The 60,948-nt window shown below is 36.9% G+C and overlaps 1 protein-coding gene and 2 long non-coding RNA genes across 6 annotated transcripts in view; 2 read left to right on the top strand and 1 right to left on the bottom strand.

The window, feature by feature from the left end:
- Window positions 1-396: 396 nt before the first annotated feature.
- Window positions 397-30,363, top strand: LOC141379137 (uncharacterized). The gene is made up of 3 exons (XR_015517018.1): window positions 397-427; window positions 11,905-12,108; window positions 30,240-30,363. It is a non-coding gene; the product is annotated as an uncharacterized LOC141379137 (long non-coding RNA).
- A 15,259-nt stretch (window positions 30,364-45,622) lies between these two features.
- On the bottom strand, window positions 45,623-53,839 carry LOC141379136 (uncharacterized). Its single transcript, XR_015517011.1, has 3 exons — window positions 53,156-53,839; window positions 47,089-47,668; window positions 45,623-46,298 (listed from the first exon to the last, which is right to left on the bottom strand). It is a non-coding gene; the product is annotated as an uncharacterized LOC141379136 (long non-coding RNA).
- Window positions 53,296-60,948, top strand: part of hpca (hippocalcin) — an 802,490-nt gene continuing 794,837 nt past the window's right edge. For 3 of the 4 annotated variants that reach the window (XR_015515788.1, XR_015515787.1, XM_087294114.1), the window contains exon 1: window positions 53,296-53,485. The gene's annotated coding sequence lies outside the window, so the exon portion shown is untranslated. 4 annotated transcript variants of the gene reach the window in all.

Raw genomic sequence — 60,948 nt, 5'->3', positions numbered from 1 at the left:
TATTGAACTCATTCACTTACAGGACATTCTGTTGAACGAATTTGTCCAGGTCTGTTTGTATTTTGGAGCCTAATATGAAAATCTACCTCCAACAAAAGGTAAAACTTCGAGGAATGCAGAATTTTATGAGGACACAGAACTTTCTCGCATGTGCAACGCGGCACAAAAAGTCTTATTAGTTTCACCGTCAGCATATTTCACTTGCAAACGCTGTATAAACAAAACACAAATTACATAACAGTCCTTCAGCTGCTCCTAGTTCAGTTTAAAGAAGGAACTATAAAATAATAATTCAGACCGCAGCTTACATAGAAATCCTGACATGCGCGTCTTCAGCCTGCCATTAGATGGCAGCAATGCGTTATTCTTTAAAAACCGAAGAAGCTCTAAAATTTAGAGGAGTCTAAAACCTTCAACAACATTGCAGGTACAATCCTAAGAAAATACAAGAATGCTAATCAATGTATACAGATTTAACGATATTTTGTATTATAATATCAAATCAGATTTCATTGAGATTTGAATGCAGGCTTAGATGCTAAAAAAGGCCTAACATTTTTTAGCTTCCAAGCATTTTTTAAAGCTCGGCGAGGTTTTGAAACTAAAAAAAAGGAGAAATGAATGCTCTCTCTGTTGATTGTTGCTGCTGGTGCCAATTACCCAGAAGGCTCGCCAAACTGCAGCGCAGATAAACTAGAGGGGCTATCAAGCAACTGTGCCTCTGAGGCGCCATCGTGGTAATGAGGCCATCGTTGTCCACCCCATGTGTAGTGATTGATCAGAGATGGTTTCCATTTTATTACTTTGCAGAAGTGCTGGGGAGGGACTACTGCCATCTGCCTCGCTTTATTAACACACTGGTCTCAAACTCTTTTTAAATAAGCAAATGAAAGTCTTCAGCTAAGTAGGCTTTCAATGAAAATAGCCATTTGATTACTGATTAGGAAAACCAGACAGGGTGCATTTTAAACAACACCTTCATTTTAACTGCAAAATGAACCTGAATGTTTTAATGAAAGGCTAATGGCTGTTGTATTATTCTCCATTCTTCAGACAAATTTAGGGCTTATAATTAATTCTTTGACGTCAACCCTGCTGAAAAAACCCCATCTAAGCATACGATGGTTAGCTGGGTTTAGCTTGTCGATTAGCCTGGTTTTAGAACGTTTTTGGTCAGTTCCAGGCTGGTTTTAGCTGGTCAGGCTGGGAGATGACCAGCTAAAACCTAATTTAAGCTGGACATAGCTGGTTTTAGCTGGCCATCTCCCAGTCTGACCAGCTAGGGTGGAAATGGCTAACATCAGCCTGAAAATGGAAAAAACAGGCTGGTCAATCAGCTAAAACCAGCCAACCCTAAGCTGTTGTTTCATGAAGGAAATAACACTTTATTTTTTACTTAAAATACTGCAGCTCACCTCTTTCCTGTGTCTGAAATTGTTTGTTCAAGGATCCAATCTTTCTTTACCGTGCCTTTCAGAGCATCTACTCTGCTTTGATTGGAATGACCTAGTCTGCTGTGTTTCACTATCTACTGCATTGTTGGTAACAAAAGCCTAAGTACAATTTCAATCCTTCCTTAGCACTTGCAAACATTTAGTGATTTTAATAGCATATGCTGTTGGTTTATTTATATCAAATGAAATTCAAATAATCTTCTTGAAAAGCAATGATTATATGATCAAACCCTTCCCACTTAGCAAAATTTCTGAGAGGGGTCTGGGTGCAGACCTGGTGCAGCGCAATCAGAGTTGCATTGAATGCTGTTTACAGTTTTTCCTCAGTCGCTTTGGTGCATTTCTCACAACACAATTTACATTTGCACAACAGTTAATGCATTTCTCAAAACAACTAGTACAAATTACAAAACCTAGTTAATAATCTGCAAAGGCATGTCACTTGCTCAAAATGGATATCTCATTCCACAAAAGCAAGTATTTATGTCAATGAAAGTCCTGAAACCATTGTTTATGAACAAGATAGTCAAATGGCTTTGTCATATTTTCATCATGACAGTTTACTCTGCATATTTTTCAATGCAAAAAAGTCAGATTTTGGTGACACTTCCTGAAAATGCTCAAGACAGCACTGTATACTATTTAGACAGCCATTTGAAAACTACAGTAAAGTTAGAAATCACTGCATTTAGTGAGGTATCTGAGTACAGGACACTGAATATGTTTCACAATTTTACTGCATATGCTCTTTACAATTCTAATTTATTCACAGCATTGTGCAAAAGAATAAATACACACTTATTTACAAGAAACATAAACTCCCTTTGGGTAGAGCTGTGCACAACTGTAAACTATTGCAGTGCATCTTGGAACTGAACCTACAACATACACAGCTCTGTAAATCATTCATGAAATTGTTCAATTTAGAAGACATTTTCAGGAAAATAAAGATTTAAATTTAAAAAAAATAAAATTAGCTTGATAGATTTTGACTACTAGTTCAACATTTTTGTATGTAATGACTCAAGTAATGAAATGAGGACTATTGGTTTTATATGGAATGACTATTCAGCATTCACAAGTTTAGTTAATTTTCACTGACATGACTTAAGCAAATGATAATAGTATAAACAGCAGAGAGTTGTATGAAAGCAATTGATGCATGTTCAAAAGCATCTGCAATTTGTTGGAAGGAATAAGAAACTGCTACTATGATGTGCCCAAATGGCTGTTTTGAGAAATGCATTAACTGTTGTGCAAATGTAAATAGTGTTGTGAGAAATGCACCAAAGCGACTGAGAAAAATTGTAATGCGCTCACCTAACCCCACCCCTCACAACGATGTCACTAGCTCCATTAAGTGCATTGTGTCTGACACTGCATCACTGAGATATGCAGTCGCAGCCTGCATCATCAAGGCTGCATCCAGATACTTTTGAAATTTCTCTGGCCCACACAATCTGTTTTTGCTTGGCCCACATGCTACAGTGAATTATGGTACATGACTGGACCAAGTATGGCTTCCAGACATGGGCCAAACATAGACCATATCTGGGTCAAGTCTCAGCCAATTTAATAACCCACTTGGGCTTGAACTGGGCCAGATGGGTTGGTGTGTCACGACTGTAATGAAAATCATTATCCCATTTAAAATGTTTTTAGGCACACTATGGGCGTGCTTTTTCTCAAAGCAACTTGATTGGTAGATTTTTTTTCTTTACTTAAAATCTATTTTTATGTATTTTAAATGTGGGTTAAAATAGGCCAAACCTACGTGGCCCACATTTAAAGACTGTTCCACCTCTGCCTAACCCTTTCCATCTTTGGCCCACATGCTATATGCCAGTGCCGGATGAACGCCTGCTGTGCCAGCTTTATGCCAAGTCTGGGCCAGTAGTCTTTGCTTCCTGGGTTATATAATACCCCATAATATAGATGCATGGTTTCCGCTACTTTCATTCTTCCATAGCGGGGCGCCATGCCAAAATTCATACTGTCACGGCTACATTACAACTTTTCATTCAAAACATTGTCGTGTTTTTTTTTTAAATAGCGGGTGATAATCGCACCAAAGCGTATTAAAATTTAGATGAATTATAACAGAGTAAACTTTTCTGTAACCGTAGTGGTGCTGTGCGCTTTTGTTTTACCCTTTAGGGTAACGTGCTGACAGACTGACTGATTGGCCGACTGACAGGTGCGTGATGCGTGAGCCAGCAAACGCAACATGTAGCCATTTCACTTTACTTCAGGATGCGTTAATAACGCTTTATAGGTCTATTGGAGACCTATAAATTAATAATTTATAACATAAAAAATTAATAAATAATAATTTGCTAGGAATAAAATTAATTCAGAAATATTCCTAGCAAATCTAATAAATGTTGGAGTCATACTTATACATAAGTACACTAAATCGCACTGCAGTAAAGTTTATTTGAGAGCGCACAAGAAGATCGGCGCGCAAGCAGAGAGATTCGTATGCTCGTAGGCTATTACATAAATGCGATCTTGAATTGTAATACTGGGCCCACGACATGTCATTGAAATAACGCCTCAGGTAGTTGGTAGATCTATGTAAAAAAGGCCTGCCGCCACAGCTGGAAAAAATCCTGGAGGAAACACTGAGATTAGAAAAAAGTCTCATTTTAAATGAAAGGGATAAAAGCTCACAAGAGTACATATATGATGATATGTTAGATAACTAAAAATATTTTTTTTAGAGATAAAATATAAATATTAAAATATAAATGGGTAAGTGTTTGCGATTCATTTTCATGAAAAACTTCATGAGTAACATGAATGTCCACTGGACACATTTAAGGCAGCGTAAACAACTGCTTATTTGTTAATACATTTCACCTCTTCATATGTTTCCATCAAGGAACAGTTTCTGGAGGAAAGTAATGGGAGTTAATATCAGTGGGAGTTATAGGATTGGCGGACAAGAGTGGCACTTTTGAACTCTTCCCCTGATTGGCTCACATCAAGTTTTGCCCACATTTGCATTATTTATTGTGGGATTGTTTCCGTGGTCTGGATATGAATGCTATCTACACCAGGGTAAGCATACAGTAGCAGCACATCCTGGATCAGCAAACGTGCAAAGCCAGCATGAGCTGACTAATTCAAACCACACTTACTCTGTTATCCTGGCTTTCTTAATTCTACTTTTGTGCAATACCCCTCAACCCTCTGCTACAATTAGACTGTCTGAGGGACAAAATAGAAACTGATGAACAGTAACTGATGAAGACCATAGACTGATGTTATACAATTAATTTCAGACAGTTCAATATCACAGTTTAATGTACATTTTGATGTTTGACACTTTGCAGACTTGGTAGATTCATAATTAGGGCTGGATGATATGGATGACAAAAAAAATAAAATAAAAATTCACATCTCTGTATTTTTTTTTGCCCGAATTGCTATATACAGTATACATCGAGGAGGAAAACTCTGTATATGTTGTCTTTTATATTGTTTACATGTTGCCCATTATTTACCACTCAAACAATGTTTATATAGAGTGTTATTTTTAGGGCGGTGCAGTATCGCTTCGCTGTTCCCTTACAGCAAGATGGTCGCTGGTTCAAGCCTCAGCTGGGTCAGTCGGCATTTCTGTGTGAAGTTTGCATGTTCTCCCTGTGTAAGCTAAATTGTATTTAGTGTATGTGTGTGAATGAGAGTGTATGGGTGTTTCCCAGGAATGGGTTGCAGCTGGACAGGCATCCGCTGTGTAAAACATGAATCTGAATGAGGTGGTCTTGGCTTGATTGAAATGAACTCTGGGGCCGATCGATTGTAGTGAAAAATGGTACGATCTGAGCCCGACTATATCACACTGTATTATAGATATTTAATAGGCAATTTATAGGGCTAAATGAAGAGAGAATAATGAGTAGGGCGGGATGTCATTCCTACTGATAAATGTGCGTTTCATGTAAATTTCGAAAGTGAAAACATGCTAACTATTAACAAGAGCTGTTTATCTGAAAATTGACCGAACTGCATTAGTTTATCTGTTAGTTCTCTCTATAATGTAAAGCCTATAATGCATAAGCCATCTGCTATGTATATTCTTACCTCTGATCTATAGTGATGATGTCTGTGGGTGTCAACATTCAAAATTAAAATGCAGCTTTTAGCTTATAATGTCTTATTGCTCATCGTCATGAATTAAAATAAGGACGCATAACAGCTGAGCAGGACTCTGCAAAATAAACCCTGAAACTCTGACCAATGTGAGAAGAGTTTACTCGCGCATGACTTGTTTTAGCTATTTTGGTCTGTTTAGAAACTTTGCCGTGTGAAAGCGAATCACACCAGGAACAACATTGAAACGATTAAAATCCCTGTTTCAGAACAATTGATTCGATTCACAGCTGTGAAAGCACCCTGAGACAAAAAGAAAATGAATGAATGAATGGTATTCTTAATAACATGGCATTCTAACATTGTAACAGCACAGTTGCCTATAAAAGCAAAACAAGCAATACAATATAAAACTACTTTATTGTGCAATGAGGAAGTAGGTTATTTTGCTAATTTTCTTTGATTCATTTGCTGCAAATGACTAGAATAGACATAATAAATCGGAGTAAATGGTAAAACTGCTTGTGATAAAAATCTGTGTTTATGACAATTAGAATAGAAGTGAATGAGACTGGAGGTCGCTATGTGAAAAATAGGTGGGAATTACATTCCCATTGTTGGCGCGCATGCGCATGGCAGTGGGTCACTTAAGTTACTAAATTTAAGTGGAACTGGCATGACAAAGTGTCATCAGCAAAACAAAAAATATTTCCATGACCTCCTCACACATACAGATGGAGTTTGTATCTGTGAAATGTAAGTTACACACTGAGGAAAACACCGCATCTGAAACACAGTCTGTCAGCAGCACATGTGTCTCTTCTGCTGCTTCAAATTATGTGTGTAAAGTTATCTTAATAGTTGTTTTAAAGCCCTTTAATAAAGCATGGCTTTTGGATAAATTGGATTGCAGCAGCTTACTTTTATGGAGCCAGATCAGTCTCGAAAATAATACATTTACAAAATAAAAACTCTATCCACAACACAATTCACATTTACAAAATCCAATTCATAAGTTCAAACATGATTCAAAAACATGCAAATTAATTTTTCAAAAAACGATTTACAAATATGCAAATCCAATTCGTAATTTCAAAACACAATTTAAAAATATGCAAATCCAATTCGCAAATAATAAAAAACTATTAAAAAAAGCAAATCTAATTTGTAAGTTAAACAAATTATTAAAAAAATACACAAATTCAATTAATAAATTAAAAACTGATTCAAAAATATGCAAATCCAATTCCTAAATTAAAAAAAAAACTATTAAAAAATATCCAAATCAAATTCTTAAGTAAAAAAACTCATTCAAAAATATGCAAACCCTATTTGTATATTCAAAAAACTATTAAAAATGTGCAAATCCAATTCATTAATAAAAAATACACACATACAATTAAAAAATAAAATGAAGAACTGATTTAAAATATGCAAATCCAATAAAAAAAAACTATTTAAAAATATGCAAATTCAAGTCGTAAATTCAAAAACTGATTAAAAATATGCACATCCAATTTCTAAATTCAAAAAACAATAAAAAATATGCAAATACAATTTGTAAATAAAAAAACTAATAAAAATATGCTAATCCAATTTGTTAATTAAAAAATGTGTTAAAAATACACAAATCCAATTAATTTGTCGAAAATATTTATGATTTTCACTTATGAATTCATGAATTGTGTTCACAGATGTACAAATTAGATTTTGTAAATGTGAATTGTTCAGTGAATGTATACATTTAATTTTTTTAAATGTATTATTTTTGAGACTGATCTGGCTCCATACACTGTTATTTTTCAGATGAATTCATTGCAAACTATTGTATGCCAATACAAAACAGCATTGCCTCGTACCATATCATTTATTTAAAACAGATAACGCCCATCCTTTATTCACAAACACAGATGAAAGACAATGTCAGATAAAGCATAATAATGGGACTTTTAAATGAACAAGGGTACATTATAAACACTTTGCCCTCAAATTATGTTTGATAATGCTCACAGAAACTACATTCAGGCTGTAAATTGATTGTGGTGCTAAAACTAGTTTGGCTGCTTGTGGAAAACTGTCTTGTTATACACTAAGGAAGAGAAATTCATAACACTTTCACTTCCTTCCTGAAGTTGTTTCATTGTGCACTGACTTGATAAGGTCTCACATGATGAGTCGAGGGCAAGTTTGTGGTTTTTGATACACTAGTTTTGTCAGAGCCACATAAAAGTTGCATTTTGTGTTCAAATAATGAGTGTTTTTTTAGAACAATCTTTAGTCAACATGCACACAAATCCAAACAAACCAGATACTTTAGACAGCTGCTCTGTTATGACATTTGCCAGGCTAAGCTAATTAGAGCTGCTGTAAAAAGAAAGCGCACAATGCAAGGATAATAGCCTTTTTTAGTCACAACAAGATGCGAGTGTGTTTTGGCAGTCTGTGTGTGCTGTGCTTGCACCATTACATCCTGTAGGGTTACGTTGAACCTGCTGTGATATGATGGGTGGTAGATTATGACCGATTTTTTACGAGCTGGTGAGCTGAAGCCATATCTAAACCTGGTGCTGACAGATGGAGAGAAGTGCTGCGAACTCGTATGATCTGCTGCCACAATGCAAGGTCGTCCCCTCCCTCGCTTCAGCTAATCTTGTGGTCTCCACTGCTGATGTGTCTATATGTATTCAGTCTAGTTCTTTAGCAAATATATTCCTCAGGAGGAAAAACATCTTCTCATCAGCACCTAATGTTTAATATCCGGCCTGAAATCGATAGCCTTATGGCCCTTTGATGCTAGCCAATGAATTGGCCTTTGTGGCAATGAGGTAATAGTGAGGTAATTGCCAGACTTTGAACTAATAACAATAATTAGTCCCTATCAGCTGCTGTGGGAATTCATTAGGGAAAATGTGTGAGATTGGACGGGGTCTGGACCTGGGGAGTTAATCATCATTATAATCCACTGACCACACAATTGAGCTTTAAAGGGAATTTGCTGTTGTTTTGCCCTATTCCTAATGGTTTTCTCCATGTGAACATATGCCAGATAAAACAGGTTATATACAGGCAATGTTGTTCAGTGTTCCCAACGTTAGCCAATATTAAAATGTGAATTTAATGCACAGACAATGTTGGGCCAATAAACATAATTATTTAAATATAAGAAATTATAGGGATAATTCACTTCAAAAGAAATAAATTTATTAACATTTACTAACCTTTGACTTCCAAAAAAATTTTGAGCATTTTTTGTTCTGTTAAACAAAAAAAGAAGATATTTTAAAGAATGTTGTGACTGTTGACTTCCATATTATTTGTTTTCCTTACTATGGATGGTTGGTTTCCAACATTTTTTAAAAATATCTTCTTTTATGTTCAACAGAAGAAAAAAGTCAGTTTAAAACAAGTAAAGTATTTAACCCTTATGTACTGTTGGGGATGTTTTCATCCACTCAGGAGGGACTTTAAGTCTAAATTTGGCCATACCCTTTTCTATGTTTCAGCTAGCTAAATGATTTTTGATGACAAATCTTAATTTGAAACATATTTTAAGAAAATTCTTTGAATTTTTTGAAAAACTAAACAATACACTCTGGGCAAATGTACTACCCTTTTGTTATGTTTGGGATGAAAACATCCATTGAAAAAACTGATGTAAAAAGACATCAGATTAATATTTCTTTCTAATTTCTTTGCATAAATCTGTTAATCAGCCTCAGTCCTGATCAAAACTACTAAACGTTTAGATAATTACAGTATTTTAACTATTTAATTGCCAAATTCAAAAATGATGTCACTGATTTTGGTGAAAAAAAACCCACAAAATGACATTATTAATCTGAAAAGTAGCTGTGGATTGGATTTTTAAAATCTTTTATCAAAGTCTTTGACTTTTGAAACAGCATTGCCTTTAATGCATTGTTTTTGATTAACATGTTCTCCCAACTTTACTGTTGGTGGCTGGTTTTGCCCTATTGACTTCCATTATAATCACATTTTTTGATTGCAAAACCATGACACCGTGTAGTCATGCATTTTTGATTGTTGGTGATTTCCCCTGTTGGGAAGAGGTCAGATTTGTCAGTTGTACTGTTGATCATCATTGACACCATAAACTCTTTATATAGGCCTGTGCAAAAAAGCTTAGTTTCTGCATAGTATATGGAGTGTAACAACAAATTAAAGTGTGTGTCTGTGAGAGTGACCTTTATGCGATTTGTGTCTGAGAAAATCAAAATGTGCATCTCAGCTCTCAGAACTACATGGAGTAAATAAAAACAGAGACTGCATTTATGCACCATCGAATGTGGATATAATGGAAGTCAGTGGGGCAAAAACAGCCACCAATAGTAAATTAGGGAGAAAAAATTTAAATCTAACAATGCATCAAAGCCAATGTTGTTGCTAAATCGTTCACATGTCTAAGACTGTGATAAAATGTAAAAAAAAAAAAAAAAAAACAGTCCATAATTACTATTTATATTGAAAATACGTAATTTTGTGTGTTTTTTTTCACCAAATCAGTGATATCATTTGTGAGTTTGGCAATTGAGGAGCTAAAATCCTGAAATTTTCTAAACAATTTAGTAGTTTTAATCAGGACTGAGGTTGATAAACAGATTTATGCGGAACAAATTGAAAAAAATATTTATCTGTTGTATTTTTACAGCAGTTTAATTTAGTGGATGTTTTGATCCCTAACATTACAAAAAGGTAGTACATTTGAACAGTGCACAAGAGTTAAACAATGGCAGGATTGTCATTTTTGAGTGAACAATAACTTTAATTTGAGTCAACACAAAAAAACACTGCTTTTCTTCAAGGCAACTGCTCTTTTTGTCTGTGAAAGTACATGTTTACTTGTGTACGGACAGCAAAATCACAACAAAACCTACAGTAGATGTACAGTACAGGCTACAATACATTTAAAGATATTGTATTCATTATGAAAATACTGAAGTCACAGTGTCCCCCTTTTGAATCTGTATAAATTGTACTGTATTGTTCCCCATAACCATCGTTGTTGTTTTCAAGACAAAGAAATTCATCTTTAAGTGGTCCATGGCAGATGCAAATTAAGGGATTCAATGCCAACATGGATGCACGCAATCCCGGGGCACTCAATCAAGCCGCCGCTGCGCGTAACATCTGGAGATGTTGCTGATAGGCTCAGTTAACTCCTTCTGCCTCATCAGACACGAACAGACTAGGAGAGCTCTTCACAATTAGAGAATTTCATCGCGTGTCACATTTTTATTTCATTTTTACTGCAGAGAAACTAACATTTGAGGACAATCAGTATGTTTACATGGACATCAGAAATTTAATTATTTACAATGTTATGACTAAAGGTGCTCTTTGAATGCTTTTGTAAGGGGTGTGTCTAGTAATAATCGCAGAGGTTTTAAAAAGGATTGAGGTCTTGTTGGGTAATTGGGGCGTGTTTGCTTTAGTGCTTTCAAATATCAACATCATTAGGGAAAATTTGCTTAGTGCACATTTAAAGGAACACTCCTTTTTCGAAAATAAGCTCATTTTACAACTCCCCCACCGATGCTAATGAGTTTGGATAATTTTCCTATTTAAAGCTTGACTTGCTTGTAATCAAGAGACAACATTGCATACTAAGACTGACATAAAATGTGAACTTCCTACTCTGTAAAAAAAAAAAATCATTGACTGCAGCAATATGCCTTACAATTTTAAGTTAAGTTGAGTTTTTATTAATTTTTTGCAGTGTACTGTACCATGTCTGTAGCTGCATTGATATATATGCAGCACCTGAAAATTGTTAAACTATTGTGTATTCTGATTCAAATAGATGTGGTCCAGGATCTGAATGAAAGTAAATATGTTCAGAATCATTTCCAACAAGTAACCTATAAACAAGTGGTCATTGGTTATATTAACAGAATTTAGATGATTTTCAGCCGGTAATATCTCTGCATCTGCTGCATTCATGGTACGGCAGCAAAGTTCCTTGATTGTTACGCCAGAATGAGAAAATAGTTCTTAGCCATCCTACAACTTAGCTACTTTTAATTATTAGTAAATCTGCAGTCACACTAGAGTTTGAGTTGTTTGATTCAAAAAAAAAAAAAAAAATATGGGGAAAATAGTGCAGTATGACCTCAGCTTTAGTCTAATGTTGTACAGAAGAGTCAAGCTTTAAATTGGAAAATGATCAAAACTTTGGGAAGTTTCACAACCTAATTTTGAGAGGAGCACGTGATATGATTGATCACGGCTCGTCTCTCATCTATGATCATTAGCAAGCCAATCAGATCATTCCAAACTTAACATAAATATCCTGTCTAACTTTCCTGTCTCCTTCATCTTTGTTTTTATGAAGAACCCCCATCCACCAAATCTCTCTCCTCCTCTTTTCTGGATTAATCCAGGATTGGACGACACGGCAGCTCAGCTCAGCAAGAACGTCACTGATTTGAGTCCCAGCTGAGTTTACATGTTCTCCCCTGCTTGCAAAGGTTTCCCCGGGGTACTTTGTTTTCCTCACAAAGTCCAAAGACATGCAACATAAGAATGAATTAAATAAGTAAGTGTATTAAAACATAAGTGTAAGTAAAGTATGTGCACAAAACATAAGTGAATTAAATAAAACAATAAGAACAGAACATGGGTGACGCGGTGGCACAGTAGTTAGTGCTGTCGCCTCACAGCAAGAAAGTCGCTGGTTCGTGTCTCGGCTGGGTCAGTTGGCGTTTCTGTGTGTAGTTTGCTTGTTCTCCCTGTGTTCGCGTAGGTTTGCTTCGGGTGCTCCGTTTTCCCCCACAAGTCTAAAGACATGCGGTGCAGGTGAATTGGGTAGACTAAATTGTCCATAGTGTATCAGTGTGTGTGTGAATGTGTGTGTGGATGTTTCCCAGTGATGGGTTGCAACTTGAAGGGCATCCGCTGCGTAAAACATGTGCTGGATAAGTTGGCGGTTCATTCTGTGGTGATCTCAGATTAATAACAATAATAACTACATAAGCCGGAAATAAGGTAATTAAAAATATTTATGTAGTAGATGGTTAATCAGATATAGTCTTAATCGTGCTTATATTAAAATATTGTTGTCCATGTAAATAAACTGAGGGTTAAGCAAGATTTTGACAATATTCAAACAGAAGGTCTGCACAGCATGTTTATCAAGATTGAGTGGGAATCTCTGCAGTACTGATGGTCACAGGGGAGCAGAAAACACTGATCCAGCCACCCACCGCTGCTACAGTACATCCACCCACAGCCTGACCACAAGGTTACGTCAAGGTGTCAGTGATGTATCCCAGTCAAGCTTACTTAGACAGTTCAGTTGTATTTCACAATAAGGTTGCAAATGTTAAATATCAGTGCAAGAAGAGTCATGAGTAATCATTTCTGCTATAGCATAAGTAATAATTTCTCCAGTTATTGATAGTAAATTTATAAATACACTTAATCACTATCATTTGAATTGTAGTGCTTTAATGTTATTATGAACATATGCAATTTCAAATGTACACATACACAAGTAAAAATAGCCAAGAATTTAAATAAATACATAAGTTTTATGGGTCTAATGGTACAGTCTTGCTTTAAAGGGGTAGTCCAGAGTGAATTTTTAAGGCTTGGTTGTGTTTATAACATGTAAGATTTTTCATTTATCTTACTTTGAATACATACAGCTATTCAGCTGTACAGTCATATTTCCTACTTCCTCAGAAAGGCCCTGCCCTCGAGAGGCTCTGATTGGTCAGCTAAAGAGGGGGGGGGGGTTGTCGTGGCGGCACTTCAGATCATTTTGGAAGGGCACTATCTATCCAAGACTAATAAGGGTAGCGCTGCTGAAGATTATTGGTGTTTACAGGGGTTTGTCTGATAAATATGAATTTGTAGCTAAATTGTTAGCGGTGCCAAACAGCATTTCCTGTTGTTTACATTCTTGTTTACGTTCTTATATCATTAACGCTAGAAATTTTGCCTGTCATAGATCAATTTTAACAAATAAAATTTCTTACAGGTTGTGGCTCACAATCCACAGCTTCTTTTATTATTATGGTTGGAACTGCTCCTTCTCTGACGAGTTTTTTTTAGCCGAATCCAGCTCTGAACTGGAAGAGATTCTCGATTCTGTCAGATGCTAGCTACATCTTTTTTTAGAATTCTCTGGAACATAATTAAAATCAAATTGTAAGCACTTCTCAGTGTCGTGTCCTTTGGAAACCCAAATACAGATACAGAAAAAGCTTAGTGAAAAAAGCAGCGTTTGGACGCCATTTTAGCTTTCTCTGCTATAGACTATTTCAATCCGGCGATATCACTGGTTCATAAACATCGCCTGCTTGTCTTAAAACTTTTTCTGAACTGTAACAAGAAGCATTTTGTTCAGTCATAACTAATGTTATAATGATGCTGTCATTATAAAAATTATCAACATGTGGAACTTTCTGGATTCCTGTTTACATCCCTCAGTCTATCCGCTTGTTAAGTGTGTCCAATAGCTATATCAAACTGTATGGGGAGACTCATCAAATCATAATAATAAACAGCGATGTAATACTTTCGAAAATCACAATCACAATATATATAACCATGCCTAATATAACAATTTTAAATAAATTGTTAAAATTTTGGTATTTGTGATGAAGTCCAGAGAGTGATGTGTACACTATGATTTTATATAAAATTCACTTAAATGTTTGAAATGGATAAAAAGTGATCATAAACTAATATTTTCTTAATTCAAATGAGTGGCAGCTTTATCCAGAAACAGTATTCCATACATCACCAACATGTCACCACTTTACAAGCGGATAACATTACAGTGCCTCTGGCCATGCCCCTTCGCTGTGCGTGCTGAATGTGTGTAACCTGAAGCGTTTTCATTAACCTAGATGTATTTATTTTAGTCCCCAAACTTTGTTTGCTGTAGGCTTTGCGTCTCCCTTTGGATTGAACTTTGAGCATATTACATTCAGAAATGTTGTTTATGTTCACACAGCTACATTACACACCAACTAAAGTTTAAAATATGATGCCGTAGTGGACCATTCCCTTAAAAAATAAAAACATATAAAATCTAATAATCTAAAATGTAAATTCTTGTATATATTTAAACTGTAGATGTTGGCTGCATGATTAAATATATAAGTAAAAAAAAAAAATGCATTTCCTTCCACTTAAAAAATGTGAGTTCACTCATGAAGGTGCTGATTATTAAAAAGAGCCCTGTTTAACTGTGGTGGAGCTCCACACAAGTCATGCATGATTTCTCTAATGGTGCGAGTTGGGCTCTGGTTCCTATGGAGACAGTCGTAAGCTGTTTCTAATTTAATAAATACTGTAAAGATGGACCATAGATTGCCCACACCAAGGGACAACTCCATCCTGTTGCCATGGATTCCTCCTGTGGACCACCGAAGCCACGTTCAACACCAGGAAAATAAATTGCTAATAAATTGCATGCTATAAAACATTCTCTGTACTAACATCAGATGTTTAAGCATGCGGCCAAGATGTCAGCATTAACAAATTGAAGTAATTCTTCTCTGCCTCCGTGAGACTCAACATTGATGCTTTGCGGCAAAGAAAAAAATAAATAAAGAAAACCGCTGTTCTTTTTTTAGACCCAGGTAGAAGAATGTGTCTAACTGTTGCTTTTAGTCACAACGGAAATCAATGCCCAGCAGTGTATGAGCTTATCGATTAGATCTGCATGCTTGCTTATGGAGACATTTCAGTAGGGCCGTCGCTAAGGGAGCGGAGCTTTCTACCGATATTTGGCTCCTTCCTCCTTGCTGTCATCTATTCAGGCCTGTCATCCAGAACTGATGGCTCAAGCTGATCAGAGGCGTTTTGGTAGAGCTCGATGGATCCGTCAGGACTCATTCACTTTCGAATTGGGTTGTTGTTCTTGGTCTGTAGGAGTCTAGACATTGATCTGATGAGGAGATCCTTGTGTTACTGCACAAAGCGAGAGCACAAAGAGAGAACTAGATGTGCTCGGCTTAATCGTGTATGTTCCTTCTCTGGTGTAAAATCTGGTGTAAAACCAGTCAAAGCTGGTTTGTTGGAATTAGCTGGTTTCCCAGCTTGGCTAAGCTTTTTGAGGGGGTTTGGGGATTTCTCAGGCAATATATCAGTGAGCATGAAACTACAGTTTAGGTTGGCTAAAATTGCTCAGCAGGGTTGTTAATTCTATTGTTTTCCTTCAACTGTGCAGTAGACTTCTGACACTATACATTTTTTTTGCTGCAATTAATTGCTGAAGGTTTTTCCAACTGCGTACACGCAATCTTGTCATGTCACACAATTATTTCATTCATTTTCTTTTCGGCTTTGTCCCTTTATTAATCAGATACCCTTCTAGCTGCAACCCAGGACTGGAAAACACCCATACACTCACACATTCACACACACACACACACACCTATAATGCATGTCTTTGGACTGTAGGGAGAAAACCTTGCCTTGAAAGGCTTGAACTATTGCATAAAACACTTTTTTTTTTAAACTACACACAGTTCTCTACCTAAAACACAAAAATCTTACAGGAAGCAGCCTGCTGCTTACCTTTTCCAAACACAACCAATCAAACTGCTACACTTATTCACCTGGTCACACACACACACACACACACACACACACACACACACACACACACACACACACACACACACACACACACACACACACACACAGTAATAGAATTAATTGCCTTAATCTGAATAATAAGACAATAATAAGATTAAGGCTTTACATAAGTTGCTTTTTGAATGTTCCTTTCATAATCCCATTTTACATGTTATAGCACATAATTTGATTAATGTCATTGCGTCACCACGCTATTCACATTTCCTCAGGAGTTTCATGTAATTTCGGGTGTTTCATTTTTAATTTGTCGACTTTACCTGCAGTTTGGCACTTTTACCTTAATTCAGGAACATTTCATGCATGCCCCCCTTGACAAATGAGATACTGGATGCTACTATGAACAGCTGGAAGAGCAGCAATGTTTAATGTTTTAATTGTTTTAATGGAAGTTAGATCGCATGCTGAATGGAAGAAAAAAAACCTCTGTATAATATGATGCAGTTGTCTGTGGTCTGCACTGACTCGGTAGGTGCAGAGAGTGTCAAACAGCCGTGTGTGTGTTTGGGTGTTAGACTATCCTGTTGCAAAACGTGGCGAAATGTCCTATCATGACTGTAATAGTTCAATTAAGGTGTTTACATGTCTGTACTGCGCTTCAATTATGCGACTAAAATCAGCATACTCCACATTTCTTAATTCGATTTCTCTTAAGTTTGATTATGACCTTAATCTGATTAAATTAATCCAAAATTGCTGTTTACATAGTAGACTCTTAATCAGAGTATTGTCTTAATCGCATTAAAATCAAATTATTGGTGTCCATGTAAACATACTCCAATATTTACCTTTTCTAAATCCCATAGAAGAATTCTTCTCAGACTGTGTATGATCACCAAACCTATGCCTTCATGGTGCTTCTCCAGGCAATGGATTTAGAACAACAGTGAGTACATTTACATGGACACAAATAATTTATTTTAATACAATTAAGACAATACTCTGATAAAGAGTTTACCATGTAAACAGCGGTTAATTTAATTTAATCTCTGCACCTACCGAGTCAAGGTCCAAAGCATTGTGAAATGCAGAGTTTTTTTTTCCTATACCATGTGTGGTATCAAATTCTATTAAAATAACTCATCCAGCAGTTCATATTCGCATCCGATACCTCGTTTGTCATGGGGGCATCCAGGAAATGGTCTAGAATGAAAGTGAAAGTGCCGAACTGCAGTTAAAGTCGACAAATTAAAAATTAAACACCCAAAATTACATGAAACACCAGAGGAAATGTGAATGTGAACAGGATCATGAAAGGAACATTTAAATAGCAACTCATGTAAACACCTTAATTATATTATTATCTTATTCAGAGGCAAATAATAGCTGATAAGGCAAATAATTAGATTACTAATGTCCTTATAAACGTAATCCCTGTTTACATGGTTTATGTAAACAGTTACCAAAAGGCATGTTTGCCATTTGGGCCAGATACTTCATTCTGGCATGTATTTATGGTATTTTGAATGCAGTGTTACATTTTGAAGGAGGTGTGTGGCATTTTCCAATTTGTGTGTGCAGTTTTGAACTTTGTGTAGAGTTTCAAAAAAGGTGGTTGTTTTGAAAAGCGTGTAAGCAGTTGGAAAAAACTGTACCAAAATTTACTTGAAGTATACTGATGAGAAGTCTATAGTTTCCCCAACATTTCTCCCTGATCTGGATACATTTGTTCAAAATCATGCATTTGTAAAAGGTGGCTATTATTTTTGATTAATAGATTAATTTAAATACCATTTTAAATGTTTATACTGCTTTGTGACTCTCTGGGTATTTGTTCTGACTAATTGACTGGCTTGTTACAAAAAAACTAGTTGAACGTTCATGCTCGTGAACCTGGTTTGTTTTTTGCATTATTTTTGCTGTAGGTTCTGCATTTACTATTGCATTTTTTTATTGCAGTTTTACAGTAATTTTCAAGGCCTTTAAAAAGAAGATAGTTTGAAATATGCTGAAGAATGTTGGTGTTTCCTAAGCAGTAGGACCCATCAAATATAATGAATTAAAAGAATCTGAGGTTGCGAACTTGTGAGTGAACAAGTTGGTTGGCCTGGTTAAAATGCTAGTGAAATGTCTCATGTTGGAAAAATTGGATTTATGAGTTGAATTTACATGAATGTTGCAATAATTACGAGTCGGAAAGCTCTCAACTTTTAAGAGTTTTTGGCTTGTCATTGAGAAAACTAGTCACATGGAATGGATGTTGAATCTGTATTGATGATAAATATTTAGAAATCAAATGTCATTTACTGATATTTTGGCCCCAGATGCCATTGCTAGTGTCAACAGCACATTTGTTTATTTACAGAAAAGGTCATTCTGGCAATTACTGAAAACTCTGGAAAAAAAAAAAAACAGTCGCAAAATAACAGTTTTTCATATTTTGTGATTCATGGCTTTAGAAAAATCCGAAGTTGAATGGAATAATCCCACAAAGCAACTTATAATTGACTTTTGCTTGAAATGTAGAATTATATTTAAAAAAAGCAATGCAGAGATTACATCTTATTTGGAGATTACAACAATGTGGTGTCAAATTATTGGAGTCAAAATATTTTGGAGGTGGTATATAAGAAATGATTCAAAGTGAAGTTTATTTTTAAACTAATTTTGAGAGGATTGCGTGCTTGTGATTGACCACCGCTGGTCCTGCATTAACTAACACATGATTCACCAATCAGATGATTCCTAACTCTATATAACCAGAGTTTCTTACTTTAGTTATTTTCTCCTTGAAGAATTCCACTCCTGCTCCTCCGCCTTTCTCTTTATAAGGTGGCATGGTGGCCCAGTGGTTAGCACTGTTGCCTCACAGAAAGAATGTCACTGGTTCAAATCCTTAACAGGTCAGTTGATGTTTCTGTTTGAAGTTTACATGTTCACCCTGTGCTCGTGTGGGTTTTCTCCTACAGACCAAAAACGTATGTCGTCATTGATTTTATCACTTTAAAATAGCACTATAGGTGAGCTCTTATCCAGCAGTATATCAGCTCTAAATAGGGGTGAGTTCTCGAGACCTACCTGAGCTCAAACTCCCCTCTCTCGCCCTGCAAACGGGAGGGAGCCCTGGGCTCGAGGATCTTATGAGATCAGGGCTCTCTCCTGGGACAGCACGCCAAACTCGCTTTATAATCAATCATCAGCTAAATTTAACTCTTGAAAATGTTGTGAGAACCAACTGTTGCCTCTTAAAGAACAGCAAAAACTGTGTCGAGTAGTTTAAATTGCCAGTGCAATTGTAGGTAAACCACAACGACAACTAAATGAAGTGTATCTAATGAGAATTACACCAAAAAAACATGTCATTAATAAAAATAGTTCCCATCCCTTAAATATAAAATTTCAATTTTTGCTATCAAAAAGACTTTTAGGTAATGTCAAGTAAAAAATTTTTGGCCTCAAAATTTTTTTTTTGCCTCAAAAATTTGGCCTCAAAAAATTTTTTGTAACCTCAAGTAAAAAAATTTTTGTGCCAATGTGATTTGTGCCAACTGCGATTAGAATTTTACACACTGGGTGTCAAGTTTGAATAGGGTTAATTGAGTTTTCAATGTGATTTATGCAATGATATTATTAAATTATTATTAATTTATGTGATTTATGCAATGATATTAAGCGATTTATGGGAAGATTTATTGTGGACAATAAAGAAACTCAAATCCAAAGAAAGTCAAAGAATCCATAAATAAATGGAAAACATCTGTGAATCACAAAATATGAACATTTTTACAGTGTACCCAGCAGGCACAGGACGTCAACATGACGCCAGATTGAGGTTGTACAATGCCGTGGAAACGTTGCATTTTGGGTGGAAATGTACATCTGGTTGATGTCAGAACCCAGCATCAGACCAACATCAGTGTCCAATGTTGGATTTTAGTCGCTTTCCAATGCAACCTAAGAACAACCAAATATCAACGTCTAAAGATGTTATACAGGTAGCTTGACATTGCGTGGATGTTACCACTTAGATGTCTATTGCTATACCTGACGAATACATATCAGAATTTGACATTAATATGATGTTGGTTTAAGTTAGTGGCACAGTGGCTCGAAGTCAGATTTTGGTCACTTTCCAACAAAACGTAAAATCAACCAAATATTAACGTCATTTGACATCATTATTAGACATCAAAATAAAGTTTTTCTTAGACGCTGGCTAGACATTGAATTTTGGTCACCTGACATCCCTACCTAAATTTAACCTAATATTAACATCCCATGTCTTTGTGTGCCTGCTGGGTAGCATTAGTGTTTGAAAAATACTTCTGGTATTCAAAATCTTAAACAAAAAAACAAACAAAAAAAGAATAAAAAACCAAGCCGTCTCTTCAGCCTCATGAAGGAGGGGAGCTGATAGACTCCGACTGCCTCCAGATGTGCGCCTGTCCTCCAACAGTTATATTGATGGCCTAATTTTAGTGGCTTTTTATTAGAACCGAAATGTGCTGTAAAGGTCACTTGTTCACCTCCCAGTGACATTTTAACTGTTGAGTCACACTTCTCCCTATGTGTGAAATGCTTGTTCTCGGAAATCAGGGTTATTTGATGTCTCTGTCAGTTTGATACTGGACAACAGGCGTCCCCCCTGACGTTGTTGATCTCCACTCCCTGTCAGGCTGCACCGCTAGCCTCAAATGGCTGCGTTCGTCTCTCTCTGTGACTTTATCAGACAGTAATGTAATAACAGGGACCCGGGGTGCACAGACACGACACATCTCCTCTGAGGTCACGCAGATTATGCACCTTAAGCCAGGCATCATTTAGAATCTTATCACTGAGTCATTAGGCAACGATATAACACTCTATGTTTTTCAGTCAGCTTCTTTGTGCTTCTGATGGTAAAAGCAAAACCAACAATTATATATCTACAAGGCCAAATCAGAAAAATCATGGAAAACGCAAATAAAAAAGAAGAGATTTCTAAATTTACACATATTCCAATTTTGGTTCTTGCAACACATAAAAAAAACAGAACAGTAAAGCATTTACCACTCTATCGTGTTTCCATTTCTTTTTCTACCGCCTAAAAAAATTTTAGGGACTGAAGACACCAAGTGATGACGTGATTCCGGTGTATTTTTGTCCCATTCTTACTGCAAAAAAATCTTAAGGTCGGCAATATTATGTAGTCTTCGTTGTGAAATGTTTTAAAATGCACCACACATTCTCTACTGGAGAAAGGTCGGGATTGCAGGCAGGCCAGTCAGGTACCTGTATTCTCTCGTTCTACAGCCAGGACTCTGTAATATGTGCAGAATGTGGTTTTGCATTGCCTTGTTGAAATTTGCATGAGCATCCCTGGAAAAGAAGGCAGCATATTGTGCTCCAAAATCTCTATGTACTTTTGAGCATTAATGGTGCCTTCACAGAAGTCCAAGTTACATTTGCCAAGGGCACTGACACAACCCCAGAACCATGACAGGCCCTGTCTTTTTGACTGGTTGCTGGTAATAGTCTGCATGATCCTTTTCTTCTGTGGTCTGGAGCCCACGGCGTCCATTTCTCCCCTATAAAATACCCGAAATACTGATTTATCTGACCACAGTACACGTTTCCACTGTGTGGTGGTTCGTTCAATGCCTCCAAGCTCAGAGAAGTTAATGGCGCTTCTGGACACTGTTAACATAGGGCTTCCTTTTGGCACAGTACAGTTTTAACTGGCATTTGTGGATGTAACTACGTATTGTGGTACTTAAAGTTTTGCCAAAGTAGTCCTTAGCCCATATGGTGATATCGCTAGATGAATGACGATTCTTGATGCAGTAGGACTGGAGGTCACGATTGTTGAGCTTAGGTTTGCACCCTTGTCCTTTACACATTGAAATTCCTCCAGATTCATTGAGTCATTTAATTTTGTTATGCACTGTCGAAGGTGAAATAATTATTGAATAATAATTTCCTTACGTACTTGTTGTGAAACTGGTAATCCTCGGCCCATCTTTGCTCCTAAAGGACTAGACTTTTCTTGGATGCTGTTTTTGTACCAAATCCTAATTACAATCACCTGCTGACATCACCTGTTTCAAATCACATAATTATTTAATCAATTTACCTGATTTTTAGCCCTAAATTGCTCCTGCCCCCACTTTTTTTGGAATGTGTTGCAGGTCTGAATGACAGGACAGGATGTATATTTACAAATGAAATGAAGCTGACCAGACAAAACATGAAATGTTTGTATGTATATATTGTGTTCAAATTGTCTGCAATGACACACAAGTTACTACTTTCCTTTTTTTATTTGTGTTTTCCATACTGTCCCAACTTACACTGTAAAAAAGCTGGGTTCCACACAAACAATTTGTGTTGTGACAACATGAAGGAATTAAGCTTAATTGTTTTTACAAATTTAAGTGGATTGAACATAAAACAATTAACCCCCCCACCACCAAAATAAAAATAAAAATAAATCAAGCAATTATTTTAAATGAGTAGTTTGAGCTATGTAAAATAAAGCCCAATAGAAATTATTCATTCTTTGCTTCAGAACGTGTGGTCGGATAAATCCCTTATATCAGCTATTTACAAATAACACTAATAAAAGAGTAAGAAATGCTGAAGTTTACTCTGCCTTACCTCATGTAAGGTGGAGTAAGGAAAAGGAGCAGGAACTTATTGTAATATATGCGCAAGTTAAATGTTCGCATTACACTGCATATATGGATTCCCAGCCTCATTACTACTGCAGGCAATGGTGATACACTTTCTCCTCAGCCTAACATTAAAAGGTTTGAATTAATAGCAGTGTTAAAACATAAAACATATATTATATATATATATATAATTATATATAATTAATAATATATTTATTATTAACTCAATATATAATCTTGTTGACACGATGGTTCAGTGGTTAGCATTGTTGCCTTACAGCAAGAAAGTTGCTAAATCGAGCCCCGGCTGAGTCAATTGGCATTTCTGTGTCAAGTTTGCATATTCTCCCCGTGTTCGTGTGGGTTTTCTCTGGGTGCTTCGGTTTCCCTCACAGTCCAAAGACATGCGATTACCAGGCAATTGGGCAAGTTAAATTGTCCACAGTACATGTGTGTGAATGTGAGAATGTATGTGTGTATCCCAGTACTTAGTTGCTACTGGAAGGGCATCCGCTGTGTAAAACATATGTTGGATTTGTTGGCGGTTCATTCTACTGTGGCGACTCCTAATGAATAAAGGGACTAAGTTAAAGGAAAATGAATGAATGAATATATAATCTTCAGAAATGTGTTATTGGGTAACTATTTCATCATGTTTGATCTACAGACTGTTGATTTGAAGAGCTGCTTATTGGTCGAGCTTTTAATAAGCATGTTTAAAATGCATGTGCTGGACGTTGAGTTCTTAATAAAAAAATATTTATATTTACATATATGTTTAAACGGATAGTTAATCTTATAATTTAAATTTTCTGACCATTTGCTCACCTTCAAATGATTCCAGAACTATTTCTGAATTTATATTCAGTTAAACACAAAACAAGATATTTCTGTAGTAGGAAAAACACATACTATGGAAGTCAGTGGTCACAGGTTTCCGGCTTCCTTCAAAATATCTTCTTTTGTGTTCAACAGAAGAAAACAAAAGACAAACGGGTTTAAACCAAACTAAGTAAAGAGTTAATGGCTACTGAATTTTCAGTTTTAGTGTAATGCAGCAACATAGGCTCATTCTGAAAATGTAGCCCTATATAGTTTTTTGAAAAATTGTGAATTATGTAGCCAGAAGCATGTATGGCTGCTTTTCATCTTTAAAACTAATGCCAAAGGGTGGTATAACTTCATTCCATTTCATGCTAGCAACTTTCCTGTTGTTATCAGTTTGTCTAGTGGCTCGCAGTATATGTGAACTTGAGACGCTGAGAGGAGTTGACTGTGACAACGGGCTTCGGGTGCGGTGAAGAACGATTGCAAAAAGTGGGTAAGACAAAACAGAAGCCAAAAAATAAAATCAACAAGTAAATAACAGGGTGAGAATGTGGTAAAATCTGAAAATGTGGTAAAAATCAGGCGAGGGCTTTTCTTTTTTTGAATTGCTCTTCAAAACACTGTCGGTTAGGTTTAGGGAAGAGGGAGGGTGGTTTATCAGTCAGTTGGTCAGTCAGTCAGGTGACAGCAGGTTCTGGTGGATTTATGCATGAACAACAGGCATGAATGGTACTCGCAAGAGAATTTTGAGATCTCAAAAAGCATACACAGCGGCCTCTGGTGGATTCGTCCCTTGGTGGGACGTATTTGGCAGTCTCCAAATGTATATATGGCTACATTTTCAGACTGAGCCTATTGCAGCCATCCTTTTAACAATGTTTTGAATGAAAAATATTACTTAAAAATGAAACAAATAGTAAACTGAAATGAAAGACAAATTAATAATTGAATTTGGATGACATAGTACTGCTTGAAAACGTTTTGATATGCTGATGGTGATATAAACATTAGATTATCAACAATGCTGAAAGCAACTGTTCTGCTTGCTATTTTTTGTGGGATACAATTTTGTCAGGATTCGTTGAAGAATGCACAGTTTTGTTTTGATAGAAACATTATAAAAGTCTTCATTGTCACTTTTGCATAAAAGGATTCTTTTATTTAAAGTGATTACATTTAAAAAGACGTTTCAAAAATGAAAACTTAATTAATAGCAATAAATCACTGAATAATGTGGGTATCTAAAATAACTTTTTGGAAAACTAAAAGCCACAAATTAAATTTTAATTTCACCTATATTTTAAGGCGAGCTGTTGACTTGCACTTCATTACACATGAATGTTTACTACACTGACTCAGGCATTTTGTTTGTAGATTGATCCCGCAGTAAGGTAAAGTATATATTCTTCTTTTCACAAGATAAAGCATTGCCGTAAATTAATTGGTCCCCCAGACTAAACATCCGTCAAGCAGCAACTGAACAGATTTTTGCCCAATTGGAATTAGTCTGAGAGTCAGTCAGTCTCCATGGGGGAGAACCTTTCCTCTTCTCACCATGGCAACCCACTTGTGCACTGGGCCGCTTTCAGATCATATGGTTGCGCATTGACAGAATCTGTTCAGTTGGCCCTTCTGGAAAAGTGCGCATTAACAGTACATAATTCAGTGCAAATAATATTGTGTCTGTTCCTCATGAGGGATTCCAATAAAATATGTCAATAGCTTTACATCAGAAGCCTCCCCGCTAACCCAAACAGCACCAGCTCCTGAAGCGAGTCAGAAATAGAGACTTTAATTTAGGGCAATACTTGGGTTGGGTATAGGGAAGGAGGAGGTTGGGTCAGTTGATTGGTCAGTCAGTCTGTGATTTAGTTGACAGAGGCCTCTGGTGGATTGATGCGAAAAGAGCAGGTGCGGGTGTCATTTGCGAGAGATATTTGAGATCTCTAAAACCATACACAGAGGCCTCTGGTGGATTTGCAAAAACAAAAACTGCAACAAAAAAAAATTCTCCTGGGATGTATTTGGCGCTCTCCAGATATGTAAATAGGGGTACATAATCAGAATGAGCCTGGATTGTGTGAGAATTTGAAACCAAATTTTTGAACTGAAAGATTACTGAACTATAAAACTAACAATATTTAAAATTCCGTATAATTGTTAGGTAAGAAATAGGTTAATTTTTTTCTATTATTGGTGTAGAAAGACATTGATAGAAAGAAAAAGCAAAGCACACAATGGAATAAACTCGGACTTTGGTAGACTTGAAAAAAAGTAGAATGACTGAAATTTTACTTTCTTGTAAAATTTACTTTAAAAGAGACCAAACATTGACTTAAAAATCACAATTATTTACAAAGAAAAATCAAGGTATAAAATCAATAAAACTGGGAATTTGAAATTTCTTCCTTGTAAAATGTACTCAAAAAACCCAAATGTTGTTTTACCAATATTGATTTTTTTTTAACAATAACTTATTTAATTTTTAAAGACATACCATTTTTATCTGCTTTGTTGAACCCAAATCTTTGCAATAGTTTAACTTTTTTTTAAATTATTCAATAAATAACCAAATATATTTTGTAATAAACAACTGCCTGTTGTTCAAGATCAAACTTATTCATTTTAGAAAAAAAAAAGTCTGATTTCCACCCCTATGGGCTGACTAATATGCTTAACTGTGATTAACTACAAAAAAAAAAAAAAAAAAGATTTGATACATTGTATAAATGATATTTTATCATAATATGTTCTTCTTCTTCTTATTTTTTTTATAAATAAAGAAGCATTTTCAAACTTTCAGTAATCCCAGTAATCTTTTAGCATCAATATTGCATTTGTGTGCATCTGCAATAGTCACATCGCAGGATATGCAATCCTGAGTTGGGTTTATTGTTGATCAGAAGCCATAGTTTTGCCTTTAAAGTGGAAGTCTGCCTTTATCCACCTTCAACTGTATGAACATTTCAAGCGTGCATCTGTATCTTTACACTGTAAAACCCAACAGTCAACTTTATCAAATGAAATGAGTGTAGTTAACTCAAAATTTACTAGAAGTTAATTCTACTCATTTGAAAAGAGTTTTGAACTCAGTGTTGAAAATAATGAGTTAATTAAATACCTCATTACTTCAACTTAAGTGGAGTAAGTTCACAGTACTCATGTAGATTATTGTTTTTTTTTTTTTAACTCATATGTTTTGTTGTAATCGGTTTCCTCAAATGGTTTGAGCTAACTTATTGTGTTTTACAGTATCAGTTGGTTTGAGTTCTCTTCATTTATTGGGTTTTACTGTTCTCAAATTGCTTCATTTACTCAAATGGATTAAGTTCACAGTACTCATTAGGATTATTTTTTGAACTTAAATGGTTTGTTGTGATCGGTTTGCTCAAAGGATTTTAGTTACCTTAACTTTTTGGGTTTGATGATGATGCGGTGTTCTTTTACATTTAATTTTTCCAATTTCTGTTCCTGAATATTGTTTGACAAAAACATAAGGCAACAATACATGTAATTTTGTTTATTCAATCCCCTATTGCAATCAGTCTGAATTGATGAACACTTTCCAAATAGATTTATTCAAAGCATCTGATGAACCTGTATTATTATCGCACTATTTATCGCAGAAACACAAAATACCGCAATGTCAGATTGTTCCAATATTGTGCAGACCTATTCTGTGTTTATCATTTGTCAAATATAAGCTCACATCTCCAACAAGCACCGTTCGAGATTCATTCTTATGCGCTTTTAATCAGTGATGGCATTATATTAGATTTAAAAGTGATATTGCTCTTAAATGAAATTCAAACCCCAATTCACTTCCACATGTTGCGTTTTAGTGTGTGCTAGATGTCCACTGCCTGAATGCCTCTGCAAATGCTCCTTCACTCCAGGGACCAGTTGTCTGCTCTCATCTGTTAGCGGCCCTGCTGCTATTTTTAGGCCAGACCAATAACCAAATCTACAGCGCCTGATGAGCTGTATCTTCAGACCAATGAGTAGCCCTGGGTGACAAGGCTTTCCAATAGAAGCCATGTCATCACTATTCACTGATGTTTTATTGAGAATCCCCATAATATGAGGGGAAAAACCGAGAGAAAATCCTCATGCGCAAATTAAACCTTCCCAACTTTGTTGCCATGGAAGCTCAATCCTTTTGGCGAAGCCTCTCATTCTTCAATCTCCATTTAATTAAGGCTCCTGAGCTGCCAAAGGCTGTTCGGCATACGACTTTGCGTACATCAGCTCTGTCAAATCATGTTTGTTTTGACTCTTGCTGCGTGGCCGGCAAACTTATGGAACATCATAAATCCTCGGCTGCTGGCAATGCTGGGAATTTCTGAGCTTCTGAGTGTTTTCATATATTCTTGTCTCCTTTGAGGGTCTCGGATGCAATGGAAATTCATAAAAATGGCGTGTGAAGCCACATGTATACTCATTGCAGATAGAAAACCTTTGCCTTTCAATAGATTTTTATGAATTTTGACATTTTCCATTCACGACAATAAATCAATCTCTCACTTTGGCACTGAAGCCATCTTATATCTCACACAGTGTCACACTATATCTCATAACTGCAATGTTCTAGTTTATATTTGCAATTTAATTTTACACAATCCCATCCTTAGATCTCAAATCTCTCTCCGACTAAAACTTTTTTCTTTAACACTTTACTTGAAGGGGTGTTCATACGACTATTAATGCCAATAAGATTTTAAGTGTCATGTGCTACTCAAGTTCATTCTGATTATATACCTCTATAAACATTTCAGTAGTGCACCATATACATCCCAGAAGCCACTTTTTTGCAGTTTTTGTTTTCGAGAATCTGCCAGAGGTCGCTGTGTATGATTTTTGAGAACCTCAAATTTCTCTTGCGGGTGCCATTCATGCCTTCATCATCAGAGGCCGCTGTCAACTGACTGACTGACCGATTCCACCACCAACCACGTTCCCTAAACCCAACCAATAGTGTTTTAAAAAGCACTGATTTACCAGCGTCCACCCACTTCCCTAAACCCAACTCACAGTGTTTTCAAAAGTAATCCAGAAAAAGAAAAGCCATTGTGGGCAGCCTGATTTTTACCATGTTTTCAGATTTTACCACATGCTCACACTGCTATTTAAAAGAAAATTTTATTTTTTGGCTTTTGCTTATGTCTTACCCGCTTCTGGAACCATTCTTCACTGGACTCAAACCCTGTCGAAGTGGTCAACTCCTCTCTGCATCTCAAATTCTCTCATGTACGTGACGAGCCACTGTACATAGTTGCAACATAGGGTCATTCTGAAAACGTACCCCTATATACATTTCTGGAGATCGCAAATTATGTAGCCAAAGGAACGTATGGCTGCATTTCGTCTTTAAATGAATGATATGGTGTGATATGACGCTGTTCCTTTTTGCGATTACCAGCTGACTACTTACGTAGCTTTCCTACTGTTACCAGTTTGTCCAGTGGCTCGCTACATACATAGTTTAAGACACAGAGAGGAGTTGCCCGTAATAACGGGGTTCAAGTTCGCTGAAGAGTGCTTCCAGAAAGGATGTCAGCCAAAAGCCAAAAAATAAAGTAAACAAGTCTTAAAACGGGGGCTTTTCACTGTCAGTTGGGTTAAGGAAAGTGGGTGGGTGCTGGTCAATTGGTGCTTTTGAAAAGACTATCGGTCGAGTTTAGGGAAAGAGGGTGCTGAGGGATTGGTCAGTCAGTAAGTCAGTCGACAGCAGCCTCTAGTAGATTTAGACAAGAAGAGCAGGCAAAAATGACTCTCGTAAGAGAAATTTGAGATCTCAAAAACGTTAAAAACGTTATATGTCAGGTTATTTAATTAATTTCCTTTGGATTTTCTTTATTTCACCGCTGCAAAATGAACCACCAACTATTCCAGCATATGTTTCACATAGCGGATGCCCTTCAAGCCACAACCCAGTATTGTGAAACACCCATACACTCTCATTCACACACACACTCATACACTACGGCCAATTTAGCTTACTTAACTCACCTATAGCACATGTCTTTGGACTGTGGAGGAAACTGGAGGACTCGGAGGAAACCCACGCAAACACGGAAAGAACATGCAAACTCCACACAAAAAAGCCAACAGGCCCAGCCAAGACTCGAACCATTGACCTTTTTGCTGTGAGGCAACAGTGTTTTTTGTTTTAATTAATTAATTATTTTTTTTGTTTTGAAAAAAAAAAATCAACCCAGGCTCATTCCGAAAACAGTATATATATATATATATATATATATATATAGCATCAAATTTGTCCCAGGAGGTTTTTTTTGTTTTTTTTTGTTTTTGCAAATCCACCGGAGGTGACTGTGTATGCTTTTTGAGATCTCAAATTTCTTTCACGAGTGCCATTCGCTCCTGCTGTTCTCGCGTAAATCCACCAGAGGACCCACTGTCCTCTTTCCCTAAACCCAACCTATAGTGTATTCAAAAGCACCGATTGACCCACCCACTTCCCTAGACCCAACCTACAGTTTTAAAAAACAATCCAGAAAAAGAAAAGCCCTTATCTGATTTTTACCACCTTTTCAGATTTTACTACATTCTCATTCTGTTATTTACTTGTTAATTAAATTTTTTGGCTTCTGTTTTTGTCTTACCCTCTTTCTAGAACCATTCTTGCTGGACTTGAACCCTGTCATCATGGTCAACTTCTCTCTGCGTCTCAAGTCTGTCAAAATACATGGCAAGCTACTGGACAAGCTGGTAACAGTGGGAAAGTTGTCCTTACAGAGGTAAGCGTTCAGCTGGTAAGCACAAAAAGGAACTGCGTCACACCGCCCTGTAGCGTTCGTTTCAAAAATTAAATGCAGCCTTGCATAGCTCTGGCTACATAATTCCCGATCCCCAGAAATGTATATAGGGGTACATTTTTAAAATGAGCCTATGTTGAAAAAAAATACTTCCTCGATACAATGGCAGAGATTAGCTAAGTAACGATAATCTGTCAAATATAATTCAATACACATGCAAATTCAGCCTCATTAATGCAGGGAGAGCAGAACGGAAACATTTGACCTTGCTGCATAAAAATAAGGTTCAGAATCCACTAGCATGACGCTAATTCAGACTGGGGTGTCCCGGTTTTTGTCCTGGTAATTAAGACAGTCACAAAGAGGCTAATTAGGGCAATCCACATTAATTAAAATCGCTCCCATGTGAAGCTGGTCTCAAATTGGACTTAAATGGAAGGACTGCTGCAAATGTGCTGGATGTTTACATAAGAGCCAAGGCTGAGCTCTGGTTCTTTGATCGTGAGCTTCTTAAACAGAAGGTCTTGGAGCACATATTGCTCAGCACTACAGGGAATAGTGTATGTGGTTTGATTTCAAATCCCCTTTCATTCTTCCTTTAATTATTTATCACCGAGTCTGACGGCTTTGTAAACAGAGCAAGTTACAAAGTATTTGGACATGAAAAGATACGGAGATGAGATTAGCACTTATTGAAATTCAACGTAATTGTGTCAAAAGCATTGTTCATAGCATTATAATGAGGGAGCCGCATGTGAAATTTTCCCAGGCTGTGATCTGACAGTCGGGCTAGGAATAAAAAGAGACACTCTGCTGTACAGTTGACAAGAAGTGGTGACATTTTCCTAATCAAATGCGATGGCGGAGATATGGAAAGGGTAAGAGACACTTGTACAGTAGATTTCACAGAGACTTTGAGTAAACAGCATCAAACAGAGAAATGTCGTTGGTGAAGAGAATTCGATACTGACATCAGTGGGATTCCTTTCCTTTTTATTTGGTAATTTCCGAACTAAAAAATAGAATGCTGGTAAGGATAAATGCAAAGACTATATAATACACAAGACATGTCACTGCATAGTTTTGAATGGGGAAAAGTGTAACGTTAATATGGCGAATGAAGCCTGCCTATACTAGAACAGGAGCCAATCATTGATCGCTATAGACTGATGTTTCTCCAGCACCGTTTCAGCACCGCCTTTGCTTTTTTATGGTCCATCTTTGACAATAAGCTTGTGTTGCACGTACTGACTGTTTATTTGACATTCTTGCCAGATTTTGATTACGTCCGCGTAACCTCTGATTGGGTTGGTCCATCTCAAAACCAGCCAGCCGTCGCCAATTGGAACAAATGCTTAACATTTATTATTATTAATACTATTATCATCATTATCAATATCATCATCATTATCATATTCACATCTTGCAAGAGATAAAAGCTGACTGCATTTAAAAACAATATATATTTTTAAAAATGTAGAAAAAATAAAATAAAAATGACCAGCCCACATTTAAAAAATGGTCCAGCCCTTCTGGCATTTGTCAGATAGCCAATCCGCCCCTGCGTGTGAATGTGAGAGTATATGGGTGTTTCTCAGTACTGGGTTGCAGCTGGAAGGGCGTTCTGTTTGTAAAACATATGCTGGATAAGTTGCCAGCTCATTCCGCTGTGGTGACCACTGATAAATTACCCAGTAAGCACTTTTTGTTTTTAAAAGATGTCTAATAGATGTCTAAACATTGTCATCTTGGCTAAAACAAGGCTAATTTTGGGCTGTTAGTGACAACAATGAATGACTACATATCTAAAAGCCCAAGTTTACCCTTGTTTTAGCCTACTTCTCTACATTTACATGCTGGGAAGGGACTGGGCCAATGAAAATGAATGAATGAATGAATGAATGAATGAATTAATTAATTAATTAATGAAAATCAAACCGGTGTTCCATTCAAATAAACAGACTGAAAAGTCCATTTTCAGTAATAATCCTTTCTTCCAGAGAGCTGTTAATTGTGAATCACTGAATTGATGATCAATATGTGAATAAACTAGACTAGTTTTGTAAACTAGATAATCTGACTTTTAAAAAAATCACTCAAGATTTTTGTTAGTGAATTAGACAAATCTAGGATAAACATTGCAAACTATCTGTTTAACTAATATTTACCTAACAACGTTTACATGGAGCTTTCAGTTTTTGCCAGTTGCACTCTACAGTATAGACAAAGTGTGCATTACTTCTCATGCATAATTGATGGCTGATGTTTCAGTCGCTGAACAGATGAGAGGCACGTGTAAAGAGATATGCACTCTGTTTTTATCCAGCAAACCTCCTAAGATCACCTGAAACACATTCTGAGGTCCGCACAAGATATTGAATATTGATCCCAACACACAGGTGGTTTGGGAGAATGTTGACTCATAAGACCTGATATAAAAAAGACTCCTGTCTGACCACATTAACCCACCTCAGTGAATTTCACTGGCAGTACAGAATGAGTCGAGTGTCACAGTTTGGCACAAGAGCCGTGGGAAGACATCAAGCCAATTACTCCACTACAGCATCACTTTAACAGGATTTACCGTTGCCGTCGTACACAAATGAACTAGTCTTTTGCACTGTAGGTGTCTGCTGCATAGTGAGCCTTCTAATCCACATTTATGCGTAATTTGTACTCTAATAAAGCCCAACGTGTTTTTCAGGAGAAAAGAGTCACATGTTGTGCCATCTCTGCAACAGCAAGAGGGCAGCTCTGTGCACGTCACTCCACTTATGCTTGATAATCACTTCGGTCTTCGTGGATTCAACAGTTGCTTCGATTAAAGCTTTGAGCAGCTTGAAATCACAGATTTATTTGGTGATGATGTAACAGAGGTCAGCTAGCAAGAGTAAACCTCACTTCCCTGTCCTCAAGGCACACTAGTAACTGGCACTGTTCTCTTTTGCATCCTTGTTAGTGAGCCTACCATGTTGAAAACACTGATTTGAGTAAACAACATAAAACTGGTGCCGTGACCCGTGTAGAAATTAAGTTTAGAGGTGAATGTATTAGAGGCAAGCTTATCAATGCTGTGCAGGCAAACCTCACTGTGCTGATCTCAAGATGCTCAATAGTGGTGTTAGAGGTTGTGGTGAGCATAAAGCTCCATATAACCCCCTGCAACCCCACCTGTCTCTGGATCCCAGTACCAGTTTAACCTCACTGTTCCTAATTCCTCAATTTTAAGTAGGGTACAAATCTGCATTTCTAGCATGAATGTTAAAGATCTTAGCTACTTGTGTCAGTTGCTATAGTGTGCCATTGGGTCACTGCACCAATGGAATCCTTCTGGTTCTACTTTGCCCTACTTTATGCGGGATCCTAATCCTTATTGTCGGCAAAGAAAGCTGTATGAATAAAAACCAAAAGCCAAAGTTGTTAGTGCACTCTACCAATGTATTCTTTTTGTTTGTACTTGCTCCAAGGGCTTTTAAAATGTTTTGCCAACATGTGAGGCAGGTGCACTAATGTCTGGCCACACCACCGATGTAAGCCCCTCTGGTCCTTCTCAATCCCACTCTGAGCAAGATTTGAACCACAGTCTTTGGCATGGTCAGTTTGCTGGATTCTGATACAGTGATACTTTCAAAATTCAAGATTAAAAATGTTCAGGCATTTTGAAATGCAGTTGGATATTTGAGCTTTGAAGTACCTGAACTTGACCTGTCTTTGGGTCATTTCACCAATTCAGCCCCCTTGGTCATAATTTTATTTTTCAATATTCAAATTAGATCTTAGTTCAGATAATTTAGTCAAGGTGGCCCCTAAACTTGGTCCTGGAGGGCCGTGTGTCCCTTCAGATTTTAGCTCCAACTTGCTTCAACAATGTTTATATGTAGTTGATGTTTTTAGAAAGCCTAGAAAGAACTTGATTAGCTAACTTAGGTGTTTTGAGAACTAAACCTTTAGGGCTGCGTCTGAAGTCACCTACTACTCAGAAGGTACATCATTTGAAAATGAATTGACTACTCGACTGTGAAAAAAGTACATTCTATACAGTATGAGTGTCAGTAGTATGAATGGAACTCGGATGTACTACATCTACCATTTTGTCATAATCACTTGACCTACCCATGTCAGTCGCATCATTTTACTCCCATTCATGAATTCTCTTGCGACGCATCATGGGTAGCGTAGCATCCATCCAGATGGGCACTTCAAATCTCACTGGAAGTAGTAGGTCATCCGGGTACTTCTTGCGTACAGTTTTTTTTTAATTTCTATGAATTCGGACATACTATTCATTTTGCATACTCTTTTAAGCGTACTATATAGTATGGAAGTATGCGATTTTATACCTAGAACTGAGTTTGGGCACGCCTGCCTTATGGCCCGTTTCCACTGAGTGGTACAAGTATGGTGTGGTTCAGTTCGGTATGCTTTTATGGCTGTTTCCAATGTCAAAAGGTACCTAAATGCGAACCGAACCGTACCACTTTTTGGTAACCCTTTGCAAGGGTACCATACAGGTCTAAAGGGTAGCAAAAGGCAGAACTAGACGCGCAGCTGGACGCTATTGGTTTACATAGATTTGTCACTCGCTCGTGGAGCTAGCCAGAATAAAAACAAAAGAACCGTCATGTTTTAAATACACAGCTGAGACATTACATCATAATACAATATGCATTACATGACAAGCCATGGATGACCCGAGCTCAAACAAATCTTGTCGTTGTCTTGATGTACAACCACAAAGCCTAGAAGAATAAAATCTGCCTTGTCCTGTTTTTGTTTTACGAGGCTGTCTAAAAGTGCGAGGGGTTTTGCTTTCTTCGCTCGCTGCGTGTCTATATTTGAAATAAGGAACTTCTTGAGTTGATGATAATTTGTGTGCGTATTAAAGTGTTTCTGACATCTGATCCTTTCAGAAAAGAATTAACGCGAGAGTGTATCGTGAAAAAAAAGGGGAAGCTCGACAAAACACAGGAGCAAATTGTTTCAGCAACCTAAATCATGAACAAACTGCCATGTGTATCATCGGCTGTTGGACTATTAAGAACTCGGAATGAAGACATTACTTTCAACCAGAGGTTACATGTGCTAGTGAAGACTAACAATACTGACCGGGCATGTTGCACGTTGTTTTTGAACCCAAATAAGGACTAAATATATGTTGGGTGTAGTTTTTCTGTACTTGGTAACATATCAGAGACTGTATGGGTCTGTATGTGTTCATATATGTAGAATTTATTTATTCATTTCATACAATTGCAGAGATTACGGTATGCTATTTCACACTCATTGATCTGCAGTTATAATCAAATTATGTTCATGGAAAGGTTAGTAATGAACATTTATACACAAGTATTCATTTGTATAAAGCTTTTGTTTTGTGAGAGGAGCTTCTCATATGATATGTGAAGGACTTGTACAGCATTCCGTTGACATTTCCTCGAGCGAGAATGACGGCGACTGAACCTGTCTGTCATACACCACGCCCATCAAAAGCCCTTTAGGCTTTAGGCAGTGGAAATGCAAGCCTGATAAAGGGGACCGACTCGTACCGTACCAGTCAGTGGAAACAGGCCATTAGTTGCTAATGCACCATCTGTGTCATAACACCAATCCTGAAAATGTTCTGGTTTTACTTGCTTTTCACTAATGGAGATTCAAATTGGAAGGTCTGTGTTAACAAATGTGTTAAAGACTATTACCACTAACATCAGTTGCAAGTGCTCCATCCGGGTCATGGCACCAGTGTAATCCTTCTGGTTCGACTCACCACACTTTGTGAGAAATTCAAGTCTGCATTATTAGCATGTGAGGTATGACAAAGCCATGGCATTTACACTCAATTACTAGTTGGCCTCTGTTACACTCATCCAACAAACCTCACTACTATCCAGATCATGGCATCAATTTGGTTCTACTCTACCCTCAGGCATGGTAAGATAGCTGGCCTGTGAAATAATGATACATAACTGATACACAAGACAGGATTGGGTTACCCATGTTCAGATACTCTGGAGTGCCACTGGATATTTAATTTATTTTATAAGAAGGCCAAATCTCTTATTGATCAGTGTCTTAATGCTTAAGCAAGTTAACTCTCATTGCGAAGACACTTAAGGAATGAGTTATGCTCATAAAATGATGCATATTGTTAAAAATTTTATTCCAGACCACTCAATCTTGCAGCCATATTGATGGCGAGAGGATGTTCATCTTCACTGTGTTATGTAATGGTTTCAGATTTGAGGTCTGAGCATGTTGTCTTCCAGAGGAAAGCTTTTTACTGTTATTGATTGTAAGTGGTTGGCTTTATGACTCAGATTTGTGACTCAGAATTGTGCTTTTTAATGTTTTTTGCAGATGAGACGAGAACATGTCCATGTTACGGGTCCATTTTAACTTCTCAATCTCTATGTTCTTTATTTTTTTGGATGCCTTGGTCTTTGTTTTAAATGAAATAGTTTTTTAGTTAGAAAATTTTCCTGCAATCCCTTTGCTGGTTGAATCCCAACCCTAACAGACTGATTCTAGCAGATATGATCTGTTATTGTTAATCTGCTATTGTGGATATTTTTCTTTATTCTGTTGTTTTAAGCATCAAGCAATAGGCCTCTGTGCTCCAGTAAGCCTGATTAATTTCCCTTCATTTTCTGTGACTGTTAACTGAATTGTGTGTGTATGTGTGTTCATGTGCATGTGTGTTTGTTGTTTAGACTGATGAGAGAGCAGAGGAAACAAACTGCTATGTTAAAATTGCCTTGATTAGCATCAGTAATCATTGTCATAAGTGGTCATTTTTCGCTCCTGTGAGAAACAATAGACCCACTCAAACAAAACTGTATACTTGAACGGTAATAGGTGAGATATACAGTTATGAGGTGCATTCTGAGTCTGTGCAAATCACTCAGGAGAGCAACAAGAGAGTAGATCTACAGCGAAAACACTATCATTCATCTTAATCAGCCTTCATAAATATATCTGTCCTAGCAGTAGCAAGTTGTGCATTTATTCACAAACAACTTATTCGCCTCAGTACTTTTTCTCACAGTTCCTACATCAACATTTTTATCCGTCTACCCTGTATAAATAATTCAGCAGTTTATAGGTTGAATAAACCAGTGATGTACTTTGCAAAAACAGATGGGTCACTTTAAGGATGCACAGATATTGATTTGAAACTTGCAAAAGCCCAACCAAGCAAATGAATTGATATTCAGAGTGTGTGTGTGGGTTTTTTTGTTTATCTTTGAGGAATGGGAATAATTCATGCATAAGTTTGAGATGGATTGGATTGCAGCAACATTGCAATATAAAGTTTTGTGTAAATATTTGGTATAGCGTTGTGAATGCACTTTCGTGTAGTCAGTGGTGTAAAGTAATGGATTACAAATACTCAAACTACTGTAATTGAGTATTTTTTTCTCAGGAGTTGTACTTTACTAAGTAGATTAAAAAATGTGAAATTTTACTTTGACTTGAGTAGTTTTTTAGTGCTGTATTGATTAATTTTTGTGTTAACCTATTTCTTGTCTTTGGTTGCTGCTGTACACTCGTAGCTTGTCAGTCATGGTTTAAAGTAGAGTATTCTGTGGGACCCAACCACATTTTTTGCAGCGCGGGGGTACATTTCCAAATAAAACGCAGTAGCGGTCGGTAACTGTGGTGTAATTTCAAAGGGAGCAGGTTTGCTAACAACAATACAGTGTTCTTGATTTATTTCAAAACAGCAAATCTGTGATTTTCTTATTCTTATTGAGGATCGGTGCTTCTTTCTACACAGTCTGCATGCATCATCTGCACAATGGTCCTCAGAGCAGGATTTACCAACATGGGAGAGCAAAGTGAAGATACGCTGTACTTAGGCTTGCATTAGAAAACGGTCAGTTTACTGTTAGAAAACCCACATCCGGCAAGTCTGATGTATGGGAGTCTTTGTCATGTGTCATAGACGCAAATGGAAAAAAATTACCCTTTGAGCAATGTGACAATACCTCAAAGTTTTATCCTTTAGCAGTCATAAGACTGGAACCTCAGGTATAAGGCGGCACTAACATCGCATCACAAAGGAGCAAACAAAACTGACATTTAGCCTCCAGTCCTTGTACAGTTTTATCTGTTATCTCTCTTTTAGTAGCAACCAATTTAAATGTGAGATTTTGGAAACCAGATTTAAATTTAGCTGAAACTGTCGGGTTGTGTAGAAAATGATTTCAAATTGGCAGCGGGTGAACAAAGGCTGAATATACGACAAGAGCAGTCAGGTGTGGAATAAAACCTTGCAGTATCGGGACAAAATAGTTAGTCCTGTGCAGACCTTTAGTTCAAAGTGCACATAATCTAAGCAACCCAGGCTCATTCTGAAAAAGTAGTCCCCTGGACGTTTCTGGAGACTGCGAATTATGTAGCCGGAGGTATGTATGACGATGACGACCGGGTTCGAGTCTGGGGAAGAGTGATTCCAGAAATCAGGTAAGACAAAAACAGAATCCAAAAAATAGAGTGAACAACTTCATAACAGGGTGAGAATGTGGTAAAATCTGAAAACGTGGTAAAAATCAGACGAGGGCTTTTCTTTTTCTGGACGGCTTTTGTAAATTGTTGGTTGGGTTCAGAGAAGTAAGCGGGTGGGTGGGTCAATCGGTAAAATTGGTTAGGTTTTGGGAAGGAGGAGGGTGGGTCAGTCGATTGGCCGGTCGCCAAGTCAAACATTCAGTCAGTCAGACAGACGGTCGTTCGACAGCGGCTTCTGGTGGGTTTACGTGAGAACAGCGTGGATCCGAACAGGGTGTGGGTGCATTTAAGATAGGAAAACGCATACACATCGGCCTCTCATGGATTCGTGAAACCAAAAACTGTAAAAATACGTACCTCCCGGGATGTATTTCACGGTCTTCAGAAACGTCCACGGGACTACGTTTTCAGAATAAACCTTGCATAGATTATATGCACTTTGAACTAGAGGTCTGCACTGGACTGACTATTTTGTCCCGCTACTGCAAGGTTTTATTCCACACCTGACTGCTCTTGCCGTATATTCTAAGCATTAACATATCGTCACTGCTGGATTTTTGCCCCTTTGTTACACAGAATTTGCTTTGCATGTAAATGCATTAGCCTGCTTTCTGCCAGCATATTATAGCTGCATAAAGAAATGTTTTCTCGCCAAAAAATATTATAATTATAGTTCATTAATGGTAAATAATTTAACTTTGACTTAGAAACACCCTTAAAAGCAAATGACTTTGATGTTAACTACATTTTTTTTGCAGGGTATAAGCTGAGTAATTTTTACAGTGTAATACACAACATTAACTCAATCTGAAAACGTAGCACTACATTTCTGGAAATCGCAATTTATGTAGATAGAGGTACGTATGACTGCATTTCCTCTTTAAAACAAACGATACGGTGGGGTGTGATGACGTTCCTTTCCATGCTAGCAGCTGCCTGCTTACCTTCGTATGGACTGCTTTCCCGATGTTACAAGTTTTGTTTGTCCAGTGGCTTACAGTGTATGTTGGTGAACTTGACACGCAGAGAGGACCACTTCGACAAGATATAAATCCGGTAAAGAACGATTTCAAAGAGTCCGGCGAACATATTCAGGGACATATTTGGCGCTCTCCAGATATGTATATAAGGCATACGCATTCAGAATACTTCAGAAAGAGTACTTTCACAAGGGCCATGAGTATTATTTAGAGGCTATGCTTGTACTTAACTTGTTTTAGTGAGTAATGGTATCTTTAGCTGAGTATAATTTTTAAAAAAAAATTTTCACTACTGCATGAAGGGTTTACTAATGCTAAATAACTTGACAATATTGACCTTGCATTTTTAATAGGTATATCATTTGCAACTTGTAATAAGACAGTTACCTGAATTTAACTCACCATGAACATCTTGTACGGTCTCTTTTTATGTTTGACATCATAAATGTCTTCAGTTTATGGGTTCAATGAGACAGAAATTTCATTGACAGCTTTGCCAACATGGATGAATCACGTTAAGGATGTTGCAGATATTGATCTAAAGCCAAGCCAAGTGAATGAATTTATATTCACCACAACAAGACTTCAACAAGAATAATTCAAGCTCCACTTTTAGAAGAATATCACTGCATTTTGGTCTAAATATTGAATGAAAGTGATTACCAATGCTTGATACACCAGTCAAAGATTACCCTAGTTTTTAATGGGAAAATGTAATTGGTGTTCTGTAATAAGATAATTACTATGATTTCACTTACCATGTTATTCAATCTTTTGCTGACAAAATCAGTGAAATAATTTGTAAGCTTATGTGTTTCAGGTAAGCACCCCAGTTCTATGGGTTATATAAACCAGCGATATGCTTTGCAAAAACATATGAGTCACATCAACGACGGGGCAGATATCGATTTGAAACTCCTGAAAGCCAAACCAAGCAAATGAATTGCTATTCAGTGCTAGTGTGAGTTATTTCTTATCCTTGAGGAGCACAAATAATTCAAGCATAACTTTTAGAGGAACTGCATTGCAGAAAAATTGCTAAATGTAGTTTTTATGTAAAAGCACTCTGAGTGCACTTAAATGTAAAACATTAGAGCGATTACTAATGCTTCATAATCCGATAAACCATGCTTTAGCCCACCGTGTAAACATCCTTACCTGCACTGCAAGTTATCCAATCTCTATTGGCATCAAAACTAGTGAACCAAGTTTGTGAGCTTAGTTATCGTGTAAATGCCAGAGTCTTGTTAAAAGGGGGCCTTATGTCGCTTAATAAGCAAGTAACATTATATGTTACACCGATAACAAGCTTTTCATGACGTGGATAAGCCTCAGCGCAAACGCTCATAGAATTCAGACTCTGTTCCTATTCAGATCTCATCAATATTGCAGCAACACTCTCCTGCTGCTGGTGGGCTCCACCATCATTATTAATTTAGCTTTGTTTTCTTTTTTTCATTTTTCAGTCTCTTGCTGTTCAGCTGCTGTTATACAAGACTTATGCTGACTCTGGTACGAGAGCCGGGGCTGCATTGCAGATGCTCAGTGTCTCCTGGCTTCACATAGTAGAATATTTTGGGTTTTCCCACAACATTACATTAATGTTTGTCCTTTAAAGCAGTCCTCTTCTGATAGCAGGAGTGACGTTGACAAACACTTTAATAATTCAAGCCGTCCGACCACAAGTGCTTTTACACTAACCTCTAAATTCATTCTCACATACCGACTAATGTAATTGATAATGTTTGGCTTCTTTTGTTTATAGTCTAATGCTAATGGTTAGAATGGCGCCACCTTGATATTGACATTTCAATAGAAATTTACCATCTTTTTTCATTCGGTGTCACTGATGGACCATTAATATGCACCAATGTCATCGCCTCATTTGTGTATTGAGGAAATCGAATCGCCAGGTACTCGATATCGATCCTGATGTCAAGCATGCAGATTGTCCTTGTTGTGGAACACGTGTTGAATTATAAACCTGCCGTATGTAAAATTCCCCTGACTGACAAATGACGTTGAAAAAACTAGCTTTCAACAGATTGTGACTGAGCTACGTCTAAACGTTTTGTTGCACCAAATTACAGGTTATACATTATTCATCAGCCATTATGTTAATTCGTTGCGCATTATCATGACCCATTATGTTAATTCATTATCCATTATCTCTTTTTTTGTCAGTTGATTCTTCATTTATTTGATAGTAAATGTTGTAATGCTTTTTATGAGTGAGTCAGATAAAGAGAATGGTAACCTTATAAAATGCTGACAACCCATAAATTACTAAATTATAGAGCGCATGGCTTATTTGCTATCTACCTGATGTAACTATTTATGTCTTGGCAAAAAAAGTCATAAAATGCTATATACACTCACTGGCCACTTTATTAGGTACATTTAACTTGTACCGGGTTTGACCCCCTTTTGCCTTCAGAACTGCCTTAATAATTCAAGGCATAGATTCAACAAGGTACTGGAAATGTTCCTCAGAGATTTTGCTCCATATTAACATGATAGCATCACGCAGATTTATCAGCTGCACATCCATGATGCGAATCTCCCGTTCCACCACATCCCAAAGGTGCTCTTTTGGATTGAGATCAGGTGACTGTGTAGGCCATTTGAGTACAGTGAACTCATTGTCATGTTCAAGAAACCAGTCTGAGATAATTGGTGCGTTATGACATGGCTTGTTATCCTGCTGGAAGTAGCCATCAGAACATGGGTACACTGTGGTCATTAAGGGATGGACATGGTTTGCACCAATATTCTACATGCCTAAATTCATTAAGTTGCTGCCATGAGATTGGCTGATTAGAAATTTGCATTTTATTTTAATTTCCAGCTTGTGCAAATATATCTGGTTCATCAAAAAAAGTTAAATCAAAGTAATAAATATATTGATTTTTACCCGCTTTAGCTTATTTTATTTAATGCGTTTTGTCTTCTTGGGGCCTCCAGAGAAAGTAAACTCTGCCAGAGTGTTTTATTCTGTTCACATCTCAGATGTAAAATGCACATACAGTCTTGTTTTTCAGAATAAGAACCATTTATTAATTCCCTGCTCTATTAATCTGAGAGAAAGTGTGCGAGGTTAAAAATTGAGGTGTATTAATCAGCTTTTTGTGAGCACTCTCACTAATGTGCCTCCACATGCTGAGGTTCGTCCCTCGGAAAGAGATGTTCTCCTCTGGACATTACCCAGCCCTGCCAATATCGTAATTACAGTAATATCCTATATGGGTGGAGGCTGCAGACTCTAAATGACTTCCACATCACAGAAAACACATGTCAAAGGCACTTTTCTCCACTCTGCCCTGCATTTATTTTGACTAAAGCTTTGCTTAAACCACGTGGACCACAGGGGGCAGTGACAGAAGACTTCATGAGACTAAGCATCTGCTGAAGTCAGGTATTGTGAATGACAAAGAACACAAAACTTTAAGCAGATCGGTAGCTTATTGACCTTTATATTTCTTGTCTAATTTGACCTTTTAGCACAGAGAATACATCCTTTTTAAAAAGTTCTTTAAAACATACATGGCACTGAGTACATGCAGCAAGAGAGCCTTGAGAAGCTCTTCTCATTCATCCTTCTGTGCATCCATTCATAATCCTTTGCGCTCTTTGGTTTCTGCTTTATTCCAGTTCAGAGGCGATTACTGAAAGGTGTTGTAACACCTACAAAGCATTACAGCAGGGAAAAGCACATTAAATCAATCGTCAGCTTTTGCTTCGAGTTAAGACCTGTGCTTGTCTTCATTGACCACTATTGTTTGGTTGGTCAAGCTTCTGCTAAGATTATAGGGGCAGCGCGTCCTGTTTGACCAGAAATAGCTCAACCTGATAATCCCCGAACAGTGCAGAGGTGACATGAACAGCGTAAGGATTAGCTGTCGCCGAGTGAGCCAGTGGCCAGGTGAAAGTGTCTCCTGCTTCACAGGTCTCTGAGTCAGGTAGAAATGTAACACCAGTAACCTCGTGCACAGCTACCTCTGATCGGGTGCGTTACCTTGCAGAGCTGCTGTCAGAGAGAGAGAGTTTGTTTCTGTATGAGTGCAAATTTTAGTGTTAAGGTTACATGGTTGTAGTCTCTACTCAAAATGGCCATGGAAAATTACTATACACTCTCAGAAATAAAGGTACATGATGTGTCACCGGGGTGGTACCTTATCTAAAGGTACAAATTTGTACCTAAAAGGTCCATATTAATACCTCCAGTGTACATATTAGTACCTAAAAAGTACAAAAGTGTTCCTCTTAATTTTTAAGGTACTAATATATACTTTTGAGGTACCAATATGGACTATTTAAGAACAAATGTGTACCTTTTGAAAAGGTTCCACCCCAGTGACAGCTCGTGTACCTTTATTTCTGAGAATGTACCAAGTAGTAAATATGCCATGGTTTTCTAGTGGAAGCCAAAACATGTTATTTCTATCTTTGTCTCTTTAAATGCAAATTAGCTGCTGCTTTCCAACCCTTGTTCCAAAAGAGAAACATCATGTGCTTTGAATACTCTGGAAACAACAAACAAATAACTTGCATGCTTTTTAAACCTAAATAAATAAATACTACAGAAAAAAGCATGTAATTTCCACAATAATTAATTTTAAAACAAAATCAAAAATTTATAATAATAATAATAATGGTCTCATCATGCATTGTAGCATTTTTTTCAGTTGTTTTAACACTGAAATCACTGATTATTTTTATTTGGTACAGTAACTTGCTGTGTTATTTGTAGCTATTTTTATGACACGTTCATGTAAAAATGAAACACAAACTTTGTACACTAAAAAATATTATGAATTTTATTTACTATTTTTTAAGAAACCCAGGTTCATTCTCAAAACATACCTCTATAGACATTTCTGGAGACTGCCAAATATGTAGCAGGAGCTTAATTTTTTCAGAGGCCGCTATGTGTACGCTTTTTTGAAACTCTCAAATTTCCTTCTCGAGTGTTTTTCGCACCTGCTGTTTTCACGTAAATCTACCAGAGGCTGCTGTCGATTGACTGTTTGACTGACCGAATGACTGACTGACCGACTGACCCACCCTCCTACTTTCCTAAACTCAACCAAAAGTATTTTTACCACATTTTCAGATTTTTACCACATTCTCACCCTGTTAATTACTTGTTTATTGATTTTTTTTGGCTTCTGTTTTTGTCTTACCTACTTTCTGTAACCATTCCTCACTGGACTCAAACCGCATCATCAGGGTCCACTCCTCTCTAAGTCTCAAGTACCGATATACATGGAGAGCTAACTGGACAAACTGATAGCAGGGGGAAAATTGCCCATGTTGGGTTAATTGGTCAGCTGGTAAGTGCGAAAATGGCCTCATACCGCCCTGTAGCGTTCATTTTAAAGATGAAATTCAGCCATACATACTACTGGCAACATAATTCGCGATCTCCAGAAATGTATACAGAGGTACATTTTCAAAACGAGCCTATATGTTGTTTTTAAAATAAGTGGTTGCAAACAATTTAAATATGGGGTAAATTAAAACAATCAAATTGAGTTGAAGATTACTAAATTTTATTTGTTTGTTTAAATTCACCCCATATAAATAGTTTGCAACCACCTACATTAAAATAATTTGTAAATCCAATTAATATGTATTTTTAGTGTACAAGATGTCTGTGTTTGGCTAAGTACCTTCATCCGTCATATACGTAGATTTGTCGTCATATAGATTGTATGATCAGCCAGAAGCTCCAGTAAATTTAAGAAAAGACCAAAGCCAGTTTATGCAGGTAAATTTTTTTATTATATTTAACTTTAAGTTATTTGTGAATCACAGACTGTGTACTCTCACATCATATATCTGAATTTTTGAATGTGTTTGCTGCATATATGAATACTTTACACTTATATAAAGTATTTTATATAAATATATCTTCACAGTAAGCTGATTGTTTTTTATTTGGGTATATTTAGAGTTCATTTTGCTTGTTTAACTGAAGCTGTTCATTACAGGACTTCAAACTGATTCAGATCTTTAACTAATATATTTTAAACTCTCAATAAAAGAACCAAATCACAAGAATCATTTGTTTTGGTAATCAGGCTACACTAGCTGCACTTCTTATATATAAATACTTTTTTATTTAAATGACCAGAAAACCTATATTTTTATCCAGCACTGCTGTTTGCCGGATTCAGGATATAGATTTTATTGGTTAATACATCCCTCAGACCCACTGAACCTTAGTATTGCTGTGTCACACATCACTGTTTGAGATAAAGGAAGGCATTGCATGTTTCAATCCATGCCACAGAATATTCCCTTCAAAAGTCTTGCTCGAATATGTGGAAGAAGTCTGCAGGCTTTGTTCTTGGCATATCTTCAGTGAAGTTCTGCCTTTTGTGTTCGGAAATTCTTGAGCCCTTTTGAGTCCAGTATTTTTCAAATGCCCTGGAAACAGAAAGAACATTGAAAATGGGTAAATGCACATAACATTAGGAGTGAAAGAACTGCTTTACTCTCTGGAGCTTGTATAAGAAACAGAATAATGATTGACACCGCTAACTAAATCGAGAGGTGGAATCGCATGAGAAGCACTGGAGAAATTCAATCACATCAGTTTCTTATTCACATAGAGAGAGAGAGAGAGAGAGAGAGAGGAGAGTGTGAGAGGAGGGAGTTGAAGATATAGCAACACTAATGCAATCAACATCAGCTGAGTCAGAGCTTTGGCCACGGATAAGACTCCACACCAGCCATCCACCAGTAGCACGGACACACACACACATGCAAGCACACACACTTACAGTCTTCCTCATAGATCATAACTTGATCATCCGCTATTCTCTCAGGATTTGATTAATGTCTTTTCAAATTCTTTGCCCAGTCTACCATGAGACTCTTTAGTCACGCTTCTAGGAACTGGACTTAGTAATGACCAGTGGTGTGATTTAAAAGCTGACAATTCCACATCCTATTCAGTACAGTGGAGATTTAAATTGAATTTGTTAAACTGGAAACTGAAACTTTATTGCTGAAAGTTAAACTTGAAGATGATAGAGCCATATTATTGTCACTTACAACCTTAATTAAATAAATAAAGGTCCTGTAAGTTTTTGATTCTTTCAAAGCATAAAAATATTATAATATGTTTGCAGATATTTAAGAAACATGCTAAGTGAACATTCTTGTTTATCTGAAAAACAATGCTGAAGCCTCCAGGTTGGAGGAAAGTCCTTACCTCAGGTGGAGAAGTTCAAGTATCTCTGGGTTTTGTTTACGAGTGAGGGAAGGATGGAATGTGAGATTGATAGGCGGATTGGTGCAGCAGCAGCAGAAATGCGGTTGATGTACCGGTCCATTGTTGTAAAGAAGGAGCTGAGCCGAAAGGCTAAGCTTACGATTTACCGGTCAATCTACGTTCCTACTCTCACCTATGGTCATGAGCTTTGGGTCATGACCGAAAGGACAAGATCTCGGATACAAGCGGCATTCGAACGGTGGCAGGGCATACTCTTATGGATAGGGTGAGGAGCTCTGACATTCAGGAGGAGCTCGGAGTAGACCCGCTGCTCTTCCACATCGAGAGAAGTCAGCTGAAGTGGCTAGGGCACCTGTTTTGGATGCCTCCTGGACGCCTACCTAGGGAGGTATTTTATCATGTCCCACCGGGAGGAGGCCTCGGGGAAGACCCAGGACATGCTGGAGGGACTATTCCTCTCGGCTGGCCTGGAAACGCCTCGGGATCCCCCCTGGAGGAGCTGGAGGAAGTGTCTGGGGAGAGGGAAGTCTTGGAAGTCTTGCTGCCCCTGCGACCCAGCCTGAAAAAGCGGCAGAAAATGAATGAATGAACAATGCTGAAGTCAGATATTCTGCTTTGAAAATGTGAGTTACATGCTGGAACATCTGTCTTTGTTTTGGTCATTTAACCTGCCCAATGCCAGTTTAGCTAATCATATTTCGGCATCCCGGGTTGCCTTGGTGGAAAACAGCGTATTTCATTCTTTCAGTCAGGAAGCTCAAAGTGTGCGTTTGTGACGGAAATGCGACCTCTGGTGGACAGTAGCAGGCTCCGAAAAGAAATGCAGATTTTAGAGTTCCGCATGAGGTGATTATTAAATAGCAAACAATATAAATATTACAAACGTAAACATTAGGTGAGCAGGTTACATTGTAACTCTGTCCTTACAACATGCTACGTGATGAGATTTGCAGTGATAAGCAATGGGGCTGTTTGCACCAGATGACGACAGAAATTTAAATACAGCCATTCAAATTTACAGAATAGTGCACTTACTGCACTCCAACAAAACAGTAAGCTATGGTTTATAATCTAATTAATACACATTAAACCTCTTTAACATTATTACATGTACTGTACATGCTGAATCACTGATATGTGTTGGTTTGCACTGAGTCACAGTTTTAAAGCTCCATTTCAAACGGTTTCATTCTCAAGACTTGAGATGAACTACCGAGAGCTGTCTGGATGCAGACCTGGTGCAGTGCAATCTGAGCTGCATCCAATGCTTTTTAATGCGCTCACCTAAACCCACTTCTAACCCTACCCGTCACATCATTCACTCCATTGGGTGCATCGTGTCCGACATTGCATCGCTGAGTGATGCAATCTTTGCTTGCATCATAAAGGCTGCATCCAGATACTATTGGAACTATTTGCTGCTGATTTTAGAAAGATCAGGGTTTAAATCAGCCTTTGTTGGTATCATCAATCTGGCAACCTGCTCTTGTGTGCGTTTTGAACTAGGGGTGCAATACCTAGTTCAACCACTGTGTGTCAAACTTACATACTGCACATTTAAATAAATGAAGGTCTGCTAGAATACATGTACATTGTTTCGAGTTTAAAAACAACCTGTTTTAGTTGCTGTCTATTTAAAGTCCACCGGTCTGAAAAGTACAGCTTGTTAAATGGAAATGCCAGTGCTTCTTTCCACTGACTCGACTTACAATATTATATTTTTAAGCAACTAAAAATATTAGCGGAAATATAGGCAACAAAAGACATTTAAAAGAGTGGCAAGCACCCAAGAAACACACTACAGGAAACAGTTTACAGATAGATTTTACAGTGCAGATAAGTGACAAAAAGGATGCAGGTTTACAAATGAAGTTTCAGTTCATGGGTAAGAATTTGAATACACTGTTAACAATTTCCTATATAATCTATCTACAGTAACTTACTGGCAGCAGTTTACCAGTAACTTACTGTAAATCAATTACAGCAAAAATACTGTATTTACATTTACAGCACATCTATCTTGCTGTATATGTATTTACAGAATTGTATGTATATTTTTACCACAAAATATACAGTAATTTTCACAATGCAACTTTAAAATACAGTAACATACCGCATAACTATCCAAATTACAGTTAAATGTTGTTCTGTTTACAAAAATCATGTAAAATGAATCAGATAATTTAATTAAGAGTTAGATTTCATTTGACTGTGATGTTTGGATTAGTTTCTAATTTACAACACCTTCATAACTTTTTAAATGATCGTTTTTTTTTTTTTTTTAAGTATCTCATTCTGACTAAAATAAATTTAAATGCAATTGACGTAATTATTATTCCCAACTCATAAATTCAAACATCCTTGGAGAACTTGAATGCCTAAATAGTTCTGCATCCTGTCTGCCTGATTTCATAATGAAATCCTGAATCAGAGTAAAGCTGTGCACTGCAGTGTGGCAAAGATTAGTCAGCCTGAGACAAATTTTGCAAATCCTCTAATCCTAGATCCTTTGATTATTGATAATTAATGACCAGATTCCAGCGCTGATGAAATTCTGCAAGTGTCAGAAGTCTTGAGGCAACTTCCGGCGATGTAACTCAACTGTCAAATGAAGAACCAATAGTGACACAGACCCTGTTTCTATAGCAAATGGCCACTTGCTCCACGAACATTGTTTTTTTTAAACAAACCTGCACAGATTGATGATGTTAAGCTCCAGACTAGTCTTTTTGCATACGTCTCTTTTTAAGAAGTCTTGACTGTTGTACAGTGTGGCATTAATGACAACTGAGTTCACGCAGTGTGACAGCTGAGAGCATGTTTTTACAGCCTGACAAGCAGCAATCGCAAAGTACTGTCAAAGCTTACAGTGTGTGCATCCTCAGTTTAAGGCATTCTCATTTCCATCCAAAACCCTGTTGCCTAATAATAAGAAGTGTTGTATAATATCAAAACAATTCATGTTTTTTTTTTTTTTTTTGCAAAATGATGCAAGCAGTAGAACACGGTGTCAGATTTTTTGTCATGATGTTTGCCTTCCTGGTGGGTCATCTTGCATCTTGGGCGGATCCTGCTGGGAAGCTGTTAATTAGCCGGATCTCTGTCAAAGCTCTGCCTGGCTGGTAGCCTTTAAGATCATGCATTAAGAGGTTTTAAAGCTACTTAGTCTCACACCAGAGAGATCTCGTGGTTTGGATCCTCCTCGCCTTTATTGTATTTCATAGTCATTTGTTTAGTGAATGGAAAACGTGTTTTCTCTACTGTAGAGTCTAATGAGACTATTAGAGCCTCAGATTTCCATTATGCTGTTATGATGTTATTCTCCTCTGCCCAGCAGTTGTCACAAATACTCCTTCATATCCAGGGCAGGATTACAGTTCGGGCATGCCAGGCACACGCCATAGGGGCCCCAGACCCCTAGGGGCCACATGCAGTGAAATCATGCACAGTAGTATCCCTATTGAAAGTTAAAACAAGTTAACTTAACACATTCTGTAAGGATATAATTGGATGTTTTTGTTGGCAGAATGAAATATATAATTAAGGTGCATGCGCAAATTTCATTCATTTTCTTTTCGGTTTAGTCCCTTTATTAATCTGAGGTTGCCACAGCGGAATGAACCAACAACTTATCCAGCATATGTTTTTACGCAGCACATGCCCTTTCAGCTGCAAGCTATCACTGGGAAACACCCATACACACTCACTATCACACACATACACTACGGTCAATTTTAGCATGTCTTTGGACTTGTGGGGGAAACCAGAGCACCTTGAGAAAACTCAGGCAAACACAGTGAGAACATGCAAACTCCACACAGAAATGCCAACTGACTTAGCCAAGGCTCGAACCAGCGACCTTTTTGCTGTGAGGTGATCGTGCTACCCATTGCGTCACCTGCCGAAATTTAATCACAATATTTTCTGTCAACAGTGTGTGTGTTAAGTTCAAACAAGACGTTCGAAGCACTTTCTGTTGATCCTTTTATTAATCTCTTGAATCTTTTGTGAAATCAGCATGGGGAACTTGCTTGCTCTTTCTTAAAAATCACATTTTTATGGATAACTTTTGTGTGACCTGTTTTTTGCCTGTAAAAAAATTATGAATAGTAAATGCGGAGCTCATCACACACTGGACGTGAAGTGCCACATATTTTAGAATTGTCAACATTGTTTTTGATGAGGGTATGCACACCGGCACCACCATTCGGAGTCTGTTTGCATTGCTTAACGACTTATAGAAAATAATTTCCTTCAAACCCCTTAAAAGTCAATCTATCACTCACTCACTTTACTTCAGGGGAATGAACCACCAAATACTCTAGCTTATGTTTTACCGGTTGATGCCTATGGTGGCCGAGAGAGCTTAATGTGCTGCAATTTAAGAAAATACATGCAATTACAAAAAACACCAGCAAATTAAGGAAAGATCTTCATCTGTTTGACAGCATATGTGCTGCAAATCATCACTTCAAAAACACACTACATTTTCCCACGATGCAAACAAATTGATAAAACAAACTGCATTTCCCATGACGAAAACAGTTAACATAAACAAGCTGCATTTTCTTACAACACTTTCAGGATAGCACAGAACACAATGGAAATGTTTTAAGGGGACCCAAGAACGTGAAGGACGCAACTGTTATTGCTCAGTGAATTTGTAGGTGATCTTTGAAAAGTGAGCTTTTTGCTTGTTTATAGACTATTACTGATTCCCTTCTCTTTTGTATTGTATTAGCCTAAATAATCATAACCTACTGTAAATATCCGTGTCCGTCACCTTTTAGGGTCCCCTTGAAATATTTCTGTTGTGTTCTGTGCTATTTAAAAGTGCTAATTTGTTTGTGTTGTGTGAAATGCAGCTTGTTTTTTAAAAATGTGTACACGTTGTGAGAATTTGCAACACGTGTGCTGTCAAACGGATGAAGATCTTTTCTCCATTTGCATGCGTTTTTGTAATTGCACATGTTTTCTTAAATTGCAGCATGTTTGCTCTCTCAGCCATCATAGATACCCTTCCTGCTGAAACCCACAAATATTTGAAAGCCAGTCCTGGGAAACAACCATTCACTTTGTCATTTACACGCAGTCATACACTATGGCCAGTAGTTTATTGAGTTACAGGGTACACTACTATGGATATCATTCATTCATTCATTCATTTTCTTTTCAGCTTAGTCCCTTTATTAATCTGGGGTCGCCACCGCGGAACGAACCACCAACTTATCCAGCACATGTTTTACGCAGCGGATGCCTTCCAGCTGCAACCCATCAGTGGGAAACACCCATACACTCCCATCTACACATACACTATGGACAATTTTAGCACACCCAATTCACCAACCACATGTTCTTGGATTTGTGGGGGAAACCGGAGCATCCGGAGGAAACCCACTCGAATACGGGGAGAACTATGGATATACTAATACAAAAAAATTACTATGGAAATGAATTAATGGTTTCCAACATTCTTCTAAATATCTTCTTTTGTGTTCAACAATTCATTCACTCATTCATTTTCATTCGGCTTAGTCCCTGATTTATCAGAGGTCGCCTGATACTTACTCTGGCATATGTTTAATTCCGCAAATGCCCTTCCAGCCAAAACCCAGCACCAACACCTATACCTATACACTCACTGTGGCCAATTCACTTACACTTTAGACTGTGGGGGAAACCGGAGTACCCAGAGAAAACCCACGCAACCACAGTGAGAACATGCAAACTCCACAAAGAAATGCCAGCCGGCCCAGCCAGGACTCGAAAAAGTGACAATACCAATAACCAACAACTCGAACCAGTTCAATACCACAAATAATATCTATCTATCTATCTATCTATCTATCTATCTATCTATCTATCTATCTATCTATCTATCTATCTATCTATCTGTCTGTCTGTCTGTCTGTCTGTCTGTCTGTCTGTCTGTCTGTCTGTCTGTCTGTCTGTCTGTCTGTCCAGAGTCCAGAGTAAAGCTACAGAAACTGCAACCACAGTAAGCTCTCATTCGTGACTTTTTTTTTTCTTGAGGGTGTTGTTGTACCTCTCTGAAAGAAGCGTTTATAGACCCTGACACCGTAACAGCGGTCCCATTCGGCGTAGTGACATCTTATTAAAGCAGCACCACGTAATCCTACCAACACCCTCCCTTGCTTAAAATCCGCTCGTCCGGTGCAGTTCCGTAGACGCACAGCCTCCTCCTCCGGCAGAGCAGCGCCGCGGCTCGTGTTCCTCCGGTAAGATGGTGAGCAGCGCGCGGCAGCAGTAGAGCAGTGTCGCTGGACCGTAAGAGAAGGCGCTCTCGGTGCTTATCCCGCTCTCCTTCCACAACATATCCATACACCGAGGGAAACTTCGCGTATTTTTGGACACGGTAAGACTGATAATCGAAGCGCTATGCTTTCCTTACTGTAAAATATTGATATATATTTTTAAATTCTTAATGACGGAACGTTGGCTCTCCTCTTGCAGTGAGTGTATGTTTGTCAAATAGCATCCCATCACGAGCAGGCGTGAAATAACGGGCTATGCATGGGATTACATGACGGAAAATAAAGCCTATAGTTTTAAAAAGCGTAAAATAATTACTAATTTGAAATGAGATATGAATAAAGCGATTGTAAAACCGCGTAATATGTTTTTGTTCCATTGACCGATAGTTCACAACACGGGATTTGGGTCATCGTGCAGCCTCCATGTCGTGTGAACTGTACTTTATGAATGAATCGATAGTTTTGTGATCGTGACGGATGTAAGGAATGTTTGGACGGGTCAGGGGTCGCGCTGGACGGATGTGCGCGCTTCCAGTAATTCTGTTTAGACAGTCGGGCGATGCTATTGTTCAGACCGAGCTTCTGGAGAGCTCGAGGAAGCGGGACATGATGAAGGCTGCGCAGGCAACACGCGGCTGCTGGGATCCCGCATAGCCTACTGTAGGCTGCTCAGAAAGTGCTTAATGCTAAATTAATCACTAATATTTACCATGCGAATGGAGTTGTTATGAATGTAGCATGCGGTATAGTAAACTGCATCAAGCAGATGCAGACGCCAAAAGCAGTCCGCCGTGCACGTTGTTTGCACTACATCTCTGAAAAAGTGATGTATTTACCATTGTACTGTAACGTTAGTAGCACAAGTGAGTGAGTGAGTGCGTAATTTATGACGCAATTATTTTATGACGCTTATTTAACAGTTAATCTGCTTATAATATAGCCTAAATGATTCGAATAACCATAAAGCAGCATATTTACTATTGAATCGCTGCTATTGTGGAGATAAATAAAAATGTGACGTGCATGACTGTGAATATGCTTATTTAAAATTCATTTTGTGTGATTGTTTTAATAATTGCATGCATTTATAGAATTTATATATATTTTAATTCATTTTAAAAACTATAAAATATTTCATATTTTTGCATTGATTTAGCCTACATTGTAATTTTTAAACCAACAACTATTTTGAGTATTTATTAAGAACTAGATGATTGATTAAAAGACTATTTACACCAACCCCAAAATATTAAAAGTATTATTTTAAATCTTTATTTATTGTCATTATCTTTAAAACCACAAAAAAGCTCGTAATAATTTAGAATGGAATAAAATTCATGCATGTTTTTAATAAGTATATATCAGAATTATATCTTGTATCATCCTACATAAATATATGAAGAGTTCAGATGCAAAAAAACCTTTAAATGCCATCTGAAATTTTCTTTTAAAATGAGCATTTTTCTCAGCCTCCAATATTTTTGTGCAGCTATTTCACGTTAAAGGCAATGCAATGAACCTGTTTTTTTTTTTTGCCATAGGAGTGGATTTACTGAACATACACACAGGAGTTTGCCAAAAATGCCCATTTTAGAAGAACGTTTCAGATGATATTTAGAGTTTTTTTCACCTAACTCTTCATATGTTAATGTATTTCATCCATACCCCCAACAAATTTCACCTTTAAAACATTAGACACTTTAATTGCATTTAATATGTTTTCTTTGTATATTAAATAAATATTTTTGACCCATCGGTACAATGACACTGTGTGTACATAACATGGAAGCATTTCCAATGGTCCCACAGGTCCAAGGAGTCCCAATTTTACTTCAAAAACTAAAACAAATCTGATTTTGAGTTCTTTAATAAATCTGAATGAGACATTCCATTTGAAGCTGCATATGAATGGGTTTTCTCCATGCCATTGATGTTGGTGAAGGCTACGGTTATGTAAGAAGATAAGAGTGGGAAAGGCTGGCTCATCTGCAGCAGTCTGTTTGTAATCAGGCTGCTGGTCATTCTGAATCCCTTCAGGACACTTTATTCAAAGATACACATTGATCGATGGAAGGGTTTATGACATCAGGTCAGGGTGAGGTCAGGGTTCTTTCATGCGTAATAAGTACTGATAAGTGTTCGAGATTAATTTTTTGTCTGTTGACTCATATGGGGAGGGTTGAGATGTCAGAATTTTATTGAAAAAAAATCTTTCACCCGGATTTCCCTCACACTAATCCAAATGCATATACGTATTTAGATTTTTTTGGGTGATTTATACAGTCAGATATATAAAGTCAGAATTATTAGCCCCATTTACAGTTTTTTTTTTTTTTTTTTAAATGTTTCCCAAATTATGTTTAACAGTGCAAGGAAATTTTCACAGTATGTCTGATAATTATTTTTTTCTTCTGGAGAAAGTCTTATTTGTTTAATTTGGGCTATAGAATAAAAGCAGTTTTTAATTTTTTAAAAGCCATTTTAAAGGCTAAATGATTAACCCCTTTAAGCTATTTTTTCTGATAGTCTACCGAACAATTATTACACAATAACTTGCCTAATTACCCTAACCTGCCTAGTTAACCTAATTAACCTAGTCAAGCCTTTAAATGTCACTTTAAACTGTATAGAAGTGTCTTGAAAAATATCTAGTAAAATATTATTTTCTGTCATCATGGCAAAGATAAAATAATTCAGTTATTAGAAATAAGTTATTAAAACTATTATGTTTAGAAATGTGCTGAAAAAAATCTTCTCTCCCTTAAAAAGAAATTGGGGATAAAAATAAACAGGGACCTAACATTTCAAGGGGGCTAATAATTCTGACTTCAACTGTATATTTAGAATTGTTCTGCATCTCTTTTCCATATAATTAACTAACGGAAATGTTATTTGAAGCTTGAAGAAAGCAAAAAAAAAAAAAAAAAAAAAAAAAAAAAATCAAAACAGTTTGAAGTCATACTGTACCATATTGCTTTGTTGAAAAGACTGAATTATGGCACTGTGGGAAGAGCAGCATAATGATTTTCTTCCTCTCTTCCATATAAAATGTAAAACTATGTGATTGGAGTAAAAAATGAAATAATTAAATTTCTAAATAGAACCCCCCCTCTCTTTTTTCCCATTTGAAAGTTACTTTAGACCTTAGGGGAGTTGATAACATAGGATTTGACTGTAGTTGACTTTCAATCTTTTTAACTTTATCTTTATATTTGGGTTCCACACAATCCCTTCATGTCGTCCCAATACAAATCGATAAAGTTAAACTCTTTAACTCTTTAAAAAAATGTTTTTTGCATTTTGAAGTTAGTTGAACAAAAAACAGTTAAGCTACCCGTATACATCTGTTTGCTCCTGTGTTCACTTGCTTGCCTGACCATTTTGTTGAATAAATACTGCATTTGGATCCACACTCCGTTGTCAGCGTCCACTTCACATTTCAACGGGTATATGTGTGGACCTAAATTGGAACGAAATGTCATGTCTTGTTGGATCATATTGCTACATAAAGAAAATGTAATCGTAAATATAAAAACAACACTGGATGTAAGAGCAATTTTTAAATCTTTACATAACACACTGGAGCACTAATCTAACTATACATTTATATATATTTCCATCCAAACATGAGGCAAATCTTTTCAAAGTTATTAGTTCTGTTTCCATCAAGTTGTTAGAGCAGACGACTGTAGTATTGGTAACCTAGCAACCAACAGTAAACAAGACAAGCATACATCAGAATTAATTCAGCAAATGCGTCTTCATCTTCCATTGCATTAACCAGTCTTTGCACAAGTCTTAATGCACCTCAAATGAGCATTAAACCATTTTAAGAATTACGTAACTTTTATTTTGAAATTTGATGTTTGAGTCACTCATTTCTCATGCGATGCTTCAAAACGGGCATTAACTCAGGCTGATAGAAACCCAGCAAGTGACTCAAGGGCTCCAAGTATAGGATCAGTGCTTCAGACATATGATGCATTGCCTCTGTAAGGCCAGAATCTCCCGCTGAGGGGTTTTCTTGGATTTCCCGTAGAAATCTCATGGTCTTATTAGCTGTCTTTTTAGTTCTCATTGGGCTGTTTTCTTTAGTGGCTTGAAACACATGGTCTTCTTTGGCATTGGTGACTGTCTGATACAGCATGAATCTCTTCATCTTTGTTCATTTGGACTCAGTATAGAGAAGCTGTGGCTTGCTGCACATGAAATGTAACTTTATGGGACAAGTTATGGCGGAAACACTGGTTCATAAAACATCCACATTACTAGCTTGCGAGTTAATGGACATTAGTGATAATATTAGTCATGGCACTTAATCTGAGATAAAGATGAAGTTTATGGTAGTTGTTTAAATACATTAAAGAGCCCTTTGTAATCAAAATCATCAAGATATGAATATGGAAATCAAATCATGGCATGTTAAGTGCCATCGTTTTAAATTTTTTTGTCACTTTAGTGCTGCTGCCATCAACATTTTTGTCAGGACTTTGGAGATATACAAATATTTTTTGCTATATTCAGCCCAAACTATACTTAATTATTTTAAATACATTAGTGCAGCCACACAGTTAACAGTCGGTAATCTAAATTTAGAAAAATGAATAGTATGCATGTGACAAAAAGAAGTGAAACTGGACAAGCAATCATGCAATGTCTGTTTCACTCATAGAAGGGATGTATGGATATGGAAATTTGGGCCAAGACTGAAAACCCTTAATGTCTGGATGCCAAAAAACAATATATTTTATGTTAAATACAAATCTTGATTACCAAATCAAAAGGCAAACAAATAAAGTAAAAAATATAATTTTATATAAAACTTATAACTACAGAATATGAAGAAACTGCTTAGAAGCATCTAAATCTTCTTTTTTTATACAATATCTTGCAAAATATTTTTGAAACTCTTATGCCTTGCAATCATAGACTGTAAAGGATATGGACGTAGTATCCGTGACGTCACCCATAAAACTACTAGAAGGCGTGGCCAACCATCGACATTTTGTTAGCGCGTCATCGCACTATCCGGGGGTGACCAAATAATACATACAGGCATACAGGCGGAGCGTCAGTGGAGCTACTAATGCCTGCTTGCATTTTGCTTTGATGGGCTTCAATAACGCTTAATACTTCATTACCTGCATTTCGTTTGTGTTCTGACCACATGTGTTTGGTTGTATACTATAGCAATTAATTGTTTAGACTTTTAAAAACACTTTTGTAATACTTTGAGCCACTAAGCATTGTTCTTATGATGTTTTTCTACAGGAGGAAAATGCAGATTATTTCCAAACACTTCAAATATAGTCTGTGTTAGTAAATGCAATGCTACTGATGAAATCCAGGCATACAGATGTTACTACTTCAATGTGTTCCTTGTGCCGCCATTAATACCGCGGCGACGGCGGTACTTGATGCGCCAGCAGCATTTGACCGCTGGGTGGCACTTTAACCACAGATATTCAGCTTTGCCTTTTCACAATGCTAAACAGACTGTTCTGTAGGCGTAGCTTACTGTATGTGATGTGATGTGTTCAATTAAAATATAATTTTAATTTAGTTTTTCTGGTAATAGACATGCTCTTACACTATACTATGCTGTAGAAAAGATACATGGTGAGAAGTCAAAAAGCAAATATAAGAATTAAGTTATTAGCCTTCAGTGCCCGATTAAATTGCGTTGGGGTGAAAATAATGTTTTGATTTCTTTGACTATCATGGCAATGTTATTATCTCAAATCTTAAACGTGCGCATATGAAAAACAGCAAAATAATATAGATTATCCTGCCGGTAGAGCACATCACCTCACAGTTGTGAACTTGCGATCACCTCAACTTACATTTAAAATTTGTTTACCTGGTTTATTGTAAACTTTTTAAGTGCAAAGAGGATTCGTTTTGGAAAATAGAATTGAAGAAATGAAAGACAACTAAAGTGAAAGCATAAACATTCAGTACAAATAAGTAGTCTTAAATAAATAAACAAATAAATAAAGCAGTCTTTTAGTCTAAATATAGAGAGATGTAGTGTTTGCTATTTTGATAGGACTAAGACAAGACATTTTCATTTATGTTTTTAATTTACGTTTTTATTTACATTTTCGTTGTTGATTATATTTTACTATCTCATTTTATGTTTCAATTATAGTACATAATAATAAACGAATAATGAAAATAAATGAATAATGAAAATAGGACATAAATTAAGTCTGGCAGGTTTATTTTTAATAATTTAGTTTCAGTTCCGTTTTTTTGTTTCAAAACGTCAATGTTCTGCTTTAAAGTATAACTGTTGTTTTGTTTTGTTTTTTTACTTAATGGCTTAGTAAGTTTTGTATTTTAATTTCATATTCAGTCACCTTGCATATGGGTGTGAAATATAATGCCACATAACCGCAGAAAAAGAAGAAAAGGCTGTCAGTTAAAGCTAATTAATCAAAATTAGCTATATTAAAATACAGCATTTATGTTAATACAGGCAGAGTGTGAACAAACTCAAGGCTAAGATATGCGCTTGCCTTTTAATGCATTTAAAAATAAATGCTATATAAATAAATGTTTTTTTTTCTTTTTTTGTATGGTAAAGGACAATGCACATTATGTTATTGATGTAAACTTAGGCCAAAACTTACCATTGATAAACGTGACCTACTTCAAGCAGATCACTTAAAGTGTAATAAAAATAATGTTGCCGCAGGACATAAATGAAGTCCCGCAAGTTTATTTTTAATAATTTAGTTTCAGTACTATTAATTTTTTTCTCAAAACGTCAATAGCACCTTCAATAATCTAAACATTAAAGATGGACCGCAAGATGTGTTGAGTGGCTATATGTGGTGAAGAACGATGGCAAAGCTAAGTGTGATTATTGTAATAAACTAATAAGTTATAAAGCAGAGTGTCCCGACCAACAGGACGCAGCATATGCGGTTGGCTCATTCTTCACGAATATAGAATTAAAATAATGGCGCGTTAGGTTCATTGTGCAAACATGACAACGCTTCAGATGACTGTTCTCGAACCTACAGCTAATCAATCTGTCAGATTCTGGAGTGGATTACATCTCTAAAGAAAATTATAAATGATAAATTATCTTAAGTAAAACAAATACATTTATAGAGATAGTATAAGTATATAATTTCACTCACCTGGGAAATGGAGGCAACTTGAATGGTTTGTGAGCACAATAAAGTGCGCAAATCATGTTATAGTATCTGATAATTGCAGGAAATAATTGCAAAAGGCAATTTAATGTGTAAAGAAACCTTAAATAAAACAAAAATATGATGTATATGCCGAGTTCAGTAGCTAATCAGCCGGAATCAGCTGAGGTGACGAGACAGCGAGCAGCAAAACCTAGCGGCCATTCAGGTGGCCACACCCTTAATTATGCAAACTTAATAAAACGTAATAAAAATGAAATGAATGAGTTATAAAACTATTCAGCCCCCTAACAGTTGTCATATAGGGTTAGAGGTGTGAACCTATACTGGTCTCACGCTTCGGTTACGATTATCATGCCATCGATTCAGTTCAATTCAATATCTCGATGCATCACGGT

Source organism: Danio rerio, chromosome 19 (genome assembly GCF_052040795.2).
Source record: "Danio rerio strain M-AB ecotype USA chromosome 19, GRCz13ab, whole genome shotgun sequence".
NCBI lineage: Eukaryota > Metazoa > Chordata > Actinopteri > Cypriniformes > Danionidae > Danio > Danio rerio.
This window is presented reverse-complemented; position numbering and strand designations above follow the sequence as displayed.